The sequence below is a fragment of the Lolium rigidum genome, chromosome 1 (assembly GCF_022539505.1).
Source record: "Lolium rigidum isolate FL_2022 chromosome 1, APGP_CSIRO_Lrig_0.1, whole genome shotgun sequence".
NCBI classification, from domain to species: domain Eukaryota; kingdom Viridiplantae; phylum Streptophyta; class Magnoliopsida; order Poales; family Poaceae; genus Lolium; species Lolium rigidum.
This window is the reverse complement of record NC_061508.1, coordinates 10399368-10463275: the sequence shown is the minus strand read 5'-3', so window position 1 is coordinate 10463275 and position 63908 is coordinate 10399368. Positions and strand designations below refer to the sequence as shown.

General features: G+C 44.6%; 1 protein-coding gene, 2 long non-coding RNA genes and 1 other non-coding gene across 18 annotated transcripts; all 4 read left to right on the top strand.

The window, feature by feature from the left end:
• The first annotated feature begins 16024 nt into the window (after positions 1-16024).
• On the top strand, positions 16025-20083 carry LOC124684904. Of its 15 annotated transcripts, XR_006997207.1 has the most exons (6): positions 16025-16669; positions 16944-17188; positions 17551-17628; positions 17707-17830; positions 17922-19131; positions 19427-19748. It is a non-coding gene; the product is annotated as an uncharacterized LOC124684904 (long non-coding RNA). The 15 variants fall into 15 exon arrangements; XR_006997198.1 differs by having other exon boundaries at positions 16027-16669; positions 17551-17830; XR_006997203.1 differs by lacking the exons at positions 16025-16669; positions 16944-17188 and adding exons at positions 19755-19924; positions 20034-20081 and having other exon boundaries at positions 17295-17830; positions 19427-19586.
• A 4-nt stretch (positions 20084-20087) lies between these two features.
• Positions 20088-21809, top strand: LOC124684906. Its single transcript, XR_006997214.1, has 2 exons — positions 20088-21043; positions 21473-21809. It is a non-coding gene; the product is annotated as an uncharacterized LOC124684906 (long non-coding RNA).
• Positions 21810-22161: 352 nt separating this feature from the next.
• On the top strand, positions 22162-22233 carry TRNAD-GUC. Its single transcript has one exon. It is a non-coding gene; the product is annotated as a tRNA-Asp (tRNA).
• A 2165-nt stretch (positions 22234-24398) lies between these two features.
• On the top strand, positions 24399-30333 carry LOC124684903 (ruBisCO large subunit-binding protein subunit beta, chloroplastic). Its single transcript, XM_047219165.1, has 15 exons — positions 24399-24435; positions 26062-26276; positions 26378-26503; positions 26912-27049; positions 27136-27231; positions 27388-27630; positions 27719-27953; positions 28030-28199; positions 28424-28501; positions 28602-28673; positions 28806-28910; positions 29072-29164; positions 29239-29331; positions 29859-29982; positions 30100-30333. Exons 2-15 carry the CDS (start codon positions 26067-26069, stop codon positions 30111-30113), a joined length of 1797 nt encoding a protein of 598 aa, XP_047075121.1. The 5' UTR covers positions 24399-24435; positions 26062-26066; the 3' UTR covers positions 30114-30333.
• The last annotated feature ends 33575 nt before the right edge of the window (positions 30334-63908 follow it).

Sequence of the window (63908 nt, the reverse complement as noted above, 5' to 3'; positions counted from 1 at the left end):
GAGTTCATTCGCCAGACGACCTGCCAGATGGGGAGAATTTTAGAACAACTTCAAGTACGTAAACAATATTCATAATTTATTTTATCATCATCAATTGTGTTGTGTTTCATTCATATATATTGACCACCTTCTTTAAATTATTAGATCGAACGGTTGCGGGACGGTCTTCTAGCAACCGAGCATGTACGAGCAATTCTAGAAGAATTGGCGGGATTCTTACTTGACCAGGTCATAGAACCAAACGGAGAATTTCATCAGCACCCAATCGATTATGGACAATGACGATCCATAGAAATTATATTGTACATATGCATGAACCGTGTACCGCACCATTATGTAATATATATGTTCGGCCAAGCACAATGAAAGATGTCACTTCGATCTATATATTCATAACGATGTTGTGTAATATAATGGTTTCCTGTATGTGTGCATTAACGTGTTTCAAATAGTGAGCCCTGGGCGTGGCGACAGACTCTGCCGCGGCAGGAAAATGAAAATGCTGTCGCGGCGTTTTGGTGCACTTCTCTGCCGCGGCAGGGAAACGCTCCAAAACTCTGTTGTGGCAGAAACCTTTAGCACCGGTAGCACCGGTAGCACCGGTGCGTGTTACGAACCGGTGCAAAAGGTCAGCACCCGGGTGGAGGACCTTTTGCACCGGTTCGTAACACAACAGGTGCTAGGGGTGGGGGGCTTTAGCTCCGGATTCTTTGCACCGGTTGGGCAACCGGTGCTAAAGCACCTTACCAACCGGTGCAAAAGCCCTGTTTTTCACTAGTGATTTGACCCAAAAGTGTAGATGTGTCTACCCATAAATCCTATCCTCTTTGTGCTCTTGGTATTTTTTGGCCGAGCAAAACCTTTCTTGTTCAGGAAGAATGCTTGATTCTCCAAGCATATATCCCCCACTCTCACATGGGTTCAATCAACAAGTCGAGGAAAAAGACATCCCAATTACTAGTAAGCATGAGAATTATCTCATCAGCGCAAACAACTTTTAGTGCCTCGAGATGGAACTGGATGCAAGTGCATGGTGTACATCTTCTTTGCGTGCCTTGCAAATACCAGTCCTTTGAAGGCCGCAATATATTTGATAATATGCACATTTACATCATCACAATGAAACCAAGAGGAGCTCTCAACTTGACAAGAAAATAGGCATTGTGGGCCAGTGACAAAGAGATGTGAATTGCTGAATGTGGAGTTATGAAGGCTCTATAGCCCAGATGAATTGTGTAGTTCTCAACTTGGGTCACGTGATATTATGGGCTAGGCCTGAAACTTCATTTCATAGTAGATACCTCCGCCCGAATCTTTGCTCATTATTCATTAAGTTGCAAGCTTACTGCTATTCTTCATCTTTTCGTACTATGAACTATTAATGTGATTTTCTAGTAACATTTTGGTCCTAATCCGCCCTCTAATATCAGTCATAGAATAAGGGCATCTCCAACGGGCCGACGTATTTTTATGTCCGTTTGTCGCGCACGAACATAAAAAATATCCACATGTCCGCATGCGTCTGTCCCTTCTCCAGCGACAGGGATGCATTTTTTTGACCGCAAGGGCTTGCCATGCATGATTATGGAGGAGAGAGAGGGAAAAAAATCCATTTGTGTGGCTAGGAATAGCCAGCACATGGTCCTAATCTGTATTAAAGGAGGAGAGAGAAGGGGGTCATGCAGCCCAAACGGACGCGTCCGTACAGACGCATTTCTAGCGCATATTTGATCCACGTTTGCATCAAAACGGACAGCGGACGTTTTGCGTCTAGCCGCTGGAGCGCGTTTTTTATCCGCGCAGACGCAAATGGACAAAAAACTTCCGTTTGCGTTGTCCCGTTGGAGATGCCTAACTCTAGAGATCTTTTTATCTTAAAATAGGTTTGTTTGGCCAGATTTCGAGAGGTATTACTAGAAAACCGCCCAACAGTTCTCAAAGTAGAATGCAAGAATCTAACATTGGTTAGGCATGCAACTTCCTTTGATAATGGTAGGACGTGTACAATGCATGTGCAAAGAGGAGTGCTTACGAAGATAATCCAAGCTTTTTCTTAATCACTAGTTTTTATTTGTATATGAGAAGTTTCTAGTTAGGCATTTTTGTAGTGTAACTTAGTCCTCTTTGTAGTGTAAATAAGCATCGTTGCTTAGGAAGTAAATCGGTCTAGTTTTTCTAAGCACCTCACATTGTGCATGCCCTTATAGAGGTTTGTTTGGTCAGATTTCCAACGGTATACTGCTCAAAAAATCTCCAAAGTAAACAGAAAGTATAAAGGTTGAACATGCCCGCCGAAGGATCTTGACCTGACGTAGAAGTTGTCAGGGCTAACTATGGGCGGTGCACACATCTTAGGGCATGAGCAATGATGTCATACACAACTAGCTGCTCCATATAAAAAAGTTATCAGAAGTAACATGGTCAATTTTATCTCTCCAATGGAAGCTACAACTTTAGTCAGAAAAAAGAGAGAAGGGACCCCACAAATATGACACTATGTATTGACAGGGTGTTTCTGCACCCAGGTGCATATGCACCCTTTATTTGAAATGCATGTTAAACATATTTAAAAATGTTAAAAAAATACAAATAAAAATTCTTTGTGTATACCTTGACATGTTACGTGCTCATAAAGTTGTTTCAGCAAAAACCGATATGTTTTGTGTCCTGTGCAAAAAACACAAATTTTTTGTGCTAAAATAGTCTATTTCTCGAATCATTGTTTGTCTTTTTTACACAGGATACAAAAATTGTCAGTTTCATGTGAAACTTTACGCGCACACATAGAACATATCTCTCTACATGCTAATTTTATACATATAGGGTGCATATGCACCCGAGATCAGTTTTGGTTTTCCGACTATGTATCTCTTTCTCTCTCCAAAAAGCATGTTTTTTAGGCTTAAGATCCCACTTCTTGAAGAGGAGGCTGCCTCCTCATCCGAACCTACTTTGGACCACCCGAAACTAATTAAAGGTGTGAGGCAGTAGCTCTAGGGCAGTGCATTGGGCATGCCCTTAGCTCGCTCTAACGGGTTTTCCTTTTGTAAACTTTTCGTAGATGTGATCCCTGAGTGTATTAGGGATGAACTTTGTAAAGATGTTAACTAATCAATAAATCATCATATTTCTAAAAAAAAACCTACTCTAGATTCTGCCACCTGAGCTTAATTAGATCAAACAGGGGGTGCACAACACTCGCATTTTCAAGTATATACTATAAAACCACCACTTTGATGCTTAAATTTACCATCTAATGCGAATTTATATTTTCAGGACAAAAACCATCACATTTTTAGAACATTTTTACAATAAAAGCTAAGCTTGAATTGATAACGAATTAATACTGACTAGTGGATCCCATCTATCGGGCAAATTGCTAAGGCCCACTTTAGTCCAATAAAAAAACACCCCTTCCCCCCTCCCCCTCTCTCCGCATCTCTTTTTTTTTTGGCAAAAGGACCGCCAATCTATTAATCATCATCAACAGTAGTACAAATGACACTAAAGATAATAAAAATTGTAAATGGGTCTTTGAACCACATAGCGAAGACTACATGCACTGGAGCGAGCCGTGCTAAGACCTCGAAGGACCAACAAAATAGAGCAACAACCAACACTTAAAATGAGAACCATAGATCGGAAGAGCCAAATCTACGACCACACTGATAAACATAAAGACGGTTCGGATTCTAGGAGATCCACCGGACACAAAACTCTACGTGCCCTCCAACGATATGAGGGAGCGGACGCCGGCCCCAAACTTGCACCGATGAAGAAGGCCCTCTGACAGTCACGGGATGCGGCGGCACCGTGCTGCCATTCTCGACTCGGCCGCAAGGTCTCCCTAGAATTTTTTTTAAAAGGTTCCAGATATTAGTTGGATCCATCAGTAACAATGAAGCCATTCAAAGATGCGTGATGTCTTCGGCCCAGTTCTTCTGGAGCTTCTAGCCAGCTTAGAACATCTACAAAACGGCTTTAGAGGAGGAAATATGCGGCGCTAACCGCCGGAACCGACTCTAGCCAATCCCCCAAAGGCTTTAGCGGCGTCTATTTTTTCCTCATCGGCCTCTGTGGCCCTTAAATATCGTCGTCCGCGGCCGCTCTCCTATAATTTTCCTCATCCACCTTCGCCTCTGGCCCTCCCCTCCCCCCGCATCGCCACCGCCGGCTGCTCCTCAACCAGTCTGGCGCCTAGAACTGGTCGCCGCCACCTCCATGTAGGCTCCCCGACATTCCTACCGTCTCCGCGTAGCTGCCGGTATCCTATATCGACGAATCGAGGGCCGGTGATGAGATCTGAGATCTAGGGTTTGGCCCGATCTCGCGATTTGACCCAAAAACCAAGGGGAAAAGGTGGGAGAGCGCGAGGAACACGAAGAACACGAGGAACACGGTACTCACGCACGCACACCAACCCGATACACCCGATACTTACCCCCGTGGCTCGATGGACCACGCCAATAGAATCACCCGGAAGAGGCACACGGCAGAATTCCCGGTGAGAGATTGGTGTTGGAGAAAAGAGATTGGTGAGAGAGAGAGAGTGGCTTGCACTAGAATCTCACTCAACAATATCCAAATCAACAACAAGGAGTGCCTTGATTACAAAGGGATGCTTGTCCAAGATGGATGCTAACCCTCGGGAGACTAAGCTCAAAGTTGGTTTAAGCTCAAAATTATGTCTAAGGGGTAAAGGAGGGGTCCAGGTTGCTTATATAGGCCTACATGGCCAGCAAGGCGAAAATGTACATAAGTGGATAACTTAGGCAGTTTGGTGAGGAATTCCCGTCGAATCCGGTCCTGGGGCCGGTCAGACCGGGCCTGTGACCGGGTGGTCCGGTCGTGGGGCTGGTCGACCGGTCGCCAACCGGAAATGTCGCAGATCTCCGTCCGGTTGGCCCCCGGTACGACGCCCGGTCAGGACCGAGGGAAATCCGGTTTGGCGACCGGTTGACCGGGCCGGGGACCGGATGGTCCTGGTCGTGGGGCCGATCGACCGGGTCCCGGGCCGGCCGGCTTCCTCTCTTCCTTCGAGCGCTTCGAGTGACGTCGGGTCCAGCTTCGTGCTCATCTTCAAGTCCCGTTGCTCCTCTCCTTCCCTTGACCATGGTGTGTCCTTCTCTCCGGGGTCTTGATGCACCTTGTACCTAATGACACAAAGTACATCGGCATGAGGTAGCATTCCATCCAAAGGGGTACCGAGGTCAAGGGTGGTGAGGAGCGAGTTCACCTTATCATGTAGCGCTTTAACTCTAGCCCGAGTGATCGGTCCACTTGGGGGACTAGTTGGTCTTGGTGTAGTGTCGTCGGTGAGCGGGGCTACATCATCTTCCCCCCTTGGGAAAGAGTCGTCCTCGACTCGTACTCCTCTTCATCTCCATGATAGGGTGACAAGTCCGAGACATTGAACGTATTGCTCACCAAATACTTGGAGGTCGGGATGTCGATGACGTAGGCGTTGTTGTTGATGCGTTTGAGGACCTTGAAGGGGCCATCTCCTCTTGGCTTGAGCTTTGAGTTGCGTTCATGAGGGAACCTTTCCTTCCAGAGGTGGATCCAAACGAGGTCCCCTTCTTGAAATATTCTTTCCTTCTTCTTGGCGTTGAGGCGGTTGGCTTGACGAAGCACATGTTCTTGTATGGTTGCTCTTGTTTCTTCATGTAGTTTCTTCATGGCGGCGGTGCGCTTGTCGAAGTCCATGTTCGTCCTCTCATGAAGGGGGAGTTGTAGGATGTCGAGGGCCGTGGGAGGGTCGAAGCCGTAGACGATCATGAAGGGGCTCCGTGATGTTGTCTTGTGCGTGGCTCGATTGTAGGCGAACTCCGCATGCGGAAGGCACTCTTCCCATGACTTCAAGTTTTTCTTCACGAGGATGCGTAGAAGAGTTGAGAGACTTCTATTGACCACTTCCGTTTGTCCGTCCGTTTGCGGGTGGGAGGATGATGAGAATAAGAGCTTCACTCCAAACTTTGCCATGAGTGACTTCCATAGATAGCTCATTGACTTGACGTCTCGATCCGACACAATGCTTGCCGGTATTCCGTGTAGGCGGACAATTTCCCTGAAAAACAATAAAGCAATGTGTGAAGCATCATCGGTCTTATGGCAAGGTATGAAATGTGCCATCTTAGAGAACCTATCCACTACCACAAAGATTGAATCATGACCATGTTTGGTACGAGGCAACCCTAGTACAAAATCCATGCTAATATCGGTCCATGGTGCATATGGAATAGGTAATGGTGTGTAAAGACCATAAGGGTTGGTGGTGGACTTAGCTTGAAGGCATGTAGTGCAACGGTTGCAAAGGCGCTCCACATCCCGCTTCATCTTTGGCCAATAGTAGTGAGTGGATAACATCGCAAGTGTCTTATCACGTACAAAGTGTCCCATAAGACCACCTCCATGTGACTCTTGCAAGAGTAACTTTCGAAGGGAAGACTCGGGAATGCAAATTTTGTTGGCTTTAAACAAGTAACCATCGTGCAAATAAAAGTCATCGAATCCTCGGTCAACGGAACACTTCTCAAATATCGGTGCAAAGAAAGAATCGGAAGGATAGAGTTCTTTGATCTCTTCAAGTCCCAAGACATGAAAATCCAAGCGAGTAAGCAAAAGGGTGTTTTTGCGGGAAAGAGCATCCGCCACTACATTGTCCTTGCCCTTCTTGTATTTGATTACATACGGGAAGGACTCAATGAACTCAACCCATTTTGCATGCCTTTTGTTCAAATTGTGTTGGTTTTTCAAGTACTTCAAAGACTCATGGTCGGAATGAATGATAAACTCTTTTGGCCAAAGGTAGTGTTGCCAAATTTCAAGAACACGAACCAAAGCATAGAGCTCGTTGTCATAAATAGGATAGTTGAGGCGTGCGCCATCCAACTTCTCACTATAATATGCCACGGGTTTTCCATCTTGCATAAGAACGCCACCGATGCCAATTCCACTAGCATCACACTCAACCTCAAAAGTTTTTGCAAAGTTTGGAAGGACGAGAAGGGGAGCTTCGGTAAGACGTTTCTTCAACTCATCAAAAGCATTTTGTTGGGCCTTGCCCCACACAAACGAAACATTCTTCTTGGTAAGCTCATTCAAAGGGCAAGCAATGGAGCTAAAATCTTTCACAAAGCGGCGGTAGAAACCGACAAGTCCATGAAAACTTCGGACTTGACCAACCTTTGTAGGAGTAGGCCAATTGTGGATGGCCTCTACCTTGGAAGAATCGACTTCAATCCCATTAGCGGAAACCACAAATCCAAGGAAAACCAATTTGTTCTGAGCAAAGGTGCACTTAGGAAGGTTTGCATAAAGCTTCTCATGGCGCAAGATGCATAAGACTTCTCTCACATGTTGCACATGGTCCTCGAGATTTTTGCTATAAATGAGTATATCATCGAAATAGACAACCACACTCTTGCCAATGAGAGGACGCAAGATGTGATTCATGAGGCGCATAAAAGTTGATGGAGCATTAGAAAGACCAAATGGCATGACAAGCCATTCATATAGACCAAGCTTGGTCTTGAATGTCGTCTTCCATTCATCACCGATTGCCATGCGAATTTGGTGGTAGCCACTACGCAAATCGACTTTAGAGAAAATCGTGGCACCACTAAGCTCATCAAGCATATCATCTAAACGCGGAATGGGATGGCGATAACGAACGGTAATGGCATTGATGGGGCGGCAATCCATACACATTCGTTGCGTCTCATCCGGTTTAGGCACAAGAATCACGGGAACCGCACAAGGACTAAGGCTTTCGCGAACGTACCCTTTAGCGAGGAGATCTTGTATTTGGCGTTGAATCTCCTTTGTATCTTCGGGGTTGGTGCGGTAGGCGGCACGGTTTGGAAGCGGGGCGCCGGGTATGAGGTCGATGCGGTGCTCTATGCCCCGAAGCGGTGGAAGTCCATGAGGAAGCTCGTCGGGGAAGACATCTTGAAACTCCTTCAAAAGAGACAACAAAGATGAAGGAATGATGGTTAAGTCGTTAGTCTCCGATGACGGTCCCTTGCAAATGAGCACGTAGTGCAATGTGGTGGATGAGTTTGCTTGCACTTCTCTCCACTCGCTTTTGGTGGCTAGGAGGACGCTCTTTCGCTCACTCATGTATGGCTTGTGGCGCTCACTCTCCATTTGGTGGGTCGCTCCCTCACCTCTCAACTCACTATGGTGGGTGTGATGTTGTGCCCTCGCTAAAGCCTTCGCATTGTCCGCGATGATTTGGCTAGGAGTCATGGGGCGTAGCTCGAACTTCTTATCCTTGACCTTGAAGGTGTATGCATTGGTGTGTCCGTCATGTATAGCCTTCTTGTCAAATTGCCATGGGCGGCCAAGCAACATGTGGCACACCGTCATGGGCACCACGTCACATTCAATAGTATCTTCATAGGGGCCGATCTTGAAGTTGACGGTGACGGTATGTTGTATCTTGACGTTGCCCTTGTCGCTCAACCATTGGATATGGTAAGAGTGAGGGTGCTTGCGAAGTGTAAGATTGAGCTTCTCACACAACTCGGTGCTTGCAAGGTTATGGCAACTTCCTCCATCGATGATGACCTTTATTGACTTGCCACCAATGCCGGCACGGGTTTGGAAGATGTTGCACCGTTGGTCTTCCATAGCTTGAGGTTGAGTTGTTAGCACCCTTGTGACCACAAGTGAAGGGTTTGGGTCATGCACACATAAGAGAGGGTCTTCTCCACTATCTTCATCATAAGCTTCTTCATTTGCGACGGCGGCTTGTACCATAGCTTCATATTCATCTTCATCGAGCGTCTCTATGTCACCATTCTCCATGGTGATCATGACCTTGATATTCTTGCACTCAAAGGATTTGTGGCCTTGGGTGCCACACTTGAAGCAAGTGACATTTGAGGGCCCCGTAGAAGTCTTAGAGGAGGCGGTGGAGGACACCGTTTGCTTCATGCGACTTTGGATAGTCGTTTGCTTGGATGGTGTAGAGGACACGGTAGGCTTGACACTTGTTGTAGGTGTTGTTGTAGCGAGCTTGGAGGCGAAGTATGACTTAGCCTTGGAGTACTTGATGTCCTCATTCACTTGACGCTCGGCCTTGGAGGCTTGGTGAACCAACTCAACCATGTTGGAATAAGGTTGGAACTCCACAATTCGTTTGATGGGATAGTTGAGACCATTGAAGAACCGAGCGATGGTTTGGTTCTCGGACTCTTGGATGTTGGCTCGCATCATAGTCAAATCCATCTCCTTGTAGAACTCCTCAACGGTCTTGGTGCCTTGCTTCAACTTTTGGAGCTTGTTGAAGAGGTCGGTCTCATAGTGGGTTGGTACAAAGCGGGCTTGCATCTCTTCCTTCATCTCTTCCCAAGTGTCAATTGGAGGTTCACCCTTTTCTTCCCTTAGAGTGAGAACTTGCTCCCACCAAGTGTTGGCATAATCCTCAAACTCAAGAGACGCCATGGCCACTTTCTTGGCACCGGAGTAGTTGTGGATGCGGAAAATCTTGTCAACCTTGAGTGCCCATGAGAGGTAGGCTTCGGCATCGTCTTCACCTTTGAACTTGGGCATGTTGAACTTGAGCTTGCCATACATGTTCTCTTCATCTTCCAAGTTTCTTCGGCGAGGACGGAAACCTTCATCTCTTGCGGCTTGAGGTGGTATAGGAGGTCTTCCGCGGCCAACCATAGCATTGGGTTGGCGTTGAAGTTGGACACTAGCTTCACTTTGTTCACGATGATGATGTTGTTGAAGATCTTGACGAGGTGGTTGACGACGTCCAAGGATGGCCCTCTCATCTTGATCATGTTGCGGGTCTCCTCTTCCACGTTGGTCATGGCGAGGATGATTTCGGAGATCACGCCTCGGTTGCTCTTGAGGACCTTGGTCTTGAGCATCACCATGTGGCTCCATATTGTGGAAGACGTTGTCGTGGGGTCGGTCGTCACGCCCATGGTGGGCATGGCGATCCGGTTGAGGACGATCTTGTGGAGGACGTTCATGTGGACGAGCATGGCGATGGATTTCTCCTCGTCTCGAGTTGGAGCGAGAGTCTTCATGACGAGCATGTGGGCGATGAGGTCGATGATGGTCTTCATGCCTTGAGGAGGAGCATGAGGACGAACGACGACCATGAGAGTAGTAATCTTGTGACGAGCTTGATGATGATGAAGTAGAGCGGTGTCGGTGATGACGACCCAAGTTGGTGATGGCGCGCTCGAGGCTATCCATGCGCCGCTCCATGTTCGCATCATTGGCCGCCATTTGGCCATTCAAGTTGTCCGTAGCTTCACGGAGTAGAGCCAAGTCTTGGTTCACCACGGAGAAGTTGTGTGCCACTTCATCGTATTGCTCATCGATGCGTGTCTCGAATAAGGTGAGCTGCTCCTTGAATTCTTGACGTTGCGTCCATAGGTTGTGTTGGGTAGCCAACCTCTCGGTGTTGCGGAGGACTTCTCCATCCCTTGGTTCATCTCCATTCCTATCCATGATGGAAAGACAAGAACTATGTTGTGTATGTTAGTGGAAGGAGACTACCTCGCACTCTTACCAAGGTAAGATAGTATTGAGGCAATCAACCAAGCCAAAAGCAAGACCAAGTGTATCGGGGACACACGCAAAGCCACACGCAAAAGCTAGCAAATATGGTGTTAGGTGAGTATGGTGGAAAGCCAAAAGACGAAATCCGAAATCAAGTATGTTGTTAAAAGTGGGTGAGGTCCAAAAATCCAAATGTCAATGTGAAGATCACTATAAACACGGAAAAGTTGTGGAACACACACACGGGATAAGCGGGGTTAGTGCAACCAAAAGTGAGCGGAAAAGTGTATGTAAGGGTGCTCGGTGTCACACTAACATAAGGAGAGGCAAAGCTTTGGTTACAAACGGAGAGACAACTAGATTCGCACGCGACCTCTCTTCTCTTCTCTCTTTTGCTTAAAAGCTTGTAACTCTTTTGTATACGGTGACACTTGCACTCTTTTGTATCTATGGTGGCACTTGTACTCTTTTGTATGTATGGTGCGACTTGCACTCTTTTTGTGTTTTTGCGGCTTTTTCTCGCACTATGTTAGCGTTAGCTCGCTTTTGCTATCTTGCCACACGAGTGTTTGCTTAGAAGCTTTACTCCACACTACACACACACCTCACAATCGGGGTCACGTGCAATGTCTCGCAACACTAGATAAGCAATGCTCGATAGGATAGATCGCAAAAGGAAAAGGGTTACAAGTGAAAACTGCAAGTTATACCTGCGAAGATGGTGGTGGTGGTGGTAGCCGAAATCGAGCTCGGAGGAGGGCGCGGAGGGGCGCCCGGTCTGGGGGCCGGTTTGACCGGTCTCTGGACCGGCTGGTCCGGTTGGCGCCCGGTCGGCCGGGTATTGGGCCGGCTGGTCCGGTCTGGGGGCCGGTTGACCGGCTTTCTCAACCGGATTTCGCGGTTCTCTCTCTTGTTCTTCCCCAAACCAAAACCAAAAGATCAAATCGACGGGAAACGATGGAATTGGAGGCTAAAAGTTGGGGAAATAGTAGATCAAGCACAACAACACCGAATCCACGGACCAAAACCACTCAAAACGCAACCAAATCACAGATCCGTCCAAAGGCAATTTGGGGCTATTTTTGGGGTTTTTTTTGGAAAATTTCCTAGAAACGAAATCGGGTGGGTGGAGGGTCAAAATCGCGGTAACCAAGAGCTGCTGATACCATATGATGAGATCTGAGATCTAGGGTTTGGCCCGATCTCGCGATTTGACCCAAAAACCAAGGGGAAAAGGTGGGAGAGCGCAAGGAACACGAACACGAGGAACACGGTACTCACGCACGCACACCAACCCGATACACCCGATACTTACCCCCGTGGCTCGATGGACCACGCCAATAGAATCACCCGGAAGAGGCACGCGGCAGAATTCCCGGTGAGAGATTGGTGTTGGAGAAAAGAGATTGGTGAGGAGAGAGAGTGGCTTGCACTAGAATCTCACTCAACAATATCCAAATCAACAACAAGGAGTGCCTTGATTACAAAGGGATGCTTGTCCAAGATGGATGCTAACCCTAGGGAGACTAAGCTCAAAGTTGGTTTAAGCTCAAAATTATGTCTAAGGGGTAAAGGAGGGGTCCAGAGTTGCTTATATAGGCCTACATGGCCGGCAAGGCGAAAAGGTACATAAGTGGATAACTTAGGCAGTTTGGTGAGGAATTCCGTCGAATCCGGTCCTGGGGCCGGTCGGACCGGGCTCGTGACCGGGTGGTCCGGTCGTGGGGCCGGTCGACCGGTCGCCAACCGGAAATGTCACAGATCTCCGTCCGGTTGGCCCCCGGTACGACGCCCGGTCAGGACCGAGGGAAATCCGGTTTGGCGACCGGTTGATCGGGCCGGGGACCGGATAGTCCGGTCGTGGGGCCGGTCGACCGGGTCCTGGGCCGGCTAGCTTCCTCTCTTCCTTCGAGCGCTTCGAGTGACGTCGGGTCCAGCTTCGTGCTCATCTTCAAGTCCCGTTGCTCCTCTCCTTCCCTTGACCATGGTGTGTCCTTTTCTCCGGGGTCTTGATGCACCTTGTACCTAATGACACAAAGTACGTCGGCATGAGGTAGCATTCCATCCAAAGGGGTACCGAGGTCAAGAGTGGTGAGGAGCGAGTTCACCTTATCATGTAGCGCTTTAACTCTAGCCCGAGTCATCGGTCCACTTGGGGGACTAGTTGATCTTGGTGTAGTGTCGTCGGTGAGCGGGGCTACATCAGCCGGTGCCTCGAGTAAATCCGTCGTTGCCGCCGTAATCCACCGCGATTTGTCGAGGAACGACCGGATTCACACGGCCATGTACCTCCGGTATGGCTTCCTCTTCCTCGCGCCACAACCAGTCGCCAGATTTAGGGTTGAAGGACCTCGTGTAGGCACTGCCATCCCCTCCGGCTCACGCTGCACCGGCTACCACACCGCCATCACCTCCGACGCACATTATGGCCGTTGCACCTGCCCGGATAAAGAAGATGATCCTTTTACCCCCAAGGTATGTTTTTCCCATTTTTGTTTGGAAAGAACTTGGTGAAGTTCGGCGGATGAACGAGATGCCTGTTCACTTAAATTTGTAGCAAAAGAAGAAGAGGGAAGGAAAAAGGACTGATGAGGAAACGATTTATGCTTCGCATGGCATGATCAAACACTCGTTGGAGATATACTTCGCATAGGCAGCCGTGGAAGCAATGTGGGAAGGGGTTCATGCAAACTTTAACCAAAGAACAAGTGGAGATGGTCGATCCTAGCCATCGATAACGAATAGGTGGTTGACTCTAGTCACGCGCTACAATAGGAAGAGATCTCAAGAGAAAGATGACTAGTGGAGGAGGTTCGAGGAAGAAGATGACTAGTGCTATGAATTTGTATTTCAGAACTTCCAATTTGTTAGGTTTAGATGATGCTAATTTGTGTGACTTTATATACATTATGAATCATCTTGGTTTTATGTATGAATATGCTCAAAATTGCAAATTATGTTGAAAAAAAATGTTTGCTCATCTAAGTTATTGGGCTTCGGTTCTAGCGCACAAAATTTAGATGAGAAAATATGAGAAGTTAACTTTTAGGGAGACGTTTCCTGCTCTAAATTATTGGGGATTTGCTAGAGATGCTCTTAGTAGTGAAAAGAGTGGTCTTGGCTCCTTTCCAATCAGCCATCTTGGTATTCCGATTCATTATCGGAGACTAATGTTGGCGGAGTGAAAACTCATCGAGGAAAGACTTCAGAAGCGTCTAAGTAGTTAGAAAGGCAAATTACTGTCCGTTGGGGGAGATTGGTTCTCATAAATGCGGTACTTACGAATACTACCTCCGTTTCAAGGAATAAGGCATCCTCGTTTTACGAGCTTTTTGTTTAACCAAGAATTACTTTAAATAGATAAAGATAATTTGTATGAAATTAATATCATTAAAAAGTGCTTTTCAATGGGAATCCAACGATACTAATTACATATAATATAATCAAGAATTTGTTGCTCAATTTTTACGTGCGCCTTATTCCTTGAAACAGAGTTAGTATGGTACTGTATATGATATCTTTCTTCCATCTGCCCAAAGAAATCTTGCATATATTAGACTATCTACGTTCAAGATTCTTTTGGCAAGGGGATAATGAGAAGAAAAAATATCGGTTAACAATGGAGTGTTGTCTGCCGTCCAAAAGATCAAGGTGGACTTGGTGTTTATAATTTTGAAGTTAACAACAGGGCATTGCTAAGTAAATGGCTGGCCAGGTTATTAAATGCGGATGGTATATGTCAACAACTATTAAGGAAAAAGTATGTGGGTTCAAAAGCGATATCCCAGGTCAATTGAAAACCCGGAGATTCTCACTTTTGGGCTGGGATTATGGAAACTAAGAATCATTTTTTCCTATTTAGTTCGTTCTCCATAAGGAATGGGGTAGAGATTAGGTTCTGGGAAGATAGATGGTTGGGACCAACTACTCTCCGAGAATAATATCCAGCCTTGCACAATATTGTTCGTTATAAGGGAGACACCTTGCAGAAGGTTATGGAAACTTCTTCTCCCTCCATGACGTTCAGGCGTGATCTAATTGGCCCCTGTCTGACTAGTTGGAATGAATTGCTACAGAGGTTAGCTTCAATACAACTAGCTCGGGGGACTGATGAATTCCGATGGAACCTAACCAAGAACGGTGTTTTCTCGGTAAATTCAATGTATAAGACGCTTACCATTTCCAGTCAACCGATTGTTAATAATAAATATATTTGGAAGATGAAGATACCACTGAAAAGGAAAGTCTTTGCATGGTACCTTCGTCGCGTGGTGTGATTTTAACCAAAGACAACCTTATTAAACACAACTGACATGGTTGTAAGCAATGTGATTTCTATCATGAAGATGAGACAATAAACCACCTTTTTTCAACTGTCGGTTTGCTAGATCTATATGGTCAACCATTCAGATGAGTTCTACCTTATACCCGCCCCGTAGCATTGCAAACATATTTGGCAATTGGCTAAATGGGGTAGATACTAGGTGTAAAACACTTATCAGAGTGGGCGCGATTGCAGTCGTATGGACGCTTTGGCTATGTCGAAATGATAAGGTTTTCAATGACAAGAATTCTTCTCTCATGTAGGTCATTTACCGATGCACGGCTTTGCTCCGTTCATAGTCGCCACTTCAACGCTTGGAGGATAGAGACCTCTTTATGGAGGTGTCTACACGGTTGGAGAACACGGCCAATGAGTTTACTTCCCAACATGGGTGGTTGCATATTAGACGGATTGAAGCCAATGAAGCTTAGTCTAGTTGGCCTTCTTTATCTACCTGTATAAGTTATTTGTTTTCAGACTTGATACTTGAACGACTATGTGCATCTTAGTTATGCAGGATGTAATGCTGAATTTTTGAGTAATGAAGCCATCCTTTGTTGAAGAAAAAAAAGTATAGTAAAAAGAAGCCTAAGCCAAAAAAAAAAACTGAATTTTAAGCTGTCGTGGGAAACAACCGGCTCGGTCATTCGTGTGTAGCAGGGAAAGATCAGGATACCCCAACTTCCTGAATCCCAGGAAGGCAGTATATGCCGTACCTACCCCAGCTTCCTGCAGCTTCCCGAGTCTCTAGACAGCTTCAGCTGAAGTGACTTATGCATAAGCCGAGGCTTTAGGCTTTCAGTAGTACAGCACCAGCGCCATGCCACTAGCATCACTAGTTTCTGCATCTGCATTGGTTACACGCTGGAAATCAACCCCAGGAACAACAGATCTGCATCCCGTCGGAGATCTTTGGGTGAAACTCCAAGGCGTCCTCCAGGAAGTGTTAATCCAGTTGCTAGTTCAGCTCGCTGTTCTCGTTTTCGGTTCACAAATAACCGAGGCCTTGCAGTTGCAGCGTGTATTACCTGGTCAGTTGGTCTCAGCTGTCTTGCTTCCGTAGAGAAGATGTAAACAGTAAACCGTCGTCTAACCTGCGCTCGAGCAGGTTGGCAACTACAGAATGGGTTGTGCACGACGGCAGGCATGTGCGAAGTTGCGAAATCTCTACTACTTAAAAAGACTAAACTGGTTCCTTATTCTGCCATCTCTCCATACGTCAAACTTTCGTCGTCGTAGACCTTCCGCTCGCCCGCGTGCAACTACATGGGATAGGCCCACCTCTCGCGGAGACGTCGCGCTCCTTCCTCTAGCGGTCGCGTCCCCCTTCGCTATTCTCTACCTTGACGACCCTAGCCGCCTCTGCCTCCCCCACGCGATCTGGTCCTCCTCCACCCGTGCGAGCCGCGATCCCCATCTCGTGCCCGCCTCCACCTCCCTCCACCTGCCGCCGTCGTTGTCTATTTCCCATCTCGAGGATGAGCGGCGAGATGCAGCCCGTCGCTCTCGACAACTAGCCGCCACAAGCCAGAGCAGAGGCCACGGAGAGCTCGGTAGTGGGCGTTCAGCATCCAGGGAGCCAGGCCGGAGGAGACGCCACTGAAGGAGTGGTCTTCCACCTCCAGCATCCAGGAGCCTGGCCGGAGCCAAGGCCGTTGGCGGCTCCGTGGCCCTGCCGAATCTAGGGAGCGGCCTAATCCCTAGGCGCGTCCTGGATGGACGCCCACCACTCCGTGCCTCCACTACATCGAGCAGAGTTCTTGCTGCTACAGATCTTGGGTTCCCTGCCATCCGTGCTATGAAGAAGAACAACATCACGTAAGTGTCTAATTTCTCTTGTTGTGTGATTAGATTAATTAGAGGCACAAGTGAATTTTTTAATTAGTGGATCCATGATGCACTACATGCGGTGGTTTATTATCTTGTTAGATGGAGGCTTGCTTGAATATGGGGGTGTATGAATATGCGATGCACAGATCAGTTTTATTGAATGCTTACCAGATCAATTTGTTAGCTAATTAATTTGGATGAATGTCCTTTCTGTAGATTTATTTTTACAATGATTCAGTTAGCTAATTAATTTTTATTGTAGGTCTATTCATAAACCTGCCAATAGATGTAACAGAATGTGTCAATATGCATGTGGAAATTTCTGATGGAGATGAGGGTGAGGTTGTGCGTGCCTATTGGTCCAAAGAGAAGGAAGTTTATCTTACCTGTTTGGATGCATTTTGAGAGACTAGATGTGTTCATTATTCCAAGAAAGTTCCAGCAGAAGCAAAAAATGGCACCCGTCATCTTTATAATCATCTCAGAATTTGTTTACCTGAAAACGAGGTATTGTCTTCACTACATAAAAATAATGCCATTTTCTTATGTTTGACTTCTCAGAAACGTTCAAAAATGTATGTAGGGGGCACTGGGAAAGCACTACGATTGAGCATGTCACGTCATATATGGAAGACTCATTATTAGTCACGAATAATTTCTCTAGAGTTTAAATTAAGGGGTACTGTCCTTCTGGTCCATCACTTTGTAAATCACGATATGTGAGATTAGCTTCCTTCATCCATTCAAGATTTACTGCTTGTTGTCTTTCTTTTTTTAACATCTCAATTGTATCAACTTTAAAAGAGGAAAGTTTCAATTATAGTTAATAATGTCATTTTGAGGGTGATGAATACTACATTTTCTTGTAGACAGAAGTGCAAGTACCTGTTTGTCACACCAAGATCATTTTAAGCCAACTTCAAACTGCACAAATCATAGATGAGATGGTACTTTGTTCTACTACGAATAAATACTCAGATTGCCAGGCCGCTTGTCTGAATGGATCCATATTTTCTTGGAAGAAGTAGAGGGGCCTCACCAGAGGGGAAGAAGACAAACACTGTGCCAACGATTCAGAGCATCCGGTGGCAGTACCTTTTGCAGGGAAGACGAGGGAGGGGAAGGTGGCAGCAATTCCGCATTGAAACGGTAGAGAAAGTTTTGCTAAAGCTACGAATATGTAATGTAATTTCTCTTAAAATACTTTTTTCCATGCACTTAAATCTTCTGCTTCTTTCAGATAAAGGGGGTTTCAGTAGAGCAAAGGAAAGGAGGAGAACGAAATTCAACAGAAATTGAACGAGGGAGGGGAAATTGGCCTTGATTGCGGCACGCGAATGGCATGCAGCGGACGTCGTCTTTCTCCCTTGCTGTGATGGCTTAGGTATTGGTCTCCAGCGAACGACTCCTTGCAGTGGCTACTTTTCTCAGCCTGAATGTTTTTTTGGTTACTTTTGTTTTTTCTGGCTACTTTTGTTAGCCCTCTGTTCAAAATCACCAAAACTGTTGCCATGGATTAGTTGCCATATTTGTCAGTTTTCTTCTCTTCCGTTTTAAAATATTTTAAACCTTTTTTTACGGTGACTTGGTACTTATATTCAAGTAACCAGTTTACAAATAGCCACCACCTACTCTTATCCTTTCTTGGTTATATTTGGTTGAATTTTTTAAATATATGGCGGGCCATAATTTTTAGTTCATGTGCCCGCTAGATTTAGGAGCTGCAAAATAGAAGGTTCTTCTCACAAGTAATAATTATCACCTTTACATTATTGTTTCTTCCAAGCACATTCCTTATTTTATTTTTCAGCATTGCAACACAGTTACAATTTTGTTTTACTGTTCTAAATTTCCAATTCAGTAAAACCAATAGTGAGGGGGTGAGGATCTCCTTGCTTCATTATGTTCATAACTATCATACTTCTGAATATTGCTTGACAGAAATGATGGGAAAGTCCCATGAGGCTATAGAGGAGTTCTTCATCAAGAAAGGAGTAAGGGCTTCAAAATGTAGAACTGAAACTTCGGATAAAATAGATACAAGCATTGCCCTGAATAACCTTTCTCTCGTGTGCATGCTTACTAAGTTCCGTTTATTTGCCTATGGTTCAGTTAGCTGATGTTCTGTTTTACTGTTATGGTGGCAGATGGGCTGGTGTATTTCGAAGATCTCCTTGATAAGGAGTGTTTTCAATCAAATTCTGCATCATATTACACTGTACTCTGAATATTGAGATACCAATGTTGCCTGATTTTGTTCGTTAGTCATACTTAACATAGGCCATTGGATATTGTACGTTTTAATAAAGCTACGAATATGTAGTGTAATTTCTCTTAAAATACTTTTTTCCATGCACTTAAATCTTCTGCTTCTTTCAGAGAAAGGGGGTTTCAGTAGAGCAAAGGGAAGGAGGAGAACGAAATTCAACAGAAATTGAACGAGTGACAATGTAGACTGTCATTTTATTTTCCTTGCTTCTGCATTTTAATGTGTTCAGCGTTATTGTTGCCACCGCAGGTGGTTTTTTTAAACTTGTATCGCTCTCAACATCATACTGATCACTACACTTCTGCACTGCAGTACCTGAGAAAAATATCCATGTTTAAAAACCATGTCTTCCTCATCTACGATGCACTTCTCTAATCAGATGTCCCTGAAGATTGATTGTTGTGTAGATAGTTTACTAACATCTATGAACCAGTGTTCTGGTGCCTTCAAACTGAAGTGGAATCTGTTGTTGGCAGGTGCATGTTGGCATTGGTGTATGCATTCTTCCTAACTGGTGGAGTATATAACTTCAAGGGATGTAGTTCAAATATATTATTGGATTAATGCAGAAGACATTCATAAATCATGCGGCGTTGTCGAAGTGATGTTTCTGATGCTTGGAGAACTACTCCCTAGGTGAGGGTCCCCTATCCATTCCAGTGGAGCTCCTGCATTTCATTGCAAAACAGTAGTTTTTGTCAGCGGATTATCAATCCAGATATCCATTGTACTTCTGCAACTTTCATCATATCATGCTTTTTCATTACTTGTCAATTTAAGCCCTCCAACACGAGTTGTTAGCAGAGGGATTGGCCTCCAGGGGACTTCTGCTTTTATTGCCAGACTATTGGGTACAGGAACAGGATCGACGAAATTAACAGAGAACATCCAAACTCCCCGATTACAATGGGCATGCCCAACAATTTGGCTGTATCATCAATATGTTGTTGCATCCATGTATTCACAAACTGAAGGTGGTTTTCCTCTATTGATTCAGGCAACCTAGAAAAGGATCTTAAGCTCACTCATGATCCATTGCTCATGTACTTATGGTGTTTGCTCTGAACAAGTACTGAACTGCAGACGATGCGTAGCAGGCGACGGCGCTGGGGCGGAGACGGCGACCAAGACCGGCAGTGCTGGAGGCGGAGATGCGTGAGTTGGAGGAGGCCCTTCGTGTGGAGGGCAATGCCAGACGGTGGTCCAAAACGGCGGCAGATGGTGAGGAGCACCCAATACGGAAGAATCAGTTTCCAATTGTTGATGTCCAGGACAATTTTGAGAAGCTTTCAATGTACAAGGGACTTTCTGCAAAATGTAAATTACACTACGGCTCCGACAAGTTCCACGGGACGGAGGGAGTACAATGGATTGAGGACCCTGGTTGAAGCGTTGGAGATTCGATGTGATAGGCTGATTAATTGATGGTAGAGTAGCTCAGTACCCAGGTTGCATCCTTTCTTTTTATCTCCTTGTTTTTTAGTTCTGGCACAAGCTATTTGATCTTGCTGATGATTCTGCATCTCGGTCGTGTTTTATTTTTAACATCTTCTATTGTATCCATAACTCAAACGATTCTTGTTGATGTTTGTTCTGGTATAAGCTATTTGCATTGAAACTGTATTTGAATTTAGGCAGCCAAGGAAATACATGTCATCTGAATTTTTCATTTTGGAGCAGATGTTTGCCGATCGCATGCGAATGCAGTCGTTTTTGATTGTCTGGCGGATAGTGAGGGTGAAAGAAATGCATCTAGATCCAACGCAGTCGTTTTTGATTGTCTGGCGGATAGTGAGGGTGAAAGAAATGCATCTAGATCCAACGGGTGAGTTGTATTGTTCTGTTTCTTATCCTCTGAGGAAAGTTGGTTTCTTTCTCATGTATTGATTGAGTGCTGGTTTTGCATTATCCAATTGTAAATCCAACTTCATTGACTGTTTGTAGCCTGTTTTCAATTCTGCTGCACAATCTGTGTCTTACCTTATATTTACCCATTGTATGACTTGATATAGGTCACTCATTTGACAATTACAATCTAACTTTGCACTCCACAACAGGCTCAATGTGGTACTCCTACAAATAGTGGTTAGAAGGTGCGGTATGTCCATTTAATTTCTAACTGCACTACTGAAAAATTGACTGCCTACAGTGTAAGTTCCCAATGTTTTATCTCGCCTTAGTTGCCAAAATATATTTGTTTTGCTCTGATTGTAATAAAGAGGTGGGTACCATTTGTATCTCTAGATTAGTTGCTTTGTTCCTTTCTACAAGTAGTTAAATATTGTATTCGCAAAAAAAAAGTAGTTAAATATTGTGTTACAGCACATTGTTGCGTTAGATCTTGACAAGATAATACCAACAGAGAGAAAATGTTGGGTTGGTACAGATCTACACATGAACATGAGTAACTTTTGATTTTGATGCTACATTGTGGCTATGTTGTGATGTAGTTTATTGAAATGAATGCACATCACAGTTATTCTCCACGCGCAATAAGTGCTGACGATTTTCTATACTTGCAGAGAGGGTGACAATGTTGCACAGTGGTGTGGTAGCAAAACAGCGAAAGAGGTGAAGCTAAGCTGCTGGCGGGAAAGGAGAAGGGTGACAGATGCAACCTTTCCATGCCTTGGTACTTTGGAGCACTGTGTTTTATGTGAGAGAGTGAGTGAGGGAGGGAGAGTTGTGAAAAGTCTCTTTGTGTTAGGAAAAAGTGTAATACACAGAGTGTAATCCGGTTGATCGACACTTAAACATGGAGGGTTTGCCACAACTCTCGATGTCGTGTTACCCATATGAATTGTAACTCCATTTATGATTAGGTATAAAATATAATTAACATGAAAAAATTATGAAACATATCAAAAGTAACCTTTGAAAGAAGTTATGTTGACGATTGAAATGCTGATTAGTAGTATGTTCCTTCATATACCACTGAAAACTTGACCCAGAACACAGATGTGGAACTTATAACACGGAAGAGTAATAAGAAGACGTAAAATTGATGCACAACAATGCTAATATTGATATTGTGTTCGATATTATCATCCTGTAGTATATTATAATATTCCTAATTTTTTTTTGAATTTTCATAACAAGTTGTGAATTATATATGTGCATTGAGAAATGAAATTTTAGGGTCCGTGGCAACGCACGGGTATTTGTACTAGTGAAAAGAAATATCGGTAACCAGGGAAAATATAGCATCAAAGTCGTTGTAGTATAGTGGTAAGTATTCCCGCCTGTCACGCGGGTGACCCGGGTTCGATCCCCGGCAACGGCGTTTTTTTTTGTCCCTCGTCGCCGTTCAGGCCCATTTGCTCCGTGGGCCGAAGCTGTGGCCATTTCGGCCAGTTTAGAGCCTAATCCTGGCCCGCTGCATCTTCTAGACGCTTCCACAACGGTCGAGGGTGCGCTTCGATCGCTCGTGCTAGACCGGCCCGTCCAGGCGCTCTTTTACAGTGCGTTCGGTTCCGGGATGGAGTGGAATGGAATGGAATCGTTCCGTTCCTAGAACTCATTCTTGTGTTCGGTTTGGGGATGAAGTGGAATGGAACGGTTCCTTGGAATGGTATATTCCCTTCAGATGCGGAACCAACTCGTCCGGCCGATTCGGCCGGACCAAGTGGAATGGGTGAATGTCTCAGCCTGATTAATTAAAGTTTAGCAATAATTAACCAAGTTAGCAATAATTAATCAAGTTTAGCACTACTTAATCAAGTTTAGTAAATAATTAATCGAGTTTAGAATAATTAATCGGGTGACTAATCTCACCCATTCCATTCCATTCTCATCCCATTCCAAAACCGAACACAGGGATGGAACCGTTCCGTGACAAAAAATTTGTCCAAACCGAACACAAGGATGGAACGGTTCCGTGACATTAGAATGGAATGGTTCCACATTCCACCCCATCCCGAAACCGAACACACCCTTATGTCACACGCCCTGGAAAATTACGCTGTTCAACCTGGAACCCTCTTAGAACCTCATAGTAATTATCTGATTGTTGCTAGCCTCATAGTAAAGTTGGTTTTATAAACACGAAGTGCTACATTTCCAGGTCCACCCGCAATTCCAGTTCTATGCTAGTGTTGTTCTCTATATCTTTATATTATTTTACCATGTGGCTAAATATGTCATTTTGTTCTTTATCTTACAATTAATAGAGATAAGAGTTACATCTCTCTCCACTTAAATCTACAATTCTAAGTTATGACATGACAAAGGTACTCGCATGACCATAGTTCACACCCACAATCATGATCGAAGGCACACAATTGCCACATGGTCTTGCTGATGGACACAAAGGTAAGCAATGTTAGTTGTATTTGCTATATGTTGATACCATGATTAAATTATTGTCGATAGCGATAGCTATGAGTCTGTGGCTGATGGACACAAAGGTAAGCAATGCTAGTTGTATTTGCTATATGTTGATACCATGCTAAAATTATCGTCCACATTGATAGCTAGACGTATGTAGTGGTGATTTCGTCAATACCAAGACCCTCCAATTTAGTCTCTCCAAGGTGCTTCCTCGGGTAGGGTGAAGGTATGTGTGCATGCATTTGTAGAGATGAATGTGTGTATGCATTTCTAAGCATATTTGTCTTTAGTGTGTTTATAAAAAATTACATTTTCAAGAAATTTTCTTCATCAATTATGAATCCTTCTTCATAATCCATCTAAGTTGACTCTTATTTAGTGTACATATCCCCCCACCCCTAAAATTTCAGACCTTCCTACTATATTCAATTGACTTTTTTTTTCTTTTAAGATTTTTTTCGAAAGGGAATAAAAAAATTACTAATTCAAGGGTGTAAATGAAAGATACCAAGCCCCTATGTAAACCTCTTGTGTGTATTTAAGACCTCATCCCCTTTCTTCACCTTTTGTACTACCTCTATCCTAAAATGAGTGTTTTAATTTTATCTAGATACTGATGCACCTAGATGCATTTTGCTTGTAGATACTAGTTAAGATATTTATTTTAGTATGCTGGGAGTATAATTTCTTGAAATGTTTTCCTACATCACTTAGCGAATCACTTTTGGCATGTCCGTCGTCGACGCGGTGACGCCTGAGGGTATCTCCATGCCCTCATGTACGGCGTCGGTTGTACCTCCTCCCCAATCCCTTCCACGTATCGGGGGAAACCCTCATGGTTGGAGCCTATGTCGAGGAGGGTACCCCCCTAAAAGTGTAGACCTTTATACTAGTATATTAAATTGATTTTTCTTTAATATGGTTTTTTTCCATGGAAAGGAATAAAAACATAGTCATCCAAGGGGTGTAAATGAAAGATGGCAAGCCCCTTTGCAAAACCCTTGCGTGTATTTAAGACCTCATCCATCCCCTTCCTTCTCCTTCCCCCAACCATACCACCAAACCCCTCCTCACCCGTAGCAGACCCCTCCCGAGGCAGCGCAGCCTTATCCTCTCCGCCCGCCCCCGCCTCCTCCTCCTCCGCCGAGGCGCCAAGGTAATGGCCCCAACCCCTATCCCTCCCCACTCTCCAGCCCCCTCCTCGCGGGGCCGCCTCGCTCCTCGCCCGCCCAATTCGCTCGTCGCATTTGCGCGTGGTGGCCTGAGGATTTGATTGGATGGTCACCAAGTGTTCCGATTCTAGTTCGTAGGATGTGAATTCGGGCGCAGGGAGGGGGCTCCAGTTCTTTTTCCGGCCGAAATTGACCGGCGTGTGGTTCTTGGTCTGGGATGTTGTATCTGCTACTGTTTGCTTAGTGGGGTTAGAGCAGTTTTACCCAGATGCCGTGTGCTATTGGTGCTTCCTAGGCTCTCTGAGTTTGCGAATTTGTACTTAGCCCGTTGTATTTGGTACATTAGTGAAGAATGGTGTAGCCTTTTTTTTTTTGTCGAATTTGTTAGTGTAGCAGCTGCCAAAGGGTTTTTTTTTTTTTTTTTTGAGAATACACCATGGAGAGGTGTATCAATCATGTAGAAGGGTGCCAAGAAGGCAAAGTCGTAATGCCAACAAGAGGTGGCAGCTCCCCACTCACGCCTACTCTCCCAACTGCCACAGTGTTACAAGCTCTCAGTTCTTTTGGTGGCTTCTCCGAGAAGCTGCCCTCCCCCCAGCTTCCTGGGAAAGCCGCCCCCAAAATTTTGAAAGGCTTCCGAAATGGTCTAGACTAGACTAGTCCGGAAGCCTCCCTAAATTTTTGGTGCGGCTTCTCCGGGAAGCTGGGGGGAGGGCAGCTTCTCGGAGAAGCCGCCAAAAGAACTGAGCTGGGTCGGGGAAACCAAACAAGAGGTGCCAAAGGGTGTGACACTGTGAATTGCCTTTCTGCAGGGTGTTTTTGAGCTCGCCTTTCTGCAGGGTGTTTTTGAGCTCGCCTTTCTGCAGGGTGTCTTTGAGCTCGCCTGTCTGATTTGTCTGCCAGTCTGTTACAAATGGTTTGAATCAAAATATTGTTTGGGTGGGTGGATAGCATGTACAATTGAACTTGTCTGCACTCTATTGGTTTTCATACGTGTTGTTACTAGAAAATAAATTGGGGCCAGTACCTCAGTAGAGTATTGAACGCACTGTCTTTTTCTGAGTCTAAATGTTGCGAACTTCAGGAACATCCATAAATATATGTTTACAGCTGATACACCTGGAAACACCCTGCTTATATATATCCTGTTTGGGTGTATATGTGTAGACTTTTAACAGGGTGTAATGTACCTGGAAATTTTGTTTCAACTGTTCCTTTATGTTGATGCCTCAGACACAAAGCATGGAGATCCATTGGTTTCATTTTTCTTTTCAATACACAAACAATTGAACCTTTTATTTTGATTTACTGCCTTAGTTACTTGTAGTCGCATCCACTTCCATAATCTGAGGTGAAGCTTGTGCGTGTGGCTCAGACACAAAGCATGGCGATCCATTGGCCATTTTCATTTTTCATTTCAATACACAAACAACTGAACCTTTTATTTTGATTTAGTGCCTGAGTTACTTGTAGTCACCTCCACTTCCATTATTTGAAGTGAAGGTTGCGTATGTGTTCTCTTGTGCTCCATGATCTCCGTATTATGGGTTTTGTATTTTATACGTTTTGTGATGTTCTGTGATTCTGATATCATCACTCTTGCTGCACAGAAAACATGGCTTCACCATTCGGTGCTACTTCTACTGCTGGGCTCATGGCAGCTCCAACTGGCATTGTATCGGACAAGAAGCCATTCTCAGTATCATCTATCTCCCTTGCCAGCCGGCCACGGAATGCGCGTCCTCAGAGGAGATGCAGCTTCAGAGTAAAAGCAGCTAAGGAGCTTTACTTCAACAAGGATGGCTCAGCCACCAAGAAGCTACAGGTGAGCTTCTCACCTCTTGCACATACTATATTTAATTCTTACTATATGGCGGTGCCTGGTGACCCTTGAACATACACTAATATGTTGTTTCTATATCTTAGGCTGGAGTCAATAAGCTTGCGGATCTTGTTGGAGTTACATTGGGACCAAAAGGAAGGAATGTTGTTTTGGAGAGCAAGTATGGGTCCCCTAGGATTGTCAATGATGGTGTTACAGTTGCAAGAGAGGTACATTGCAATGTTATCATGTTAGAGCTTTTGATTATCGCTATGGCACTCCAGGATTTGCTTGTTATTCTTACACTTCCACTGAGATAGTTGTGTTCAGTGATCATACAGCAATCTAACTATGTTTATTTCATTGTTGATGCATATGATTTTGCATGACATCACAATTAATTTACATGATCCTGTTGTAATACTTTCTGATGACAAGATGAGCACACAAGCCCAACTAGTTCACTGTTTTCTGTACGACTCTGATGCTGCTGCACCTTCTGTTTGTATCATACGAAGGGTTGAAGATTTGTTGGATTTTATTATTGAATGAGTCTGTACTGCAGGCCTGGGGGTTCTTGTCCCGCAATTCATGGTTAGTTTAAAATCAGAGCTTCCAGTAACAATTATTTACTGCAGGTTGAGCTGGAGGACCCTGTTGAAAATATTGGAGCTAAGTTGGTTAGGCAAGCCGCAGCGAAGACCAATGATTTAGCTGGTGATGGGACAACTACTTCTGTGGTCCTTGCTCAGGGTCTCATTGCTGAGGGTGTTAAGGTATGCCACTACCCACTAGTAGAGATTATTCATTACCTGTATGATTCTCTATTCTGTAAACCTAAAAATTTGTCTGCTTTATTCAGGTTATTGCAGCTGGTGCTAATCCTGTACAAATTACTCGTGGTATCGAGAAAACAGCGAAAGCACTTGTTGAGGAACTAAAGAAAATGTCAAAGGAGGTAGAATTTAAACTCTTAAGCTGTTATGCTGTCAAAATGGTTCTAGTTCTGCCAATCTGCCCCTCAGCAATATGCCAATATTTTACCAATGCCTGAGTTGGGTCAGATGACTGTTGGTGTAGGCAGCATACTTACAATAGCATTTTCTTGCTCCAGGTTGAAGATAGTGAGCTTGCAGATGTTGCTGCAGTTAGTGCTGGCAACAACTACGAAATTGGTAACATGATAGCTGAGGCTATGAGCAAGGTTGGCCGGAAGGGTGTTGTTACCCTCGAAGAAGGGAGAAGTTCCGAGAACAATCTCTATGTTGTGGAGGGAATGCAGTTTGAGCGTGGTTATATCTCTCCTTATTTTGTGACTGACAGTGAGAAGATGACCACAGAGTACGAGAACTGCAAGGTACGCCGGAATCTGAGCAGCTGTTAGTTTGTATTTTCTGCTGCTCACTATCTTTATGGCTCAGATTATTGATATGTTGTATCTTCAGCTCCTTTTGGTGGACAAAAAGATCACCAACGCGAGGGATCTTATCAATGTTCTGGAGGAAGCCATTAGGGGTCAGTACCCAATTCTGATAATTGCTGAGGATATTGAGCAGGAGGCTCTTGCGACCCTTGTTGTCAACAAGCTTAGAGGATCTTTGAAAATCTGTGCTATCAAGGCACCTGGGTTTGGAGAGCGCAAGACCCAGTACCTGGATGATATTGCCATCTTGACTGGAGGTGAGACGAACATACATTCTGGAGTGTTATCGTGATCACCGATGCTTCTTGTTTGTGACACTCATTATTTCTGCAGGAACTGTAATCAGAGACGAGGTGGGCCTGTCACTTGACAAGGCAGACAAATCAGTTCTAGGAACGGCAGCGAAGGTTGTCCTTACCAAAGAGTCGACAACCATAGTTGGTGATGGCAGCACCCAGGAAGAAGTGTCGAAGAGGGTTGCACAGATCAAAAATCTCATTGAGGTATGCTATTTACTTTTTGGGTCACTTGGCTCGGTAGCGTAGTTCTGGAAGGCTCCATTTCATCATGCTTGTTTCTGGGTGTAGCTTGGAAATTCGTATCCTGTTATTAGAATGTAATATTGTTTGTCTACAGCTTCATCCTAGCCGCAGATTGGAAATTTGTTTGTGTTAGCTCTGTGCGGCAATATTAATTCCGGTCCTAAGTTGTTATGGCTAACTTTCAGGCAGCGGAACAAGATTACGAAAAGGAAAAGCTCAATGAGAGGATAGCAAAGCTTGCTGGTGGTGTTGCTGTCATTCAGGTATTAACAAGGACATACTTTTTTGCATGCTGCTTTTTTTTTTCTCAGTTCGAAAGAAGGGTGATGTGGTAACTATAAGTCATGGTTTTTTACTTGATAGGTGGGAGCACAAACAGAAACCGAACTTAAAGAGAAAAAGTTGAGAGTTGAGGATGCTCTGAATGCGACTAAGGTAAGTCAGTTGATGTCATGTCAATAAACATTTTAAGATGCCACATTCATCTGCTTCCTCAAGAAAGCAGGATTTAAGTCCATTAGTTTGTTGTTTCTTCAAACATTCTCAATTGCCTCTTTCTCCTTGCAGGCTGCCGTTGAGGAAGGTATTGTTGTTGGTGGAGGGTGCACTCTTTTGAGACTGGCTGCTAAAGTTGATGCCATCAAGGAGACCTTGGAGAATGATGAACAGAAGGTGAAAACAAAATGAATCCACTCTGCTATCCTTTGAGTATTTTACTCAGGATGAAATTCCATTACACTTCTAAGCCTTTCAACCCAATGCAACTACTCTACATGAGTCAGATACTATCATGTTTGGCGCTTCAGTTTGACACGTTACTGCCATTTTTCTAGGTCGGTGCTGAAATAGTGAGGAGGGCATTGTGCTACCCACTTAAATTGATCGCCAAGAATGCCGGTGTCAATGGCAGTGTTGTCACTGAGAAGGTTAGAGCTTGTTACTCAAAATGGGGTATTTTCCCGCGTGGATCTGCATAACATGAAAAATGCTGCTGTGCCAGGTTCTTTCTAACGACAACACCAAGTTCGGCTACAATGCTGCTACTGGGCAGTATGAGGACTTGATGGCTGCTGGTATCATTGACCCCACTAAGGTTTGTAGCCCTCCTCCTGCCACTCTTGCTTTCACCATTATGAAATTGATATTGCAGTTAGGTTAGGTGGTCATGCAGTTTTGGGCATCATTATTCTGTCTTTGCTATTGGGGTTGCATCCTATTTTTTCTTAGATCAGTGCCCTTTTTCTTTTGGGGGATTTAGTCTTGCTACTTTGGGATAAAGTGTCCTGATCTAATCTTGTAGTGTCTAGTCCTAGAAAGACAAGAGGGAACCAAAAGGATAAACAAAGGTAGCCTATATTGCTAGCTTCAATTTTGTATCACTGTGAAAGAACTTCGGGAACTGCAAAGGGATAAAAGAAGTAAAGAACAACTAAATGTATCTGCTTTGCTTAAATCTGGTTTGAGAACAATGATCGGAAAAGGAACATGTTGTACTGTACCCCTTGCACGTGGTTATGATTTGGTTCCTTCTTTCTCTTGCACACAATTTTTTTTGGTGTGACTGAAGTGTGACTCTATGAAGAGTCCGGTTTCCTGACGATGATGAAATGTCCAACACAGGTGGTGAGATGTTGCCTGGAGCATGCTGCGTCGGTGGCCAAGACCTTCCTGACATCGGACGTTGTTGTCGTTGAGATCAAGGAAGCTGAGCCCGCGCCCCTCGCTAACCCAATGGACAACTCCGGTTCGTGACCATTGCTATGACCAACATTTCCCGGACCAAGCTTTATTTTCTGCAAACCTCTTTTGAAATGAAACATGCTGTTGACTGTTGCTGCTTTTGTGCTTTGATCACCGCCAGGCTACGGGTACTGATGAATGATGGCGGAGTTTCACCAGCGGAGGAAAAGCGGCGCTCATCAGTTATTTTTGGTAGCACGAACCAAGTTTTGCCTAGAGAGGTCGATGATGTAGTCTCGAGATAACAATGTGATGTGTTGTGCCGCCGTAAAGGCGAAATAAACAGAGAAACGTTAGTGGAATTCTTGATGTAATTGGAACATACCTTTTTACGTGGAAAAATGTTGGAATCTTACATGTTTTGCTCCGAACTTTCTTTCTTCCCAGTTAAATTTTTTTTCTTGATGAAAACCCGAGGCCAGCCACCTGCCGGGGGAGCTTGGCATTTCTTGGATCTATATTGCCACATTGGTTAGAGAAGCTTCCTGTGACACCATGATTTAGCTGATGAGGAGATTACCATATATGTGGTTCTTGTCAGGTACAAAACATAATTTATTGCATACTGTGGTAGCAGTTCAGTTTATAAAGAAAAGATCCATTCTTTTTCTGTAGGTAGTTGCTGCTGGAGCTAATCCACGAGTCCACGACAGATAAACTGGCACACAAGGGTTAAACACTTGTGCCTGAACTCAATCTGTACAACAATTAAAGTCATCTGCAGCCAGAGCTCTTCATCTCTAGGACTTTCAGGTGACGCAAAAAACACTACTCCCTCCTTTCTAAAACATAAGACGTATATGTAAATTTGTTCTAGTTTATCGAAATAAGTATTTTCTGTAGAATCATATTTGAATTAGTGTGGTGCAAAATTTGAGTCGAGTGCATATGCACGATATACTACGGATATAGAAGCGACCATCTAGACTCTAGAGCCAACACTCAAACGCGCACCTGTATAGCAGGCCGGATACAGAAAACCAGCCCAGCAGGACAGGTAACAGTAGCCCACCTTGGAAGACTAGGGGTCCTACTATTTTTTCCCCTTTTAATTCATCATCACTACACTACAACAAGTCTACAACTATGTAAAAAAAAACTACACTACAACTAGAACGCCGATCGTTCCATCTTCCTGCCTGCGCTTGTCCACACTGGAAACCAACTGCCGGACATCGAGGGGACTCCACCAACAACCCTACCGCCAGGTATGCATCTCATGGCCACGGCTCTGTGCCACTGTCTGGTTCCTCGCCGCCTCACATCAGCAGCATTGAAGTACCGTAAGACACTGGCCATCTGCGACCAGAAGCTTCCTTGACTGGCGGGGTGCGGCGCCTGACGAACAAGAGCGGTGGCAATGACGCCGGCGCTATGACGGCGCAGGAACAGGTGGAGAAGTTGGATGGTCTGTTAGCAAAGTTGACCGTGTACAGCGAGTTGGCTTCGGAGCAGCACAAGGAGAAGACGATGGAGGCGAAGGAAGTACAAGGAGCCGGTGGAGGCGAGGGTCTTATCGGAACTTCAGGATTTGCTCAATGAGGATTTCTTCAAGAACCAAGCGAGTTGCCACTTCTTCTGCTATATGTTTTCTTAGTTCTAATTGTTCTCCTCTAAATAAGATGCTTCTATGTGTAATGCACAAAAGAGAAGTAGTTGTGCATGTGCTGATGTTACCGCGCATCCCTAGCGCAACTGTCCTGTTAACTGACAACCTGCTAATTCCTATGTCCTTCAGGTTGAAAGAATTCCAGCAACTCTCACTTGTAATGCACATAAAAGAACAAGTAGCTGTACACAAGATCATCCGAGGTGTGCCATTGATGGAATAAACTCGTCCCATCTCTGCTCTGTGCTGGAAGACATCAGGCATGCGCCCGTGGCTCAAGTGGCCCAGAATCAGGATAGGCGTGTCTCGTTTAAGGCAGCTACACCATCAGATAGTTGTTATTCTCCAGAGGACGAGGATATACTAGTGTTCACGCATCAGAAGCCAATGCAGTACTCCGACTTGAAGCCATATGTCATAGGTGTAGTTACAGGTGAAACCGGGACCAACGATGGCAAATGCACCACGGTAGAGCTGCCGTCAGGTTGGCGTCGTTACCTTGTCGAAGGTATTGTCTTTGCTTGTCTCGTCACTCAGCGAGTTGAAGATATGCGGCTCCCAGTGAAAATCGTGCTCCGATCCTGATCATGGCAGGCGATGGCGACGTTACGCGTCGTTAACTTCTTGAAGGCATCACCGTCGCAACTTGCATCTATCCACTCGTATTGCTCCGGGGGAAACCCTAGATCTGAGTCTCCCGGATCAAACGATGGCGGCGCTACCTGCGTTGTTTTACCTGTTGGGCCATCGTTTTTGGAACAGGATGTTGGCGGATGTTGGTGGAGTGGTATTCATCTACCACATTGATGGCGCTGAGTCTCGGTGGCATGGTGTTGTAGGGTATCGACAATGGATGCGGGATGATGTATGCGTGTAGGATGGTGGAGCTGTCTGGCGTCATGGTGCCATCGACGGCAGGTCTTGCAAGGTTAATGCGATGATCTCTCTTGAAGATGGGGTCGAGGAAGACGACGGTGGCAACTTCTGTGGCGTGTGCGTTGGCGTGCGCTGAGAGTCTGCTTGACTGGATGTGCTTCTCACCTGCTTTTGGACGTCTTGGGAAGACATTTGGTTTTTTGGATGATGTGAGTTGGTGTATTGTCACCCCTTCATCCCACTATAGGTTTAGCGAGGTGGCTTCGAGGTTGATCTTTTGTATTGCTTTTGTAAGGTGTTGTGAATAATCTAATTAAAAAAATCATGTGCAGCTCTTAGATGCAGAAGCTGGTGATATTTTCCCCATTTCGAAAAAAAGAGCTGCTGTCAGGTAGCTTCCCTGCCGTCAAAGAACATGGGCGTCTCTTCGCGGTGTTCCTGATCAATCAAGTCGTCCAATCGCATACTGGATGCACTGAGGCTCCGAACGGAGACGTTTCCGGATCTTAGGCTCATTAGCAAGATAGCAGAGTATACTCCAGGGGCATGCTCTCCATTTCTGTGTGCTCTCCATCACATGATTTAGTTTCTAGCGACTATCCTCGCAGTATGTTGCGATGGTTATGTAAGTTTCCTTGTCTGATGACAGGCTTCAAGATATAAATTCACTGTTGCCAGAACTACCTGATTTACAGTTACCAGAGGATGTGCTTAATGGCCTTGAAAAGTTCAACCTCAACACCTCGCGGTAGAAGATGGTGCTTAGATTTTCGATCGGACGATGACAACGTTTGTGCATTATTTTTTTCTTGGAGGCGTTACTTGTGATGCAAAGGATATAGTGGTCGATGCAAAGGAAAGAGGATGCTTCTATAATGGTAACGACGACAAAGTCCTCGCGGCCATGATAAGCAACGACGTTACAGGGCGTAGACAGTCTTCTTGAGATGGAGAACAACGTTGTGTAGGTGTGTCATGATCAGGGGTATGGATGAGTTGATCCCTAGTTCTTGTTTTGACGAAAGCCTTTTGGTTCACAACTAACTGATTGTCGGAAGGAACATGCGCTTAATCTGTTGATCAGTAACCTTAGTATATGATTCTCACACAGCGGGCAAACAGACGTAGCGATGTGGCTGATGCGGTTGTCAATCACTTGCCGTGGCATTATGGTACTTGCTGGAGGGCCAACTGAATAAATTTTGCATACATGTGTGCTTATAACATAGTACTAGAAACTCTTGTTTGGTGACTTGCAGAAATTAGTATCGACTCTTGTACTGTAACAGTATGAAAGCCTTGAGATTTCCAGAAGGCCATTATTCTTTCTTGGATATATTGCATTATATACTAGTAGTTAAATTTACTACCGTTCCCGGTAACCATGCAAGTGTTAGCGTGCGCATCTAGATGAAGCCAGCATCTATTTGATTGAGCTTTGCAGAATATTTCCTTACCTACAACACTGCTACACATAGTATGCGTTCATGACATCGAATTGGCACTTGATAGAGCTATGAAGAAAGATTAGATTTGATCATAGTTGATAGCTAGAGGTCTTGTGTTTATATGCATGTTTTCAGTGTCTATGCTAGTGCTGCTGTTACCCTGGATTTCAACTCGGTCATCTATGGTTCTTTCTAACCCATTGTTGATGAAAATAAAAAGAGTTACAACTTACAAACATCTTGCCATATAGGTTTGTTGCACAGACTGAAACTGAAACTCAAGGAGAAGCTTAGAGAGGAAGATGCTTATAGAATGCATCAAACTAATTGTTCTTATTACATCTACATTATTCAGCCACCAGACTTCCTGTGTCTGTTGTGGGCTTGTGTAGATTGATGCACTATACTATCAGTGTGTTAATCCACATGCCTTTTATATCTGTAGTAGTTCAGTGCTAACTTAAATCAGTTGCGAGCTTTCCAGTTAGGCTGCCATTTAAGATGGGTTTATTGTTGGTGGTGTATACTGTTTCTCAGGCTGGCATATAAAGTTGACTCCATCATAGCATCAGAATAAAGAGCAAATGGTAGGACAATGGAATCATCATCATTTAGGCAGTTATTTGATGTTAGTATTAGTGTATCTATTCAGTTATTTTGTGTGTACCTTCTTTCTATTCGTTTCTGAAGGGGGTTTGTGTATCTTGGCCAGCTGGAAATTCTGTTTGTAGTTGTCATTGACTTAAATTGTGTGATTGAGATGGTTTGAACACCATTTTAGCTAGTATATAAAGCATGGATCACTGGCGTGGCGGCTTTGTGCTTGCAAAATCTGAAAAAAGAATGCTTCCTCAATCAGTTATTGCTGTCAATGACATGTTGAAGTATAAGATGGATTCATTTCTGGTTCCTGATTGTTTTGTAGAGATTATGTTGCGTTTTGATGCATTTATAGAAAAATTAGTTTTTACAGCAAGCTCAGGATGAGTCAACGTCGCACCATACAACTCAACCAAGTAGATACAAGTAGCGGCATCAGGTTAAAAAAAAAAGTAGTGGCAGGATCAAGGCATGAAAGCCGACCGTGCCAGGGGCAGCCCAAGATCAAGAGTTGAATCGAATCGTGTCAAGAAGACTACTCATGGGAGGGGCGCTTTGCGATGCTTCCAAATCCACTACACCATCAACATAATGGGCAACAAAGCACCCTTTCACAATGCGCGGGGGAGGGGGGAGGGGGGCAATGGGGAGGGGTTTAGGGTTTAGAGGTACCCATAAAGCACCACTCAACCAGTGGATCGGACGGATCCAACCATCTTCTTAGACTAGGTGATTGGCACTTTGTAGGAAATATTTGGTTGGTGCCCAAATTTTCCCTACCATTTTTTTTTGGCAGCCTACAATATTTTGGTCTTTGCTTTGTTGGTTGACGGAAGTTTGGTTGCCTATGGAATCTTGCTGACTCTTTTCGCATTTCCTTCACAAATCCTGCTAAGTTCTTGGCCAACATGTGGTCAAGTAATCTCTAACCAATATTTTGGCTCGCCAATGGTTGTCAATATTTAACCAAGGCGGCCTATGGCATGAACCAAACATGCCCCGAAGAGCATCTTCACCGGCGTGCCCGATAGCTATCCCAATAGAGATTTGAGGGTTCGGCGCTATTTTTGATCCACACTAGCGCATCTCAAAAGTAGCCGGCTAGTTTTGGAGTTCAATACAATCGCTGGCAACCTCGTTCCAGCCCCTACGTGGAAGGACCGAGTTGGGGTCGCCAGCACTCCCGTCCATATAGTATTTTTCCTTGCGGGACCCTCTTGGCAGCCAAACCCGCCCATTCTTCACCCGCTCCGCCCCCTCCCGATCCGTCTCCCAGCCCTCCAAATCGCCATCTTCACCTCCTCCCCCTGACCTTTGCCCTCCCACCCAGAAACCGCTGCCGACGCCTCCACCATCTAGCACTGCCGGGTTGCCGAACCCAACGTCGACATTGACATCTCCCACGGCGCCCACCGCCACAAGGTGTTTGGCGTATCGCCACGATGTACAATGACGACGAGATGATGGCGCAACTGTTCATGCAGGAGGAAGCCAATGCCACCTTCTCTAACTTTGCCAACACCTGCTCACCGTCAGCACGTCTCGACGTGGCGGTTCGAGGGTTGGGAAGGCGCCGAACAAGGACCGGCATTGTCAAGCCAACACACTGTTGCCTGACCCCGACTACTTCACCGACAAGGCAACACATACCCAAGGATTTTTGCGCTGATTTAGGATGAACAAGGAGCTGTTAATGAACATTGTGTTTGGCGTCAGGGAGTATGACTTATACTTCATCTGCAAGAAAGACTGCACCGGATTTTGCGGGTTCCCATCTGTTCATAAGTGCACGGTTGTTATGCGTTGTCTTGCATGTGGAGCTCCCTCAGATGCAGACTATCTGCAAATGGCCAAGCCGACATGCTTCGAGACTGTCTACAGGTTTTGCATGGCAGTGATTGCACTGTTTGGACTGTTTGAGGGCACCAAATGAAGAAGACACAACTCGGATCGTGGCACAAAACGCTACAACAAATTTTCATGGGATGTTGCACTTGTTATCACCAGATTTTGGCTAAATCAGGAGATGGGCCGCGATCAAGATGGGCTTGGAAGATTACACATGGAAGATCTCTGAAACGGCCTTGCACGGAGAATTTGGGCTAGATTGCCCGTGTATCTTTAATTATAGCAGATTGTATCTAGATTAAAAGTTAGAGTTTGTCTCGTACACGGTGGGGATTATTCCCATGTTAGAAAGTCCGCTGGACTATAAATATGTATCTAGGGTTTATGGAATAAAACAACAACCAACGTTCAACACAAACAAATCTCGGCGCATCGCCAACTCCTTCGTCTCGAGGGTTTCTCCGGTAAGCACCATGCTGCCTAGATCGCATCTTGCGATCTAGGCAGCACAAGCCTATCTTGTTGTTCATGCGTTGCTCGTGCTGAAGCCTTTTTGATGGCGAGCAACGTAGTTATCTTAGATGTGTTAGGGTTTGCATTGTTCTTCGTATCATGCATCTAGCCGCCCTTACACCTATCTTAGGTGTAGGGGCGGCACCCCGCTTGATCATAGTTTAGTAGATTTGATCCGTTACGGTTGCTCCTTGTTCATCAAGGATTAGTTTAACATCCGCAATAGTTAGGCCTTACAAAGGGTTGGAGGATCCAGTGGCGTGTAGGGTGACGTTTGCTAGCCCTAGAGAGGATGTTCCGGGGATCAACCTCGTGTTGGTTTTTAGGCTCTGTCTAGGATCGGCTTACGGTCACCGTGCGCGAGCGCGAGGCCCAATCGTGAGTAGGATGATCCGATTATGCGGTGAAAACCCTAAATCGTCGTAGATCTCATTGTCTTTACCTTGATCAAGCAGGACCACCATATATTCGGACACCTTGTACGAATTATGGGTGGATCGGCTCTTTGAGCCGATTCACGGGATAACCTCGAGAGCCGATCGAGGCTCGTATTTAATGTTTACGTGTATGCCATGCAGGAAACTAAGCGAGGCATCATCCACACCTTCCCGACCAGGTATAGGTCAGGTGGCACGCCCTTGCGATAGCATCGGACGTGTGACCGGGAGGCTTTGCGGGCCGTCGCTCCGAGGGACCGGGGCCGGCCGCAGCCCTAGTTGTTCCCGGCTCTACCTGTGTTGCCCGTCTCCGCCCGCCAGGGGGTTTCTGACGTCAACACATTCTGGCACGCCCGGTGGGACCACCTTCGACATCCACAACATCGCCATCTACAGCCAAGATGGCGGAAGGCACTCCGGTCAAGTACGAGGATCTGCCTGATGAACTCAAGAAGAAACATGACGAGATCAAGGCAACCCTCGAAGCCGAACTCATCGGCTCCTTTGAGCAGACCCGTCCGCACGGCATCAAGCTCGATAGAAACTCACGTCCGTTGTCTGGCGTCAGCATGGTGGATCTCAGCCACTCCATAGGCCAGCCAGAGTTCTCCTTTGGTGTCAACATGGCAGGGCTTGCAAGCCGCCATGGCAAAGATGAAGCAGAAAGCAGCCACTCCCGTGGTGAGGATAAAGAGGAGGCCGATCCACGCGACCGGCCCCGAGATGATGACAGACGGTACCTGACAGAGGAAGAAGGGAGAAGCGTGCGGTATCAACGTCCACTCTCCGTGCATCTCCTCAACAAATATGAGCAACAGTACGACCGATGTCGGCGCTACGGTGTAGATGAGGAGAGAATTTGTCGGTCTGATGCAGAGGACAGGAGGTACCGTCGGCATGATAGAAACCACGACGGGTACAATCGTCACGCTGGAGGAAGGTCAAGGGGGCAGGATGACATGGATAGGCACTGGGACTGTCCTTTCTTCAAACATTGCTGGGACTCAGGAATGAGCCGATTGCCAACAATCGAGAACTGCCCAGAATGCAAACAAAGGAAGAAGGATGCAGCTAACGTGTCCGTGTTCGAGCGTCTAGGGCCTCTCCCACCTCGGAACAAACATGCTGAGTACGCTCGGGTGGAAGATCTCGAGGGACTAAAGGACGATGATGAAGAAGATAGGTATCATCGGCCAAGGTGGTGCCCTGATGGGCTCAGCCGTTCCCAAAAGCGAAGGGTTCAGCGTCTACGTGGATTGGAAGAAGCTGAAAGATTGTACCTGCACACGCTGAGGAAGGCACGGCCTGATTTGGCCGCCAAAATTCAGCGAACCCTGGACGAAGAAGGTCGGCCACAAAGAAAAGAGTGGCGCCCCAAGCAGAGGAAAGCCGATGATGATACATCGGCTGGCACAAACATGGTCTTCATTCTTCCAACGGAGTTTAGCGCTCCAAGATTATATGAAGCACTTGTGGCACAATTGGACTGCGGCCCACGGCCGGTCATCTTTGAGAAGCCGCAAGAAAGAAGTTACGAGCATCCGAAGGCCCCGTACTTGCGAGGTTACATCAATGGGCAGCCTGTCAACAAGATGTTGGTGGACACCGGAGCGGCAGTTAACATTATGCCATACTCCATGCTACGTCGGTTGGGACGCTCTAGCTCGGATCTGATCAAGACCAATGTAACACTGAGCGATTTCAACGGCCAAGCATCCGACGCACAAGGTGTTCCGAATGTGGATCCGACCGTAGGAAGGAAAACTGTCCCTACGACGTTCTTTATTGTCGACGAGCAAGAGTACCTATGCTTGTCCTACTAGGGAGAGATTGGATCCACGCCAACTGTTGCATTCCATCCACGATGCACCAATGCCTAATACAGTGGGATGGAGATGAAGTAGAAGTCGTCCACGCAGATGATTCAGTCGAGGTCTCGGCAACTGGCATGGACGTTTGGGAGACATCAGGCCAAGAGCCACTCTCAGGCATCAATTTGGACGACTGCGAGCGCATCGATGTGACAAAAAACGGGGTTAGGCTGGTTTTATCCACCGGCCTGACCGTGTAACAAAGCAAACGTCGATGGACGAACGTGGCGAGGCTGATCCTTATGATCGGCCCCAAGAAATTTATGAAGGGACATTACGAAACCTTCATCGAGCAAGCAACGTGGAGGCCGATTCCAGCAATCGGCCGAAATTATCCTCACCATCCATTCTGCCTGGGTTCAACATGTAATCCAACATAGCCGATACCATCAATGCTCTTGACAGAATCGGCTCGGGGGGCACCCAGGTGGATAAAACACGAGGATATGCAGTGGAAGCGTCTCATCCTTTGGTGATGGGTATTGAAGTATGGGGGCCGATACATAAATCGGCTGAAAAAATTCGAATTTTTTTAAGCACAGCCGATGCAGCGGACATCGACTTGCGGATAAACAGCCGATGCATGGTCATCGAATCAAGAGGCTCAGCAGTGCCAGCAGAAGCGTCAGTTTTGGTGACCAGAATTGCCCTTTTCTCATGGAAGACGCTAATATTTGTCCGCAATACCAGACGGAGCAAGTCTGAGGGATCACAGCCCTGACCAATAACAAGAGCAACATAAACGTGCAAGTCAGGGCAAGGATGAGCCTAACGAAGGGAGCATATCTCTTCCAGGACCAGGTGAACAGCCGATGACGAAGCAATCGGCTGTAACGTTTTTTGCCTGAGGCTTGACCAAGGTTGTGACTTGGTAGCTGTCACTTCCAGGGGTTGTTACGGCCAGAGTCTTAGAGGGCATCAGAAATTCAAAGACATCCTCACCGGAAGTTGCTTCAGCTTCCGAGAGATGATGAGCCAGGCGTAAGATGTGAGCTGGAGAAGCTCGGGGGGCAACTCGCCCTGAAATTTCTTCACTCTGAAGAACCGATTTTGTTGGAATCGGCTGATTCTGCATTACGAGTTGGAAACCGAGGGTGGCCGACTTGGTCGGCTCACTGCTATTCTCGCCCCGACTGAGGCTCGGGGGGCAGCTTACCACGAAAGATCCTTTGCTATAAGGAGCCGATTTTGCTGAAATCGGTTGGCTCTGCATCTCAATTTGATTTTGAGAAATGGTTGCTGTAAGAAAACAGAGCAGGATTGTAAAACATCACTGCAGACTATCACGAGGGAATTTGTGGACAAGTGATGTCTGTTCTGTGGAAGTAGCAGCTTCGACGTTTGAATTGATCCAGCAACAGTCTTAGGGCTTTCCCGAAGGCAAAGAGGATCTGGAAGAGAAGGATGCGGCAGAAGAATGTCTGAAGCTTAAAGTTAATGAGGAGGCTGGATATTATTTCAGGAGTTTTGCCGCTAAATTTAACATACCATTCTGTGGGATCTGCATTTACAAGATCTAGGGTTCGTGCGATTGTGGCTTGGCCCTGTTTGACTAGGAGTTTAAGTCCGGATGATCTATCTCGAAATTTATCATGAGAGACCGATGCGCTGCCATCGGCTCATTGGGCATTGACCGAATTGACAATCGGCAGAATCAGTACGAAGGACAATCGGCTAAATTATCATAAGGGAAATCGGCAAGATCAAATTGGGGAAATTCTTCATTGACAAACGAGATTTCTTACATAAAGAGCTGATTGCTCTCAAAAGGAGGTCCTAGGGGATACATCGCCCCGTCTACTACTACTGGCCCTATGCTAAGATCCTATCTAGGGGCCGTTGCTGCCCTCGTCGTCGTCGTCGCCGTCATCGCCGCTATCGGCGCTGCTCCCTGCCGGCTCGTCGTCGCTGCTCCAGCGGCCGCCGGCCGGACCCTCGTTGTCCTCGTCCTCCTCGTCAACATCGTCGTCGTCGCTGTCGACGTCGCTAAGGTTCCCGGGCCAGAGGCAGTGGCGCTTGGCCGGCGGCTCGTCGGAGGAGGCGTCGTCGTCCTCCTCCTCCTCCTCCTCCTTCGCCTCCTCGGAGGAGGTGAAGTCATCCCGGGAGAAGCGATCGTCATCGCTCTCCTCCTCCGATTCCCCGTCGGCGAGGAAGCGGAGGTCGCTCTCCCCACCGGTCAAGGACTTATCTTCCTCGGACCGGATGGAGGAGGCGTGGTCTTCTAGGTCCCATTCTTCCGGTGCGCGAATGTCCCGGCGGCGTCTCGCGGGAGGAGGAGGACCCAAGGGAAAGTTCCGATGAGGTGGAGGAAGAGGAAGACATGGTGCGCAGAAGGGCTTTTTGAGTGCTAATGCGGAGATGATGAGGAGGAGAACTGTTCGGTGCGGTTAAATGAAAGAAGTGGGGGTTTAATGTTCGAACAGTTTTCGAGGACGTGGTGCCAAAACTGTCAAATCGTGCAGAGAAGTTGGGAAGGCAAGTTGTCATGATGGAAATACTGCGACGGTTCTGCTCTGCCACGACATGACCCCTCGGAGGAAAAACAGAGTGGTTTTGAAATTATCATTACCAAAACCAGGGGGCATGTGTTATCACCAGATTTTGGCTAAATCAGGAGATGGGCCGCGATCAAGATGGGCTTGGAAGATTACACATGGAAGATCTCTGAAACGGCCTTACACGGAGAATTTGGGCTAGATTGCCCGTGTATCTTTAATTATAGCAGATTGTATCTAGATTAAAAGTTAGAGTTTGTCTCGTACACGGTGGGGATTATTCCCACGTTAGAAAGTCCGCTGGACTATAAATATGTATCTAGGGTTTATGGAATAAAACAACAACCAACGTTCAACACAAACAAATCTCGGCGCATCGCCAACTCCTTCGTCTCGAGGGTTTCTCCGGTAAGCACCATGCTGCCTAGATCGCATCTTGCGATCTAGGCAGCACAAGCCTATCTCGTTGTTCATGCGTTGCTCGTGTCGAAGCCTTTTTGATGGCGAGCAACGTAGTTATCTTAGATGTGTTAGGGTTTGCATTGTTCTTCGTATCATATGCTGTCGTAGTGCAACCCTTATGCATCTAGCCGCCCTTACACCTATCTTAGGTGTAGGGGCGGCACCCCGCTTGATCATAGTTTAGTAGATCTGATCTGTTACGGTTGCTCCTTGTTCATCAAGGATTAGTTTAACATCCGCAATAGTTATGCCTTACAAAGGGTTGGAGGATCCAGCGGCGTGTAGGGTGACGTTTGCTAGCCCTAGAGAGGATGTTCCGGGGATCAACCTCGTGTTGGTTTTTAGGCCCTGTCTAGGATCGGCTTACGGTCACCGCGCGCGAGCGCGGGGCCCAATCGTGAGTAGGATGATCCGATTATGCGGTGAAAACCCTAAATCGTCGTAGATCTCATTGTCTTTACCTTGATCAAGCAGGACCACCATATATTCGGACACCTTGTACGAATCATGGGTGGATCGGCTCTTTGAGCCGATTCACAGGATAACCTGAGAGCCGATCGAGGCTCGTATTTAATGTTTACGTGTATGCCATGCAAGAAACTAAGCGAGGCATCATCCACACCTTCCCGACCAGGTATAGGTCGGGTGGCACGCCCTTGCGATAGCATCGGACGTGTGACCGAGGAGGCTTTGCGGGCCGTCGCTCTGAGGGACTGGGGCCAGCCGCAGCCCTAGTTGTTCCCGGCTCTACTGTGTTGCCCGTCTCTGCCCGCCAGGGGGTTTCTGACGTCAACAGCACTGTGGTTGGAAGAATTGCTCATTTTCTTGGCAAGGGATGTACAAGGGACACACTGGAGAGTGCAATGTTATACTTGAGGCAGTGACTAACATGACCTCTAGATTTGGCATGGCATGAACTCACAACGATATCAACGTGCTGCAATGCTCTCCGGTGTTTGCAAGGCTAGCTGAGGGACATGCTCCGCCGGTCAACTTCGAGATGAACGGCTATACATACAATAAGGGGTACTATCTAGCCAATGGTATCTATCCATAGTATGCTATATTTGTGAAGACAATTCCAGCTGCTTTGGAGAAGGAATCTTATTTTGTGACATTCCACGAAGCATGTCACAAAGCATGTCACAAGGATGTAGAGAGTACATTTGGTGTGCTCCAACAATGTTTTGTCATGTGATCATGCACAACGTCATCATTGAGAGTGAGTGCGACGCACCGAGCAGATGAGGACCATCCATTTAATTTCGGCCTAGTTTGCTTCTTTCCTCGGGATGTATGAAGAAATCCAAGATGCTGGTATTCATACTCAACTACAGAATGTTTTATTTGAGCATTTATGAGTGCAGAGAGGAAACGCCCCATGGTTCATGATTTGTTGGATTGCAATTTATTTGATTCTTGTATGGATAATTAATTACTATTTTTGAACTATTTGTGTGAAATAAAATGTGCGTTTAAAAACTTCAAATACACTTGAAATTATTGTTTAAACTATGCGAAATTTAAAATTCGGTGAAAAGAAAAAACCATTTTTTTCTAAGGGGCGGCTACGGTCATCTCTAAACTAAGAAGCTCATGCAGGTGCACCCCGTAAAACTGTGCCGGCAGGGGCGTAACCAGTGGGGGTGCCATGGCACTCGTGGCACCCCATTCAAAAATACAATGAACTTTTTACCTAGTAGTATTTGGGTTAACCTTGTGTATATATTGGGTGTAAACAAGCTAAATTAACAAACTCTTAGACCATAACTTCAAACTACTGAAACAACGTTCTATTTTAGGCTAAGTGTGAAGCACAATGGAAAATATTTTAACCTTGGCACCCCCGTCGATATTGTTCTAGATCCGCCACGGTGTGCCGGTGCTGCCGGCTACTAGGTGGAGCTCGCCGGTGGAACCACTTTGTGACCCAATTGCGGTTTCGTTCATCTTCGTGCAACGATCACGCAGTCGGGAGCAGTTCTCAATGCAGGTCGTGTGCGGCAGTGGTAAGGCATGCAAATCACCTTATCATTCATAACCAAGAGCGAAGATTCTACAGAATCATTAACATGAACGCGCATCAAAATCTCAAACTGATAGCTTGTTCGGTCAGTTGCAAATCTCTGAGACGGATTCCTCGATTTGTACCGTGAAAAAATTAGACGGAGGCTCACCGTACGTGGCAAGGCGATTCCTGAAGCCGCCTGAGCGCACACATGCGGATGCCATGGAGGTTGAGGTTGGACAGAAACTCAATGGGCAAATCGTTCCCCTGGTAGTACTGCTCCCTAGCTTAATTAGCGATGCAGGTGCACCTCCATCCCCTGCATCTGCACTCAATCTTTCTCTTTCTCTCTCTAATCTGTTCTTCTGCCTCAGCATTCAGGTTTCGTACGGTATGGGCTTCTGATCCAATTTATCAAAATCGGTACAGTTCCTTCCTTTTGACCGTCGTTGCCTCGTTGGCAACGAACGAGCGAGCCAACCCAAAGGGCAAAGTTCCCCTGCTCCCACGACGGCACAGCCAGCCATGCTGCCCACACATGCATGCAGCCAGCAGCCTGCAGGTATGCACGCACGCCTGCTCTGCTTCTTCTTCTGAAACAACTCTCCCGCAGTAGTATTTCACTAATGGGACAATACTACAACAAACACGAAAAGTGGTATCTCTCAAGCCCTAAATGCTCGCCGTGACACATTTTAGGCTTCATATGGCCTAAATATATAACAAGTGTTTAGGGCCGAAAGGAGTAGCTCGAATCGGTCACTGGGACGTGCTTGGTTGTTCGGAAGGCCGTTTCTTGCTTCCTCTGGACCACCGAAAATCGGAAAATTAGTTGGCAAAGTCGCATGAAAAAACTAAAGCGCATGATGTTTAAAGCAGCTCAAAATTTAGCCCGCCAGAAACGATCAAATCGACCGTTTTTTCTAGGGATAGACGCTGATGAGCGCAAATCGGCCGAAGTCCTGCGCGGGGCAAACACGTCGGAAAAGGCGGGAGCTGCAAACTTGCTCCGCGTTTAAGCGCACAAAGTAGCCTCACCGCCCGCCGTAGTCGGTCCCCACCTAGCGAAAACGAAATCCCCTTAGAGAAGAAGGCGGTGGCGGCCATCTAGATCTGCGGCGGTACAGTCGACTGTAGAGATCTCTGGTATGTCAACCTCACCGTCCTGTTGTCCAACTGGTGTGAGAGTGCTCGATCTCCTGGAACGGCTACCTGTCCCGACCTCTATCAACCTCTGATTCACTTCGTCTCCAGCTCCAGCAAAATGAGTACGCCTTCAAAGAAGATCGTAAGCTCGAGCAACCCACCCCCGCCCCTATTGTTAGTGTTGTAGCCTAGATTCATGATGATTTAGCTCATGATTATGCCACATCGAAATACTTAGGCTGATGTGCACAAGATGTTTGTTCAAGCGGGTGCTCTTGTAGCTGCAATTCAGACATGGGTCGTCTGTCTGCATGTGAGAGCCATTCGTCGATACACTAGGCCCCGCATCACATATGCACCAATGTTTGTCTGCAATAGAGAGAGGATGAACAATTTGAACTACATGTACAACAATGGTGATGTCAAAGTTGTGAACATGATCATGATGAAAAAATGCTTTTAACCAACTCGTGAACACATTGAGGTCTAGGTAGTAGCTCCGAGATAGCATCCACACCTGTATCGAGGAGCAAGTGAGTATGTTCCTTCATATTGTTGGGCACAACCAAATATTATTAGTCATCCATAGCACCTGAAGGAGATCGACTGAGACAATATCCAAGTACTACAAGGAAGTCCCCTAGGCTATTGGAGAATTGAGAGGAGAGATGATCAAGTCTGCATCTTCCATCACTCCCAACAAGATCACTGAAAATCACCGTTGATTTCTATATTTTAATGTGATCAACACTTTGTAGAACTGATTTACATATTTGTACATTATATTTCAAGGTGAAACATGTGCTTTACACATTTGTACAACACATATGCCTAACCATTTGTTCATGTTCATGTCAGGATTGTGTTGGGGCAATTGATGGTACTTATATCACATCGGAAGTGCCCAGAAGCTAGGTTCTTGCTTACAAGGGAGAAAGCACTACACCAGCCAGAATGTGGTTGTCGCTGTTGACTTCAACTAGCATAGTGGCCCTCGCAAATGCGAGGGCATCATCTTTATGTTTTTAATGAATAAGTTCATAATTTCACATAGATTTGCGGTGTATTAATAAAAAATATGTGATTATATAGATGCAACACATGACTGGAAGTCGTTAATATGCACATCAATTGTTGGATGCAACAACAAAGAGCATGGATGTGGCTCATCATAGGAAACATCGCTTTAGAGATCCATTGTGGTCTATCGATGTTCTAAAAGGAAGGGGTTTAGGTTAAAGATCATTGATACATGTCGATGTTCTCTAGGAATGGATAGTTGGTTATCATTATTATTTTTAACAAATTGGTTGTGTGCTTTGGATTTCATTTTGGTTGATATTATGTGCAATAAATATGGTATGTCATCAATATATATGGCATTAACATATTCCCTCATGATATTGAAATTTTTCATTTTACCTTGACATATGGCTTTCTCTCATTTACTCTGATCGTATGGAATAATTTTTCACCTTCCATTGTGAAATATATGGCCTTTTAGACATAGACATGGTCTAAGAAGATCCAATTTAACAATTATTCTTTACTCACGAGCCATATATGTTACACTCAATGAAAATTTTCAGCTCAAACTGAGTGTGGTAGTAGAAAAACTGCAACTATTTTATTTTATATAATCCCTAAACCTAAGCGACTTTATGGTAGAACTTTTGGGACCTCACATATCCATAGGGCTTTACATTGATTGGAATTAATCATTAGTAAATTTTCATATTTTTAATGTTTCAACTTTGAGAACTATGAAGAACATTTTATTTACTCAGTGCTCCGATAGAGTGCACATATCTATTTGTGCTCGCACTTCATTTTTTTCGTTTTTAGCCCACTTTTGGAATCGATAATTGTTTTAGCTAGCCAATGTCGGTTATAGTTTTATTAGTCAATATAGCCTATTCTCTCATTATGGGTTTTAAAACTTCTTCTAGCATGAATTTTCTTTTTAGATCTAAATCTCGTTTTTAGGATCTGTGTTTTGGTGGTTTACTCTATGCTAATTGAAACCTTGCATTCATTTTGACTACATAGTAATATTTAAATGATGAATATATTCGACAGATAACTTAACCAATGTATGCAGTTCTAGAACCACTAAAAAGTGGACCACCTTTTTTTTTTATGCTATTAGATTTAAGAGAAGTTCATCCCTCTAGCTTTAGACTTTAAAGCATATACATGAAAACAATCTCACATGAAAACAACAACATATTTATCTTTATTCGCATGGAACCCTTAGTATTTATATTGCTACTTATTTTAAGGGAGTATACGAGTACAATAATCATACATAGAAAGTTTTCTCATCACCGAATAATAAGTGTGTTGGATATACGACCATGGTTAATGTAAGCCAGAAAAAACTTATTGTGCATTCATAATTTTTATTTATGACTATTTTTTTTCTTTCTCTCCTTGTCGAAAGAATAGCACATGCAATCTGTGAGAAAAATAAGTAATCCACCTTCAAACATTTATATGCATATATAAATAGTTTTGTATTTATCCGTGTGTGTTTGTTACTCCCTCCGTCCCAGAGTAAGTAACTCAACTTTTTCTAAATATAGATAAATATATAGCTAAAATGTATTTATATAAACTTGTAGTATTAGATAATACTGAGCCATTTATTTTGAACCGGAGGGCGTAGTATATACGTATCAGCGTCTAGCGATTTTTTCTTTTTACAAAAATGCATGATTTTGAAAGTTTTCGAATTTAGGACTTAGTTGGCCAGCCAGCTGCCAACCAATCCCAATCAGCACAACGGTAGCCGACCAAGCCCAATCTGCCGGCATGCTGCCGACCAGGTTCCGACCGCCATCTCCGATGAGCCCGTGCAGGTCCGACCCCATATTGGCCGGATTCAGCCGTCTCCTGCATCCTCTAGCCCGCCACCCGCCCAGATCTATCAGCCGTTGTACCGAGCTCCGTTCAACTACCCCCGATCGTCCCCGTCCCTGGTTGGTTGGCCATCGGCCAAATCCCAGCGTCCCTGTCGCTGGTCTTCCTTTGCGCCTGGTCCATGGCCGGCCTGGTCAGCAGGTGGTAGGCCGTTTATCATATTAGAAATCACAGACCATGTGCTAGATCCAAAAAAAATATTAAAATCACATATTAATATTAGAAATTATTTAAATATCATATTATTTTAAAAACTCACTCTTATGTAGCCTAATTATAACTTCCGTGCAGCCGGGCTAAATATCCCAAGCATATTCTGTTTCTTTTTTTCGTGCGGCTAGAAAATTGTCTGCCCATATTCGTTTTCCACATGAATTTTTTCTTGCGGCCGGTCTGAAACGCACACGGAACTTTATCCACATAGGTATGCCTTCATTGCACGATTGGTAAATTGTGAATATTGGACTTAACATGTGAACGTGGTTTAGAAGAGTTCATGTGGTTTAAAATGGAAAATATGGGGGCGTCTCCTCTCTATATAAACATGTCAACCGTCTTAACCGGAACTACACATGGTTACATAAATATATTTATATAGATCAATAGAAACTTAGGGTATTACATGATTGGAGTTAATACAGTTCTTTGTACGTAGTCACGATAAATATTTCTCTACATATATTTTCACTTTTGTGCGACACATATTTAACTATTTTTTAATTTTTGTAAATTAATTAATGTTTTTTAAACATGTACAATAAATATATACATATTTTGTATATAGTGATATAATATAGTTAAATGAAATTAAGTTTATATTGCAAGATATGATGTAGTTTTTATTGAGATGGAATATATTTGTTCACGTACAATTCTGTGCATGCATCTTTTTCTATCGCGTGTTACATATTCATGTGTCAGTTATAAATTCTAGAAAATCCCAACCGATTATTTCTCTTTCATATCCGTGTTAGGCACAAACTCCATCTAACGATTTTTTTGCAGAGACTATAAATCCGTGGCTTGTTTGATTAGCTTGACTCTATCCCAAAAAAAATTAACGTGTAATCACATTGGAGAATACATGCCCTCAAACAAACATATGGTTCATTCAGTTATTCTGGGAACGTGCCTAGACCCAAGCGATCATTCACTTTCCTTTTTTAGGTGGATATCTAATACATATGGAAGATAAGGGATTCAATTTCCTTTTTTTTCTAGAAACTACACGTATGGGTATGGCTCATTCACTTATTCTGGGAACGTGCCTAGACCCAAGCGATCATGACTTTTTTTGTGTGTACGTGACAAAGGTTTGGTTTGTACACGACTAATGTTGCATGTAACTTTTTACATCTTTAAATCTGAACCATTATTTATAGATCTAACTGTCTAAATAATTAGAATGATGTGGATTAACCTGGTGTCTCTATTTTCCACATCCGTATTTTGCTTTTATTATATAATAGATAGATATATAGTTCACATATGTGCTTGCTGGGTGGGAAGGATCGGCCCATGATGCTACAATTCCGACTAACAACCTGGAGAGAGCTGATGGCCTGAAAGTTCCGGAGGGTCAGTTCTACTTTGCCGATGACGACTATGCGTGTCGTCCTAGCTTTCTCCCACCCTTTAGAGGTTCCCAAGGTGCCACCTCAATAAGTTCTCTACAAGGTTCTACCCCAAGAATGCCAAGGAACTCTTCAATCTTAGACACTATGGCCTCACACTCACGGTCGAGAGGGCATTCGCAGCTCTGAAGAACAAATTTAAGATCCTTGATCGTAAGCCTTACCACACCTTCTCCACCCAGGTTAAGCTACTTCTTGCATGTTTCATTCTGCATAACTGGATCTTAGGATGTGGTGTTGATTTGTTCTTCTCGGAGGAGTACGAGGTCATGCTTGACGACAATGATGATGGCGATGGTGTTGCTGCCAACGACACCATCGCCTAGATGAACAAGGGGCAGGAGTGGGTGGACGCTATGTGGGCTGACAGAGGTAACTCCAGGATCCGAAGAAGAAGAAGCATTTTCATGTCGTGTTGTGTTATGAGCAACTCATGTTTGTGTTTGTCTGTGTGTATAAGTCGACTACTTGTGTGCTAAACTACCATTCGGTATTAGCTAGGGCTAAACTACTTGCGTTAAACTACTATTTCGAAGTAGCTAGGGCTGAAGGACGTTATAAGAGTCATGCTTGTATGAAGGGTGCATACCGAAAATGCGTCGGGCCCTACTCCAGCGGGGCGACGCAAAGTGACCGGGCCGTCCGCGGCTACGCAAACCTGGCCCAAATATGCTGCAGGTTTGCATCTCCCTGGACGCTGCGCGGTCGAGCCGAGCGTCTTCCTTTTCTTACCCGGTCCCGCACGCTAGGGACAGCGAAATCGACCGCTTCGAGTTGCTTCTTTTTTCCCTTCTTTGCTGCCCTAGTGCGACACCACCACCCCAACCCCACCCACACGCCGTCTGCTCGGTCCTCGCCGCGCCAGAGAACATGATCTCAGTCGGGGTAGGCTCTGGCGCGCACCTGTCGCCTGTTTGGGGGCCAAACTTTGCCGGTTGCACCGCCCGGCCTCGCCGCCCACGACCTGTTCGGTCAATTGCGCTGGTAGGTTTCTTCCTCGTGTTTTCGACGCTATTGTGCGCGGACATTGATCCGCAGTTTCTACCCACGCAGATGGACATGTGGCAGATGTTGGACAAGTTCCACGCGGAGGTCGTTGACTCCTCTTCTGACGAGGAGGTTGATCACTCGACGCAGACAATGGCTACTGCTGCGGCCTCCATCCTCTACGAGTACAATGCCAGCCAGACGCCGGTGCACCGGGGCTCTGTAAAGGGCTACTGATGTGGCCTCCACCCTCCACGAGTACTATACCATCTTATTTTAATGTGGACTTAATTTTTTTTGGATGTAATAACTGAGAATACTTTGAACCTGTTTATTTATTGTTTTAAACATCCCAATTCATGTCGACGCGCAAATGCATCGAGTCCCTGGAGGCACCCCAGACGCAAACGGACGCGCGGACAAAAACTGATCATTTTCATGTCCGTCGGGCAACGTAAACGGATAATTTAGTCGTCCGAAAGCCATTGGCTGGTTGGGATGCTCTTAGGGTGTGTTCGGTTTTGGGATGGGGTAGAATGGAATGGAACCATTCCATTCCACTAGCACGGAACCGTTTCATCCCTGTGTTCGGTTTGGACAAAAAATTTATCGCGGAACGGTTCCATCCTTGTGTTCGGTTTTGGAATGGGATGAGAATGGAATGGAATGGGTGAGATAATCACCCGATTAATTATTCTAAACTCGATTAATTATTTGCTAAACTTGATTAAGTAGTGCTAAACTTGATTAATTATTGTTAAACTTGATTAATTATTGCTAAACTTAATTAATCAGCGTGTGACAGTCACCCGTTCCACCTCGTCCGGCCGAATCGGAGGAACCACTTCATTCCGGATCTAGAGGGAATATTCCATTTAGAGGAACCAGTTCATTCCATTCCAGTTTGCAACCGAACGCAGAAACGGGCTCTGGGTGCGGAACGGTTCCATTCCATTCCACCCCATCCCCAAACCGAACACACCCTTAGAGACGGGCTCACGGTGTGGAGTGACGCGAGAAGAGCGCGGCGCGTCTGGGAACACGTGTAGGTATTTTCATCGGATACCCGGTTCTTCCTAGCCCAGCTCAGGTGAAAGCTGAAGCCTAGCAGGTAGAAAACAAAGAAATACCATTACCACAGTGTGCTGGTAGCGAGGTGTCCGTGCGTCGCATAGGATGCCTCTGCACGCCGCGGGGAGCTCGTTTACTTGTTTTTGCCAGCTAGCAAGCAGAAGCCAGGTGGGCCTGGCTTTCTGGGGTAGTATTTTGCATGAAATCTCGGGTGTAGTGTAGACAGTGAGGAGAAAATTCTCAAGCTTTGGAGGTTATCCAGTCTTTGACAAAACAAACAACGTTTGCTCCAGACCTCCAGTGCTGTACTGTACGGATGTACAACCAAGTGTGCATGGTATTGGTATCCATCGGTACCAAAGAGATACACCGGGGGAAATCGCCAAATACCGTCCCTAGGGCCGTGACAGACTGACAGCGACGTGTCAACCTGCAAGACTTGTTTTTTTTTGAGGTAACCTGCAAGACTTGTTAGTCGTTAGGATTCTCTTCCATTCTATAATCCATGTCGTTCTTGTTTCCAACTAAAACCACCACAATTAGTGGGTAGCGGATAGAGTAGTACTTGTATGGAGGGCCGGCCCATAGGGTGGGGCACAGAGACGCTCGCCCCGGCCCCTCAACAGCTAGGACTCTAACCCAAGATTTATTTTTACTCTTTTTAGGTAGTAGAGTTTGGAATAATTTAAGATAATATGGATGGCCCAAACTGCAGCTTATCGTGTCTTTACTTCGACTCCTGTTAATAAAAGTATTTTAATATTTTTAAATAATTTTTCCGATGACATAATTTCTCTCTAGCCTTCTCAAATGGCAGAACAACACTGATCCTCATAATTTTTTTGTGATCAATCCTAGAGATACATATGTATATAGATGAGTACATAAATAGCTATTGGTATAAATAAGAATCATGGTATATAGTTCGCTCTGTCAATATAAACTAATAATTTCAAAAGTCTTCACCAAGATTCCGAAAACCATGGGTCTTTCAAATGTAAATATTATTTAGTTTTTATTGTATTTATCCTAATATTCATCTTGCTAAATACTAATTTTTTAAGTCTTTTGTGTGTGATCACGAGATTGACTGCGATTGTTAAGGAGCCCAGAACACTAATCATACTTAAACTTTAAGTAATATATAAAAATTTATCATAAATAAATATCTTTAAGGAATTTTCTAGAGCGAGAGGCCATGCCCCCCGTCCGTCTTAGAAAAGCTTCGCCACTATGAACAAGGGGCTCTTGGAGGCGTTTCTCCCAAGGCCCCTGAGTATGCTATGACTAAGACTAATGGCACCTGGATATTTCTGAAGATGGGCCGCTGGCAGTAATAATTTAATGTACTACCCGAAGACGGGTGATGCTCAAGGTTTTGTCGTGCATGGCTACGCACCCTCCCTCTTGACGACGACCGCCATCTCAATCTCTTGTTCGACCTAGACAAGGGCCTCGTAGTCCTCTATATCGCCGCGCACCTCTCGGTCCTGGTCCTCGCCGACATCCTCGTCGACGTTGTCCTGCTCCTTGGGGGTTGGCGCGGCAACGCAAGTCCGATCCTTCTTGTGGCATGGGTGACACTAGGATCCTAGGCACCACCTCGTGTGAGGTGCAGATTCGGCCACATCACCTATTGCTATTGCTCGTAGTACATGCAAGCCAAGTCCACGTTGACGTGCACCCACTGCCACAAAGGTGGTGGCGACTGACGTGGGTATAGCTCAACTGGAAGCCCACATGATGATTTGTTGTGGACCACAAAGCCCAAGAGAAGCTGGCAGCTGCGAAGAATCAGAAGCCCAGATTCCTGCTTGTGGAACAAGGACAAGCCTAGCTAAGATTAGGAAACCCTGAGGTTCGCCTCTAACTTGTAACCAACTCGGTTGACCTGAGACCTAATGATGCGTGTAGTTGACACGTCCGTTGGGAACCCCAAGAGGAAGGTGTGATGCGCACAGCGGCAAGTTTCCCTCAGTAAGAAACCAAGGTTTAATCGAACCAGTAGGAGTCAAGAAGCACGTTGAAGGTTGATGGCGGCGGGATGTAGTGCGGCGCAACACCGGAGATTCCGGCGCCAACGTGGAACCTGCACAACACAACCAAAGTACTTTGCCCCAACGAAACGAGTGAGGTTGTCAATCTCACCGACTTGTCTGTAACAAAGGATTAACCGTATTGTGTGGAAGATGATTGTTTGCGAGAGAAAATAGTAAAAACAAGTATTGCAGCAGATTTGTATTTCGAGTATTAAAGAATGGACCGGGGTCCACAGTTCACTAGAGGTGTCTCTCCCATAAGATAAAAGCATGTTGGGTGAACAAATTACGATCGGGCAATTGACAAATAGAGAGGGCATAACAATGCACATACATGACATGATAAGTATAGTGAGATTTAATTGGGCATTACGACAAAGTACATAGACCGCCATCCAACCGCATCTATGCCTAAAAAGTCCACCTTCGGGTTATCGTCCGAACCCCTCCAGGTATTAAGTTGCTAAACAACGGACAATTGCATTAAGTATGGTGCGTAATGTAATCAACAACTACATCATCGGACATAGCGCCAATGTTTTATCCCTAGTGGCAACAACACAACACAACCTTAGGGGTTTCGTCACTCCCCGGTGTCAATGCGAGCATGAACCCACTATCGAGCATAAGTACTCCCTCTTGGAGTTAAAAGTAAAAACTTGGCCGAGCCTCTACTAGAAACGGAGAGCATGCAAGATCATAAACAACACATGTATAATAACTTGATAATTAACATGACATGGTATTCTCTATCCATCGGATCCCGACAAACACAACATATAGAATTACGGATAGATGATCTTGATCATGTTAGGCAGCTCACAAGATCCAACAATGAAGCACAATGAGGAGAAGACAACCATCTAGCTACCGCTATGGACCCATAGTCCGGGGGTGAACTACTCACTCATCACTCCGGAGGCGACCATGGCGGTGTAGAGTCCTCCGGGAGATGAATCCCCTCCCGGCAGGGTGCCGGAGGAGATCTCCAGAATCCCCCGAGATGGGATCGGCGGCGACGGCGTCTCTGGAAGGTTTTCCGTATCGTGGTTTTTCGCATCAGGGTTTTCGCGACGGAGGCTTTAAGTAGGCGGAAGGGCAGGTCGAGGGGCGTCACGAGGGGCCCACACTATAGGTCGGCGCGGCCAGGGCTTGGGCCGCGCCGCCCTATAGCCTGGCCACCTCGTGGCCCCACTTCGTGTGTTCTTCGGTCTTCCGGAAGCTCCGTGGAAAAATAGGGCCCCGGGTCTTCGTTTCGTCCAATTCCGAGAATATTTCGTTACTAGGATTTCGAAACCAAAAACAGCAGAAAAACGAGAACCGGCACTTCGGCATCTTGTTAATAGGTTAGTTCCAGTAAAATGCACGAATATGACATAAAGTGTGCATAAAACATGTAGGTATCATCAATAATATGGCATAGAACATAAGAAATTATCGATACGTCGGAGACGTATCAAGCATCCCCAAGCTTAGTTTCGCTCGTCCCGAGCAGGTAAAACGATAACAAAGATAATTTCGAAGTGATATGCCATCATAACCTTGATCATACTATTTGTAAACATATGTAGTGGATGCAGCGATCAAAACAATGGTGATGACATGAGTAAACAGGTGAATCATATAGCAAAGACTTTTCATGAATAGTACTTCAAGACAAGCATTAATAAGTCTTGCATAAGAGTTAACTCATAAAGCAATAAATCAAAGTAAAGGCATTGAAGCAACACAAAGGAAGATTAAGTTTCAGCGGTTGCTTTCAACTTGTAACATGTATATCTCATGGATAATTGTCAACATAGAGTAATATAACAAGTACAATATGCAAGTATGTAGGAATCAATGCACGGTTCACACAAGTGTTTGCTTCTTGAGGTGGAGAGAAATAGGTGAACTGACTCAACATAAAAGTAAAGAGAATGGTCCTTCAAAGAGGAAAGCATCGATTGCTATATTTGTGCTAGAGCTTTTATTTTGAAAACATGAAACAATTTTGTCAACGGTAGTAATAAAGCATATGAGTTATGAAAGTTATATCTTACAAGTTGCAAGTCTCATGCATAGTATACTAATAGTGCCCGCACCTTGTCCTAATTAACTTGGACTACCGGATCTTTGCAATGCACATGTTTTGACCAAGTGTCACAATGGGGTACCTCCATGCCGCCTGTACAAAAGTCTAAGGAGAAAGCTCGCATTTTGGATTTCTCGCTTTTGATTATTCTCAACTTAGACATCCATACCGGGACAACATGGACAACAGATAATGGACTCCTCTTTAATGCATAAGCATGTGGCAACAATTTTTATTCTCATATGAGATTGAGGATATATGTCCAAACCGAAACTTCCACCATGAATCATGGCTTTAGTTAGCGGCCCAAAGTTCTTCTCTAACAACATGCATGCTCCAACCATGAAGGTGGTAGATCTCTCTTGCTTCGGACAAGACGGACATGCATAGCAACTCATATGATATCCAACAAAGACTAGTTGATGGCGTCCCCGTAAACATGGTTATCGCTCAACAAGCAACTTAATAAGAGATAACGTGCATAAGTACATATTCAATACCACAATAGTTTTTAAGCTATTTGTCCCATGAGCTATATATTGCAAAGGTGAATGATGGAATTTTAAAGGTAGCACTCAAGCAATTTACTTTGGAATGGCGGATAAATACCATGTAGTAGGTAGGTATGGTGGACACAAATGGCATAGTGGTTGGCTCAAGTATTTTGGATGCATGAGAAGTATTCCCTCTCGATACAAGGTTTAGGCTAGCAAGGTTATTTGAAACAAACACAAGGATGAACGGTACAGCAAAACTCACATAAAAGACATATGGTAAACGTTATAAGACTCCATACCGTCTTCCTTGTTGTTCAAAACTCAATACTAGATGTTATCTAGACTCTAGAGAAACCAAATATGCAAACCAAATTAGCAAGCTCTAAGTATTTCTTCATTAATGGGTGCAAAGTATATGATGCAAGAGCTTAAACATGAGCACAACAATTGCCAAGTATCAAATTATCCAAGACATTTTAGAGTTACTACATGTAGCATTTTCCAATTCCAACCATATAACAATTTAACGAAGAAGAAACTTCGCCATGAATACTATGAGTAGAGCCTAAGGACATATTTGTCCATATGCAACAGCGGAGCGTGTCTCTCTCCCATAAAGTGAATGCTAGGATCCATTTTATTCAAACAAAACAAAAAACAAAAACAAACCGATGCTCCAAGCAAAGTACATAAGATGTGACGGAATAAAAATATAGTTTCAGGGGAGGAACCCGATAATGTTGTCGATGAAGAAGGGGATGCCTTGGGCATCCCCAAGCTTAGACGCTTGAGTCTTCTTATAATATGCAGGGGTGAACCACCGGGGCATCCCCAAGCTTAGAGCTTTCACTCTCCTTGATCATATTGCATCATACTCCTCTCTTGACCCTTGAAAACTTCCTCCACACCAAACTCGAAACAACTCATTAGAGGGTTAGTGCATAATAAAAATTCACATGTTCAGAGGTGACACAATCATTCTTAACACTTCTGGACATTGCATAAAGCTACTCGGACATTAATGGATCAAAGATATTCATCCAACATAGCAAAAGAGGCAATGCGAAATAAAAGACAGAATCTGTCAAAACAGAACAGTCCGTAAAGATGGATTTTATTAGGCCACCAGACTTGCTCAAACGAAAATGCTCAAATTGAATGAAAGTTGCGTACATATCTGAGGATCATGCTCGTAAATTGGCGTAATTTTCTGAGCTACCTACAGGGAGATAGACCCAGATTCGTGACGAGCAAAGAAATCTGGAACTGGGCGAGTAATCCAAATCTAGTACTTACTTTTCTATCAAAGACTTTACTTGGCACAACAAAACATAAAACTAAGATAAGGAGAGGTTGCTACAGTAGTAAACAACTTCCAAGACACAAATATAAAACAAAAATACTGGAGTAAAAACATGGGTTGTCTCCCATAAGCGCTTTTCTTTAACGCCTTTCAGCTAGGCGCAGAAAGTGAAACTCAAGTAACATCGAGAGATGAAGCATTGATATCATAAGCTTCCACATTTGTAGTGGTACTAGGGGCTTTGTCAATTTTAGGCCTATAATAATATTTCTTTGGTTTAGGAACTTTAGAGGCATACATAAACTTTTGCTCCTTCCCCACATAAGCTTTCTCTCTAAACTCGTAAAGATGAAAAGGTTGAACACAAAGTTCCCATAGCTTTTTCAAGTTCGCCAATCCTATTAATTTGATTATCATGGTCAACACAAGTTCCTAGGACACTAATTCTCTCATCAATTCCTCCTAAGGATTTATCAAGTTCATCAGTTTTATCAAGTAATATCTCCAACTTAGTTTCAACACTCGGAAAATTTTTCTCTATGGTTTCCAATTTTTTCATAACATCCTCAAGGGAGGTTTCAATTTTAGTTTCATTAACAGGTGGTGTTCCAAATAAACTCTCAATAATGCAGCTAGCTTCTAAAGCGGGAGCACCTAGGAAGTTACCTCCCGCGAGACAATCAAGAACATATCTATTCCGACTAGAGATACCAACATAAAAATTCCCGAGTAGGATAGTAGTGGAGTGTTTCTTAGTACACCTATTATGGGCATCACTAATTCTATACCAAGCATCTTTTAAACATTCTCCCCCTTGTTGCTTAAATGAACGAACTTCAACTTCGGGATTACTCATTTTAGCAATAGTAAATAAAGCAAACTAGATAAAGTAAATGCAAGTAAACTAATTTTTTTGTGTTTTTGATATAGAGTGCAAGACAGTAAATAAAGTAAAGCTAGCAACTAAATTTTTTTTGTGTTTTGATATAAGTGCAGCAAACAAAGTAGTAAATAAAATAAAGCAAGACAAAAACAAAGTAAAGAGATTGAGAAGTGGAGACTCCCCTTGCAGCGTGTCTTGATCTCCCGGCAACGGCGCCGGAAATTTGCTTGATGCGTGTAGTTGACACGTCCGTTGGGAACCCCAAGAGGAAGGTGTGATGCGCACAGCGGCAAGTTTCCCTCGATAAGAAACCAAGGTTTAATCGAACCAGTAGGAGTCAAGAAGCACGTTGAAGGTTGATGGCGGCGGGATGTAGTGCGGCGCAACACCGGAGATTCCGGCGCCAACGTGGAACCCGCACAACACAACCAAAGTACTTTGCCCCAACGAAACGAGTGAGGTTGTCAATCTCACCGACTTGCTCGTAACAAAGGATTAACCGTATTGTGTGGAAGATGATTGTTTGCGAGAGAAAATAGTAAAAACAAGTATTGCGAGCAGATTTGTATTTCAGTATTAAAGAATGGACCGGGGTCCACAGTTCACTAGAGGTGTCTCTCCCATAAGATAAAAGCATGTTGGGTGAACAAATTACAGTCGGGCAATTGACAAATAGAGAGGGCATTGAAGGAGATATGCCCTAGAGGCAATAATAAAGTGGTTATTATTTATATCTTTGTGTTTATGATAAATGTTTATATATCATGCTATAATTGTATTAACCGAAACATTAGTACATGTGTGATATGTAGACAACAAAGAAGTCCCTAGTATGCCTCTTAAACTAGCTTGTTGATTAATGGATGATTAGTTTCATAATCATGAACATTGGATGTTATTAATAACAAGGTTATATCATTATATGAATGATGTAATGGACACACCCAATTAAGCATAGCATAAGATCTCGTCATTAAGTTTTTTGCTATAAGCTTTCGATACATAGTTACCTAGTCCTTATGACCATGAGATCATGTAAATCACTTATACCGGAAAGGTACTTTGATTACATCAAACGCCACTGCGTAAATGGGTGGTTATAAAGGTGGGATTAAGTATCCGGAAAGTATGAGTTGAGGCATATGGATCAACGATGGGATTTGTCCATCCCGATGACGGATAGATATACTCTGGGCCCTCTCGGTGGAATGTCGTCTAATGTCTTGCAAGCATATGAATAAGTTCATAAGAGACCACATATCACGGTACGAGTAAAGAGTACTTGTCAGGAGACGAGGTTGAACGAGGTATAGAGTGATACCGAAGATTAAACCTCGGACAAGTAAAATATCGCGTGACAAAGGGAATTGGTATCGTATGTGAATGGTTCTTTCGATCACTGAAGTCATCGTTGAATATGTGGGAGCCATTATGGATCTCCAGATCCCGCTATTGGTTATTGGTCGGAGTGAGTACTCAACCATGTCCGCATAGTTCACGAACCGTAGGGTGACACACTTAAAGTTGGATGTTGAAATGGTAGAACTTGAATATGGAATGGAGTTCGAATATTTGTTCGGAGTCCCGGATGAGATCCCGGACATCACGAGGAGTTCCGGAATGGTCCGGAGAATAAGATTCATATATAGGATGTCATTTTATGTGTTTGAAAATGATTCGGAAGGTTCTATGGAAGGTTCTAGAAGGTTCTAGAAAAGTCCGGAAGAAACCGCTAAGGAAGGAGGAGTCCCGGAGGGACTCCACCTCCCATGGCCGGCCAACCCTAAGGGGAGGAGTCCCAAGTGGACTCCCCAAGGGGGCCGGCCACCCCTCACATGGAAGGGGGGAATCCCACCTCAAGTGGGATTCCCACCTTGGGTAGGTTTCCCTATCACATGGAAGGTTTTGGGTTCGGGTCTTATTCGGAGACTTGTAGTCCAACACTTGGGGCTTCCACCTATATAAAGAGGGACCAAGGGGAGGGGCCGGCCACCCCAACAACCACCAAGGTGGCCGCACCCCTTGAGGCCGGCGCCCCCTCTCCCAAACCCTAGCGGCTCTCTCTCCTCCACCACATCCCGCACGCTTAGCGAAGCTCCGCCGGATTTCTCCACCACCACCGACACCACGCCGTCGTGCTCGTCGGATTCAAGAGGAGCTACTACTTCCGCTGCCCGCCGGAACGGGGAGGTGGACGTCGTCTTCATCAACAACCGAACGTGTGACCGAGTACGGAGGTGCTGCCCGTTCGTGGCGCCGGAACCGATCGTGATCAAGATCTTCTACGCGCTTTTGCAAGCGGCAAGTGATCGTCTACCGCAGCAATAAGAGCCTACTCTTATAGGCTTTGGAATCTCTTCAAGGGTTAGTCTTGATCATCCCCTCGTTGCTACCGTCTTCTAGATTGCATCTTGGCTTGGATTGCGTGTTCGCGGTAGGAAAATTTTTGTTTTCTATGCAACGTTATCCTACGAGTGGTATCGGAGCCGTGTCTATGCATAGATGGTTGCACGAGTAGAACACAATGGTTTTGTGGGCGTTGATGCTCTTGTTATCTTTAGTTGAGTACTTTGCATCTTTATGGCATAGTGGGATGAAGCGGCTCGGACTAACTTTACATGACCGCGTTCATGAGACTTGTTCCTCGTTCGACATGCAACTTGTATTGCATAAGAGGCTTTGCGGGTGTCTGTCTCTCCTACTATAGTAAAGATTCAATTTACTCTTCTATTGACAACATTAGTATCAACGTTGTGGTTCATGTTCGTAGGTAGATTAGATCTATATCGAAAACCCTAAACCACGTAAAATATGCAAACCAAATTAGAGAGCGTCTAACTTGTTTTTGCAGGGGTTTGGTGATGTGATATGGCCATAATGTGATGATGAATATGTATGAGATGATCATTATTGTATTGTGGCAACCGGCAGGAGCCTTATGGTTGTCTTTAATTTTCATGTTGAGTAGTATTTCAAAGTAGTTGTAATAGTTGCTACATGAGGTGAACAACCATGAAGACGGCGCCATGAACCTTGACGCTACGCCGACGATGATGGAGATCATGCCTCTTGATGATGGAGATCATGTCCGTGCTTTGGAGATGAAGATCAAAGGCGCAAAGACAAAAGGGCCATATCATATCACATATGAACTGCATGTGATGTTTATCCTTTATGCATCTTATTTTGCTTAGATCGCGACGGTAGCATTATAAGATGATCCCTCACATTAATATCAAGATAATAAAGTGTTCTCCCTCGTATGCACCGTTGTAACAGTTCGTCGTTTCGAAGCATCTCGTGATGATCGGATGTGATAAGATTCAACGATTCACATACAACGGGTGTAAGCCATGTTGCACACGCGGAATACTTGGGTTTGCTTGACGAGCCTAGCATGTACAGACATGGCCTCGGGACAACGGAAACCGAAAGGTTGAACACGAGTCATATGGATGATATGATCAACATGTTGATGTTCACCATTGAAGCTACATCATCTCACGTGATGATCGGTTTTGGTGTAGTGGATTTGGATCGTGTACCACTTAACAACTATGAGGGATGTTGTATTAAGTGGGAGTTCATTAGTAATTAGATTAAAACATGAACTAATTATCATAAACATAGTCCGAGTAGTATTTTGAATTAATTTTGTAGTATTGGCATCCGTTTACTACTATGCGCTAGTCTTATAATTGAGATAGAAATACTGTTAAAATCTGATTAGAAACTTTACGGATTAGTACCGTATTGTTAATGAATCAAGAAATGTTTAAGTCCTATTGCAAACTTTTAGTAAACCTCACTTTTTTGATTCAAAGAGCTATGGTTTCAATTAGTACCTAAAGTTATCTTGTCTCCGTGAAACTTGAAGTTCAAATTTGTTTGAAAAGTAAGGAGCTGAAAATTTAGTTTTCGAAATAATCAAGGTACGAGATATATGTGATATCTAAGACCTTATTGCAAGATGATAGAATATATTTTGGTGAGACTACATAAACTCATAAGTTTTATGGGAATGTACGAAGGTTGAAGACGCAAGGCGTCCCAATCCTCCAACTATTGGGGCACTAACGATATTCGCATATCCATGAAGTGATTGTCCTTAGTATGTACCGTTGCTAAGACTCGTCGTTTCGAAGCATCACGTGATGATCGGGTGTTATAGATTCTACGTGTGCTTCCAACGGGTGCAAGCCAGTTTTGCATATGCGAATACTAAGGTTTAAACTTTATGAGCCTAGCATGTACAGACATGGTCTCAGAAAGTTATCATGAATTGATGGATAAAATTATGAGTGAAATTGTTCATCGTATTACAAATTTACTAATAGTGAAATCTGAAACACTTGTCATATGATGATCAACTTCAAAGTAAGAACCTCAAGGTTATTGGTATTTGACCAACAAACCTAGAAGTTATTGATGTTGAAATGTTTTTCCGAATAATGAGGAAAGCTAAAAGAGAAACTGCAAAAGATATTTTGGCAAAAGAAAAGAAAAGACTAGAAAGTCTAGCTCGGGTGTATATAAATGATATACATGTTATGGTTGTATTCCTAGTTAAGTCACACAATGAAATTCTTGGGTATTAATACCATATTGGTTGGTATGAAGTGTCATACAAAACAACGCAATACAAGAATACAATGGCCTAAGTGACTGACAAGGAATATGATAGGAATGCACGTCTGGAACAAAATAAAGTGTTATTATGTTCGTCGTTGGCATTCTATCTAACCCTTAGAATTTATAATAAAGAACTTAATAATTGTTATTTTGCTCTGGTCAAATGAAAACAATGAGTTGTTCAAATTATGACATTACTCCATGTATGATGGATAAGTTATTATAAATCTTAATGGTGAAACACACATACATAACACCGACGCTAAAAATGCCATAAGGCAAATGATTTGAATTCCACTTATTTGTGGAACCGCAATTTAGGTCATGTTAGAAAGGATCGCATGAAGGAACTCCATGCAAATGGATTTTTGGAGTCATTCGATTTGTTGAATCGTTTGGCACTTGCAAAATCTTTTCTAAAAGGTAATGATCGAAATACCGTTCATAGGCCGAAGAGTTGAACGGGCAACTAACTTAGTGAAAACATACATAATGATATATGTGGTTCACTGGGCATAGTTGTGTGCGGAAGATTCTTCTACTTCATGAAAACTTTCAAACAATGAATTGAGTAT

Bases quoted from the DNA above. Each gene is read 5' to 3' on its own strand.
- LOC124684903 (XM_047219165.1), top strand. From the start codon at position 26,067: ATGGCTTCACCATTCGGTGCTACTTCTACTGCTGGGCTCATGGCAGCT. The intron at 27,050-27,135 runs GTATGCCACTAC...TGCTTTATTCAG, and splicing joins TCATTGCTGAGGGTGTTAAG to GTTATTGCAGCTGGTGCTAA. The intron at 27,631-27,718 runs GTACGCCGGAAT...TTGTATCTTCAG, and splicing joins CAGAGTACGAGAACTGCAAG to CTCCTTTTGGTGGACAAAAA.